This window comes from Salvelinus alpinus, chromosome 4 (assembly GCF_045679555.1).
Source record: "Salvelinus alpinus chromosome 4, SLU_Salpinus.1, whole genome shotgun sequence".
Taxonomy (NCBI): Eukaryota; Metazoa; Chordata; class Actinopteri; order Salmoniformes; family Salmonidae; genus Salvelinus; species Salvelinus alpinus.
Genome location: NC_092089.1, coordinates 17,776,607 through 17,837,554, shown reverse-complemented (window position 1 = coordinate 17,837,554; position 60,948 = coordinate 17,776,607). Strand labels below are relative to the sequence as shown.

The 60,948-nt window shown below is 48.2% G+C and overlaps 2 protein-coding genes across 3 annotated transcripts in view; both read left to right on the top strand.

Annotated features, from left to right (window-relative positions):
* Window positions 1-1,157: 1,157 nt before the first annotated feature.
* On the top strand, window positions 1,158-47,584 carry taf2 (TAF2 RNA polymerase II, TATA box binding protein (TBP)-associated factor). Of its 2 annotated transcripts, XM_071395775.1 has the most exons (27): window positions 1,158-1,811; window positions 1,954-2,008; window positions 3,146-3,306; window positions 3,652-3,770; window positions 4,071-4,212; window positions 4,757-4,988; window positions 6,222-6,406; window positions 6,965-7,078; window positions 9,357-9,456; window positions 12,018-12,103; window positions 13,450-13,585; window positions 14,401-14,555; window positions 17,779-17,893; window positions 18,090-18,199; window positions 27,357-27,422; window positions 28,888-28,989; window positions 29,356-29,506; window positions 31,535-31,675; window positions 31,922-32,032; window positions 32,235-32,428; window positions 33,598-33,737; window positions 36,724-36,793; window positions 38,339-38,448; window positions 44,093-44,325; window positions 44,534-44,716; window positions 45,703-45,805; window positions 45,964-47,584. In XM_071395775.1, the coding sequence occupies exons 1-27, from the start codon at window positions 1,747-1,749 to the stop codon at window positions 46,227-46,229; spliced, it is 3,645 nt and encodes a 1,214-aa protein (XP_071251876.1). In that variant the 5' UTR covers window positions 1,158-1,746; the 3' UTR covers window positions 46,230-47,584. The 2 variants fall into 2 exon arrangements, with proteins under 2 accessions (XP_071251876.1, XP_071251877.1); XM_071395776.1 differs by lacking the exons at window positions 45,703-45,805; window positions 45,964-47,584 and adding an exon at window positions 45,520-45,676.
* Window positions 47,585-58,021: 10,437 nt separating this feature from the next.
* LOC139572438 (autotaxin-like) overlaps window positions 58,022-60,948 on the top strand; it is a 25,919-nt gene continuing 22,992 nt past the window's right edge. The window contains exons 1-2 of the mRNA XM_071395188.1: window positions 58,022-58,177; window positions 58,382-58,487. Coding sequence (XP_071251289.1) covers window positions 58,148-58,177; window positions 58,382-58,487 — 136 coding nt within the window. The 5' untranslated portion in view covers window positions 58,022-58,147. The remainder of the gene's footprint in view (window positions 58,178-58,381; window positions 58,488-60,948) is intronic.

Genomic DNA, 60,948 nt, shown 5'->3' with positions numbered 1-60,948 from the left:
TGGCATCACACTCCGAGGGCCCTCACCTCGTCCCTGTAGGCTGTCTTGTCATTGTTGGTAATCAGGCCTACTACTGTTGTGTCGTCTCCAAACTTGATGATTGAGTTGGAGGCGTGCATGGCCATGCAGTCATGGGTGAAAAGGGAGTACAGGAGGCGGTTGAGCACGCACCCCTGTGGGGCCCCTGTGTTGAGGATCTGCGAAGTGGAGGTGTTGTTTCCTACCTTCACCACCTGGGGGCGGCCCGTCAGGAAGTCTCGGACCCATTTGCACAGGATGAGGTTCAGACCCAGGGCCCCGAGCTTAATGATGAGCTTGGAGGGTACTATGGTGTTGAATGCTGAGCTATAGTCAATGAACAGCATTCTTACGTAGGTATTCCTCTTGTCCAGATGGGATAGGGCAGTGTTCAGAGTGATGGTGATTGCATCGTCTGTGGATCTATTGGGGCGGTAAGCAAATTGAAGTGGGTCTAGAGTGTCAGGTAAGGTAGAGGTGATATGATCCTTGAGGTTAAGCACAGGCCTGGATGTGACATCCAAAAGCCCATTTTTCCACCCATTCCCAAATCTATTTAATGTTAAAAAAGTCGAAAATGTTTCTAAAAGTCCTAACCTAACCTTAACCTTGACCTTAACCATTTTAAATGTCAAATTCAATGGGGAACCAAGATAGCACTGACCGAATCACAACCGGTTCCCGCTAGATATGTTTTATTTTTTGTATTTGTAAAATGGCTATATCGTTAATATTCATGAAAACAAAACATTTATGTTTGGTCTTAATTTAAGGTTATGGTTAGGTATAAGGTTATCAGTGTGGTTTAGGTTAGGGTTGGTTTTAAAATCTAATTTTAAGAAGTTAGAAACAAGTAACCTCGTGGTTAGAGCGTTGGACAAGTAACCGAACGGTTGCAAGATCTATTCCCGAGCTGACAAGGTAAAAATCTGTCGTTCTGCCCCTGAACAAGGCAGTAAACCTACGGTTCCTAGGCCGTCATTGAAAATAAGAATTTGTTCTTAACTTACTTGCCTAGTTAAATAAAGGTAAAATAAAAAAGTTAAATTGTCGAAATGGGCGGGGTTTACGACTTTGTGGATTTGGTAACGAGTGACGACCGCTCAACAATCACAACACTTCGACCAGTAAAGTGTAATGGATTAACACTCCAGTCCAGTTGGTGGCGGTAATGCGCCTTTTGGTTGTCAACCGCCATTTTAAAATCACAAAACATGAAGAAGAACTTTGAGCGGTCGGTCGGACGGAGAGAATATTGTTGAATGTTTTTGGAACTCAACATTGACAAAAATGCTCATTTGAAGCCGAATTGATTCTTGCAAAGCTGAATGATATTCTTTGGTAGCGTGCATATCTGGAAAATGCGTTTGAGACGCTGATAGCATTGCACAGACAGCCGGCGGGGAAGAATGGCTGGAAGTGTTGTGTTATCGTTGGCTGTTAACTAGCTAACGTTAGCACTAGCCAACTGACTAACGTTAGCTAGCTAAACCGCCACATTCACTGCGCATGAATTCATTACATTGGGATTTATTAGTACTGGAAATATAGCTAGCTAGCAAGATAGTCGCTTAAATTATTACAATTGTCTTACAATATTTAATGCGTGGAAAGCCTTGGGCATCACTGGTGCTTTTTTTTGTGGATACAGGAAGAACTTTCCAGTCCACACGACCATCCCGTCAAACCCGTAGTTAACGAACATGATCAAATTCATATACCGTATCAATGCATGACATCAAGATGAACAGGAAGAAGGACAAGGGATTTGAGAGCCCGCGGCCTTTTAAATTATAAGTATTTTCTATTACCTTTGGCTTAGTTAGCTGTGCCCACACGTTTGTCCTTAAGTTATTACTTGGAACATTATATAATACTGCAGCGACGTTATTCCTCAATGTGTTAACCTGTTATATGTCATGTTTATTCCTACACGACTCACCAGGTTGTCTGCATCAACAACATCAACTTCCAAAGAAAGTCTGTGATTGTAAGTGACGTTATATCGTAGTAAATATATTCGTTAACTATAGTTCCCCCAAGTACCCGCAATAAAATGCTGTTTCTCATCACCATCACTTAGTCTAAATCCCGGTTGTTGTATCTGTAGAACCTAGTTGTAGACTATATCCATGTTGTATCTGTAGAACCTAGCTGTAGGCTATATCCCTGTTGTATCTGTAGAACCTAGCTGTAGACTATATCCCTGTTGTTGTATCTGTAGAACCTAGCTGTAGGCTATATCCCTGTTGTATCTGTAGAACCTAGCTGTAGACTATATCCCTGTTGTATCTGTAGAACCTAGCTGTAGGCTATATCCCTGTTGTTGTATCTGTAGAACCTAGCTGTAGACTATATCCCTGTTGTATCTGTAGAACCTAGTTGTAGACTATATCCATGTTGTATCTGTAGAACCTAGCTGTAGACTATATCCCTGTTGTATCTGTAGAACCTAGCTGTAGACTATATCCCTGTTGTTGTATCTGTAGAACCTAGCTGTAGACTATATCCCTGTTGTTGTATCTGTAGAACCTAGCTGTAGACTATATCCCTGTTGTTGTATCTGTAGAACCTAGCTGTAGGCTATATCCCTGTTGTATCTGTAGAACCTAGCTGTAGACTATATCCCTGTTGTATCTGTAGAACCTAGCTGTAGACTATATCCCTGTTGTTGTATCTGTAGAACCTAGCTGTAGACTATATCCCTGTTGTATCTGTAGAACCTAGTTGTAGACTATATCCATGTTGTATCTGTAGAACCTAGCTGTAGACTATATCCCTGTTGTATCTGTAGAACCTAGCTGTAGGCTATATCCCTGTTGTATCTGTAGAACCTAGTTGTAGACTATATCCATGTTGTATCTGTAGAACCTAGCTGTAGACTATATCCCTGTTGTATCTGTAGAACCTAGTGTAGGTTATATCCCTGTTGTATATGTAGAACCTAGCTGTAGACTATATCCCTGTTGTATCTGTAGAACCTAGCCAAATGACTAAGAACCAAACATATTTCTACTGAGAGACATTGAAAACAACAGTATAAATATATGTAGTCTAAGTCATTTGGCCGTGTAGAACCAGTCTAGTTTCTCATCCTTGTCAACTGACACACCCCTCTATTTGACAGGGCTTTGTGGAGCTGACCATCTTCCCAACTGTGGTCAACCTGAACCGGATCAAACTCAACAGCAAGCAGTGCAGGATCTACAGGGTCAGAGTCAACGACCTAGAAGCACCATTCATTTACAATGACCCTACTCTAGAGGTCTGCCACCACGAGTCCAAGCAGTAAGTATTGTCCTCATACACACATGGTCTAGTATTCATAACTCTCCATGAAGGAAACAGAGAACAACAGTACATCTCATCCTCCAATGTTCTTCTTTCTGATGTTTTCACAAGAAACAATGACTGTGATATGTGGTTGTTTTATCGACCTTAGTGGAAGGCACACTAAGTTGCTCTGTATAAGAGTGCCTGCTAAATTACATAAATGTATGTAAAGTGGAGGGAGGAGGACAGGATTAATCAAGGAGAAGACTTGAGAGTCACCCCTGTATTACACAGCTACTTTCATAACACTGACTTCCCATAAGTCCTCACCTCTTCTTCTCTCTGCCCTGTCCCTTGCAGGAGGAACCTGAACTATTTCTCCAGTGCCTACACAGCAGCAGTCAGCGCCGTGGACCCAGATGCTGGACACGGCGAGCTGGTCATCAAAGTCCCCTCGGAGCTGTGGAAGCAAGGAGACGGTAATACAGAACCTCGTCTTGTTCCAGTGAAATGTTGTCTCTGAATTGGGTTCATCTACATTATGACCTCGGTGCATCTGACTTGAGTCTTGGCTCTGTAGTTTGAATATAAAGGTTCAAGGTGTATTCTGATAGCCTGGTTGGTCCTAGATCTGTTTATATAGCACAAACACACCTGGAACCAGGCTAAGGTCCTGCAATGCTCTTAGCTTAATGCATAGCATCAGAAGCTTTAAAGTATTGTTTATGTACAATTGAACTTAGTGCCCTGTAGATAATTGACTGTTTGTATGTCTTCAGAGATGAATGTGCTGAAGGTGTACATCGAGTTCTCTCTGGACCAGCCTAAAGGAGGCCTTCACTTTGTGGTGCCTGACGTAGAGGGGAGCATGGCTGAGAGAGGAGCACACGTCTTCTCCTTCGGATACCAGAACTCCACAAGGTGGGGAGGGAGACATGGATGTCATATTGAGACTTTATTCTCTGTGCTGTCTACGCTGGTCTAGTGTCTCTCTTTCTCCTCTATCTTCTCTTTCTCTCTGTCATTCTCTCTCTCTCTTTCTCCTCTATCTTCTCTTTCTCCCTGTTCTCTGTCATTCTCATTCTCTCTCTCTCTTTCTCCTCTATCTTCTCTTTCTCTCTGTCATTCTCTCTCTCTCTTTCTCCTCTATCTTCTCTTTCTCTCTGTCATTCTCTCTCTCTCTTTCTCTTCTATCTTCTCTTTCTCTTCTCCCTGTTCTCTGTCATTCTCTCTCTCTCTTTCTCCTCTATCTTCTCTCTTTCTCTGTCATTCTCTCTCTCTCTTTGTTCTCTGTCTCTCTCTGTCATTCTCTATCTCTCTCCTCTCTCTCTGTCACTCTCTACTCTCTCGCTTTCATTCCTTCTTATTCTCCTCCATGTAATACTATCAGATATGTTGTCACAAGCCTCATCCTTCCTTGCTCCTTGACTAACTACACTGTTGTCCACCGGCCTTCCTCTCCCAGATTCTGGTTCCCCTGTGTGGACTCGTACTCTGAGCTGTGCACCTGGAAGCTGGAGTTCACAGTGGATGCCTCTATGGTGGCTGTGTCCTGTGGGGACTTGGTAGAGACGGTCTATACCCATGACATGAGGAAGAAGACCTTCCACTACGTCCTCCCCATCCCCACCGCCGCCTCCAACATCTCACTGTCTGTCGGGCCCTTTGAGATCCTGGTCGACCCCTACATGCATGAGGTACTGTGTGTGTGCAAAAGCATTGCATAGAAACCCAGTATTACCCATCACAATGGATTTAGTAGAAGCCAGTAGTGTGTTGTGAAAGGAGAATGTATTTAGTAGAAGCCAGTAGTGTGTTGTGAAAGGAGAATGGATTTAGTAGAAGCCAGTAGGGTGTTGTGAAAGGAGAATGGATTTAGTAGAAGCCAGTAGGGTGTTCTGAAAGGAGAATGTATTTAGTAGAAGCCAGTAGGGTGTTGTGAAAGGAAAATGTATTTAGTAGAAGCCAGTAGGGTGTTGTGAAAGGAGAATGGATTTAGTAGAAGCCAGTAGGGTGTTGTGAAAGGAGAATGGATTTAGTAGAAGCAGGTAGGGTGTTCTGAAAGGAAAATGGATTTAGTAGAAGCCCGTAGAGAATAGAGGCAGGCAACCATGTAGGGTGAAATATGTTGACATATACACTGAGGGTACAAAACATTAGGAACACCTTCGTCGGGGCATCTACTCTACAAGGTGTCGGAAGTGGTCCACAGGGATGCTGGCCCATGTTGACTCCAATGCTTCCCACAGTTGTGTCCAGTTGGCTGGATGTCCTTTGGGTGGTGGACCATTCTTCTTGATCCACACGGGAAACTGTTTGTGGGTGGGTGGGTGTGTGTGTGTAGAAAAACCCAGCAGCATTGCAGTTCTTGACATAAACCGGTGCGCTTGGCACCTACTACCATACCCTGTTCAAAGGCACTTAAATCTTTTGTCTTGCCCATTCCCACTCTGCATGACACACATACACAATCAATGTCTCAAGGCTTAAAAATCCTTCTTTAACCCGTCTCCTCCCCTTCATCTACACGGATTGAAGTGAATTTAACAAAGTGACATCAGTAAGGGATCATAGCGTTCACCTATATTCACCTGGTCAGGCTGTGTCATTGAACTCGCAGGTGTTCTTAATGTTTTGTCCACTCGGTGTATATTGAAGCAGATTTCCTTTCCACCTACGACCACTAGGTGGAGAATGACTCCTTCTACTCTGTTGGTTGAAGCAGCTTCAAGGATGTGTCAATCAGTCTAGGAACCCGGCGTGCTATACTGACATATTGTCCAAGATGGTTCTCTTCAAACATACGTTTTGATAGAATAGAATACAACAGAAACAGAATAAGTGTACCCCCCCCCCCCCACCCCCCCCAGAGGGAACTTCTGTAATGTTGCCGCGTTGACACCTTTTAAAGATACGTTTCCTTTTCCCAGGTGACCCACTTCTGTTTGCCTCAGCTCCTGCCCCTGTTGAAACACTCCATGTCCTACCTGCATGAGATCTTTGAGTTCTACGAGGAGATCCTGACCTGTCGATATCCTTACTCCTGCTTCAAGACTGTGTTTGTGGACGAGGCCTACGTCCAGGTGTCTTCCTACGCGTCCATGAGCATCTTCAGGTGGCGACAGTCTCTCGTCCCGATACCGTTCTTTATGTGTCTTTACTCTCCATCAACAAAACATGTTTACTTTTAGAACGATGTTTCACAACGTTTGGATATTTACATCGTATTGTGGAAACTTCTCACTGTTTGTTTTAACGTCTGACATTTTCCACGAGTTTGTCACTGAAAATAGTTTGATTTTAGAACTATTACGTCAATATTTACTCGGTTAAGACCCTGCACCTCAGGTGCTTTTGCAGTTTCCCTCGGGGACAAAGAACAGCTCTCCTCATCCATTCATTTCTCGCTTTCACTTTTCATAATGCTGACTTGTTTTGGCACAAGTCAAACTGAACATGGTTTTTCTTCTCCCGTACCCCGCTCTCTCCCTCTCCCCCTTGCTCGCTCTCCCTTCTCTCTCTCTCTTGCCCCCCACCCTCTCTCTTGCCCCCCCCCCCCTCTGTCTCTCTTCCCTCTCCCTCGCCCCCCTCTCTCTCTCACCCCCCCCCTCTGTCTCTCTTCCCTCTCCCTTCTCTCTCTCTTGCCCCCCCCTCTCTCTCTCTCTCCTCTCAGTACTAATCTGCTCCACAGTGCCCTGATCATAGACCAGACCCCCCTGACCAGACAGTGTTTAGCTCAGGCTCTGGCCCAGCAGTTCTTTGGCTGCTTCATCTCCAGGATGTCCTGGTGAGTAACGTACTGAGTAATACCAGACGGATTATAGTGGTGGAGCAGCCTACAGGTACTGAGTAATACCAGACGGGTTATAGTGGTGGAGCAGCCTACAGGTACTGAGTAATACCAGACGGGTTATAGTGGTGGAGCAGCCTACAGGTACTGAGTAATACCAGACGGATTATAGTGGTGGAGCAGCCTACAGGTACTGAGTAATACCAGACGGATTATAGTGGTGGAGCAGCCTACAGGTACTGAGTAATACCAGACAGGTTATAGTGGTGGAGCAGCCTACAGGTACTGAGTAATACCAGACGGATTATAGCGGTGGAGCAGCCTACAGGTACTGAGTAATACCAGACGGATTATAGTGGTGGAGCAGCCTACAGGTACTGAGTAATACCAGACGGGTTATAGTGGTGGAGCAGCCTACAGGTACTGAGTAATACCAGACGGATTATAGTGGTGGAGCAGCCTACAGGTACTGAGTAATACCAGACGGATTATAGTGGTGGAGCAGCCTACAGGTACTGAGTAATACCAGACGGATTATAGTGGTGGTGGAGCAGCCTACAGGTACTGAGTAATACCAGACAGGTTATAGTGGTGGAGCAGCCTACAGGTACTGAGTAATACCAGACTGATTATAGCGGTGGAGCAGCCTACAGGTACTGAGTAATACCAGACGGATTATAGTGGTGGAGCAGCCTACAGGTACTGAGTAATACCAGACGGATTATAGTGGAGTGGAGCAGCCTACAGGTACTGAGTAATACCAGACGGATTATAGTGGTGGAGCAGCCTGCAGAGACCACACTCACACACACATTCACACACACACACTCACACATTCACACACACACATTCACACACACACTCACACATACACACACACTCACACATTCACACACACTCACACATTCACACACACTCACACACACTCACACATTCACACACACACACATTCACACACACACACATTCACACACACACACATTCACACACACACACACTCACACTCACACTCACACACATCAAACGTAAGAAGCACTCCTGGTTCAACCTAGGAGCTGGTCGGTGGCCTAGGAGCTGGTCGGTGGCCTAGGAGCTGGTCGGTGGCCTAGGAGCTGGTCGGTGACCTAGGAGCTGGCCGGTGACCTAGGAGCTGGCCGGTGACCTAGGAGCTGGCCGGTGGCTTAGGAGCTGGCCGGTGGCCTAGGAGCTGGTCGGTGGCCTAGGAGCTGGTCGGTGGCCTAGGAGCTGGTCGGTGGCCTAGGAGCCGGTCGGTGACCTAGGAGCCGGTCGGTGGCCTAGGAGCCGGTCGGTGGCCTAGGAGCCGGTCGGTGGCCTAGGAGCTGGTCGGTGACCTAGGAGCTGGTCGGTGGCCTAGGAGCTGGTCGGTGACCTAGGAGCTGGTCGGTGACCTAGGAGCTGGCCGGTGTTATTTGTTGTTTCCTAAGAACAGCGTGGTAACTGTGGGTTGCTATCCAGATTTCTACAAGTCAAGTACAGAGAGATTACTGAAATTATATTTCATCATCGTATTCAGTACCAGGCATAAATTGAGCAAAGCTTTGGCATAGCTGAGAGTGTCCCAGTATGATGAATCTGTGTTTGTGTTTGGCAACGTGTCTACAGCCGAGGGGGGGGGGGGACTCTTGGCAAAAGTGCGACTGCTGTCAGTTGGAGAGGCTGAAGTTTCACGACGGCTTCAAAGGATCCCTGCGAACAATGGACCCCCTGTCTTATTAAGTGTTTAAAACTAAGTCAGATGTGGAAGCTCCACTTAGTCTTATTTATGTGTCTTGTATTAAAAAGCCATTTCTCTGTGTAAGACCACAGAGAAATCAAACGGCCTTTCTCTTTTTGATACGAAGACCCGTCACCTGCTTGCAATTAATCTTGTGGTTTCATTTCTTTTCAAGCCTGTAATTGAAGTCAGCTCGTTTTCTGAAACTGAGCTCGTATCCAGCTTGTAAAGAGAGGTTTAGCACTTTCTGTGTGTTACACATTTTCACATGATTTCATCTCGTTACATGAAGCTACGGCCAGTATTCATTAAATTAGTCTGAGTTAAAAGCCACCATGGTTGAATAAAGTATATTGTTTCTGTTTCTCTGGTATTACTCAGTACCTGTGTATATATATATATATATATATGCAATAAAAGGTAAGTTAGTAAACGTCTGCCAAACTGGTTAAAATGACGTCGTTCCGGCCGGTCGCCTGGCCTGTCTGGCCGGTCGCCTGGAGGGGTCTCCTTACCGGTTGTCTGGTCTGTGTTCTGTAGGGCTGATGAGTGGGTGCTGAAGGGGATCTCTGGCTACATCTATGGTCTGTACCTGAAGAAGACCTTTGGAGTGAACCAGTACCGCCACTGGATCAAAGAGGTAAGGAGTTGAACCAGAACCTCCACTGGATCAAAGAGGTAGGGGGTGAACCAGAACCTCCACTGGATCAAAGAGGTAGGGGGGTGAACCAGAACCTCCACTGGATCAAAGAGGTAGGGGAGTGAACCAGAACCTCCACTGGATCAAAGAGGTAGGGGGTGAACCAGAACCGCCACTGGATCAAAGAGGTAGGGGGTGAACCAGAACCTCCACTGGATCAGAGAGGTAGGGGGTGAACCAGTACCGCCATTGGATCAAAGAGGTAGGGGGTGAACCAGTATTGCCACTGGATCAAAGACCGCCACTGGATCAAAGAGGTAGGGGGTGAACCAGTACCTCCACTGGATCAAAGAGGTAGGGGGGTGAACCAGTACCTCCACTGGATCAAAGAGGTAGGGGGTGAACCAGTACCTCCACTGGATCAAAGAGGTAGGGGGGTGAACCAGTACCTCCACTGGATCAAAGAGGTAGGGGGGTGAACCAGTACCTCCACTGGATCAAAGAGGTAGGGGGGTGAACCAGTACCTCCACTGGATCAAAGAGGTAGGGGGGTGAACCAGTACCTCCACTGGATCAAAGAGGTAGGGGAGTGAACCAGTACCGCCACTGGATCAAAGAGGTAGGGGAGTGAACCAGTACCGCCACTGGATCAAAGAGGTAGGGGAGTGAACCAGTACCGCCACTGGATCAAAGAGGTAGGGGAGTGAACCAGTACCGCCACTGGATCAAAGAGGTAGGGGGGTGAACCAGTACCGCCACTGGATCAAAGAGGTAGGGGGTGAACCAGTACCTCCACTGGATCAAAGAGGTAGGGGGGTGAACCAGTACCTCCACTGGATCAGAGACACTGCATCTCAGTGCAAGAGGTGTCACTGCAGTCCCTGGCTCGAATCCAGGCTGCATCACATACGGCCGTGATTGGGAGTCCCATAGGGCGGTGCACAATTGGCCCAGAGTCGTTGGGGTTTTGGCCAGGGTAGGCCGTCATTGTAAATAAGAATTTGTTCTTAACTGACTTGCCTAGTTAACTTCTTATGGCTGCATCCCGCTACCGGGATCGATCTGACAACAGCCAGTGACAGTGCAGGGCGCCAAATTCAAACAACAGAAATCTCATAATTAAAATTCCTCAAACATACATGTGTCTTATATAATTTTAAAGGTAATCTTGTTGTTAATCACACCAAAGTTTGTCCGATTTTCAAATATGCTTTTCAGCGAAAGCACTACAAACGATTATGTTAGGTCACCACCAAACCACAATAAGCACATCCATTTTTCCAGCGAAAGATAGCAGTCAGAAAAAGCAGAAATAGAGATAAAATTAATCACTAACCTTTGATAATCTTCATCAGATGACACTCATAGGACTTCATGTTACACAATACATGCATGTTTTGTTTGATAAAGTAAATATTTATAACAAAAAATCTGAGTTTACATTGCCGCGTTACATTCACTAGTTCCAAAAACATCAAGTGATTTTGCATAGCCACATCGTTTCAACAGAAATACTCATCATAAATGTAGATGATAATACAAGTTATACTCATGGAATTATAGATATACCTCTCCTTATTGCAACCGCTGTGTCAGATTTCAAAAAACTTTACGGAAAAAGCAAATCATGCAATAATCTGAGACGGAGCTCAGAACAATAGCCAAATTAGCCGCCGTGTTGGGGTCAACAGAAACCAAAAAATACATGATAAATGTTTCCTTACCTTTGATGAACTTCATCAGAATGCAGTCCTAGGAATCCCAGGTCCACAATAAATGCTTGATTTGTTCGATAATGTCCGTTATTTATGTCTAATTAGCTACTTTGGTTAGCGCATTTGGTAAACAATTCCAAAGTCACAAAGCGCGTCCCCTATAACGTGACGAAATGTCCAAAAGTTCCGTAACAGTCAGTAGAAACATGTCAAGCGATGTACTGAATCAATCTTTAGAATGTTGTTAAGATATATCTTGAATAACGTTCCAACCGGAGAATTAGATTGACTTTAGAAGAGCGGTGGAACGGAGGTCCTCATGTGAACGCGCATTGGAAAGCATGGTCAGCTCGTGGGCAGACCTGACTAATTCTGCCCCCCTTCACATTAGAGTCATCAGACAAAGTTCTATTGACTGTTGACACCTAGTGGAAGCCATAGGAAGTGAAAACTCATCAATATCTCGCTGTAATTTCAATGAGAGCTTGGTTGAAAATCTGCCACCTCAGAAAAAATTCAAACAGGAAGTGGAACTTCTCAGGTTTTTGCCTGCCATATGAGTTCTGTTATACTCACAGACATAATTCAAACCGTTTTAGAAACTTCAGAGTGTTTTCTATCCAATACGAATAATAATATGCATATATTAGCAACTGGGAATGAGGAGCAGGCAGTTTACTATGGGCACCTCTGTGCACTTTTCATCCAAGCTTTTCATCCAAGCTAAAAGCACTTCATCCAAGCTAAATACTGCACTCTGCCAAATAAACACACAACTATATCGGTTATGCTGGTCCCACTCTGCTAAATAAACACATGACTATATGAAGTGTGGTTTTCTCTCAGGAACTGGACAAGATGGTGGAGTATGAGCTGAAGATGGGAGGAGTTCTCTTACACCCGACCTTCGGTGGAGGCAAAGACAAGGACAAGTGAGAGCAGCTCCCTGTTGGTTCTAAGGTCATTTAACATGGCTGATGTATGGCATGAGAACCACCTACTTTCAGTGTCAACACACTTTGATATGTGGCTCCAATGAGGGGGATGAATCTGTTTTCTGTTATAAACTGGGTGGTTCCACCCCTGAATGCTGATTGGCTTACAGCTGTGGTATATCAGACCGTATACCACGGGTATGACAAAACATGTATTTTTACTGCTCTAATTACGTTGGTAACCAGTTTATAATAGCAATAAGGCACCTCGGGGGGTTTGTGGTATATGGCCAATATACCACGGCTAAGGGCTGTGTCCAGGCACTCCGTGTTGTGGCGGGCCTAAGAACAGCCCTTAGCTGTGGTATATTGGCCGTGTACCACAAACCCCCTGGTGCCTTATTGCTTAAACAACCTCTTACTTTCAGTGTCAACACACTTTGATTTGTGTCGCCAATGAGGAGGATGAATGTGTTGTCTGTTCTACCAGTCTACAACCACCTAGTAGCAAGTAAATGACAGGTTAGACATTCCTGTTGCTACTGCTGTTGAGGGGTGTTGGTCTACAAGCCTGTATCTCTCACAGAGGAGTGGTGTTCTGGTTTGAATTCTAAACCTATATGCCGATGTGAAGATTTCCAACGGGAGAGTAAAGAAACAAGTGAAGAGTGGAGTTGATTCATTCCAGCCCAATAAACCGCTGGCACCATCTCAAGTGTTTGTCATAAATCAGACCTTCCTCTCCTGGAGTGGGCTTGGAGAGCTATCGACACGTTATGCCAACACTTACGCCTGTCTGTGTACTGCCTGTCAATGACTTGGCTAGTAACTACACGTTGTAGTTTATCTTAAAGATGCTACAGTTTACAAGCTGAGGAGATAGAGTGAGTTGTTGTTGAGAAGTAGTTTTTTTTCTGATTTTAATCTTCCTCCCTCTCTCTTTCTCCCCCCTCTCATTTCTCTCTCCTCATCCCTCACTCTCTCCCCCCTCCCTCTCTCCTCTCTCTTTCTCCCTCCTCTCTCTTTCTTCCTTTCTCTCTCTTTCTCCCTCCTCTCTCTTTCTTCCTTTCTCTCTCTTTCTCTCCTCTCTCTTTCTCCCTCCTCTCTCTCTCCTCTCTCTTTCTCCCTCCTCTCTCTCTCCCTCATCCCTCACTCTTTCTCCCCCCTCATCTCTCTCTTCTCTCCCTCCTCTCTCTCTCCACTTTTCTCCCTCCTCTCTCTCTCTATTTCTCCCTCCTCTCTCTCTCTCTTTCTCCCTCCTCTCACTCTCCCCCCTCATCTCTTTCTCCTCATCCCTCACTCTCTCCCCCCTCCCTCTCATTTCATCGCTCCCCCTCTCTTAGTCCTACCCCTCACCTCCACTTCTCCATCAAGCACCCTCACACCCTGTCCTGGAAGTACTATAAGATGTTCCAGTGTAAAGCCCACCTGGTCATGAGGCTCATTGAGAACAGGATCAGCATGGAGTTCATGCTGCAGGTGTGTAATTTATAATCAATGTAATAATCCATCCCTCATCTAGTGTGCTGGTTCTGGTCAACATCTGGCTACACGTGAAGTCTAGTTGTTTAAACACTAATACCTACAGGGATTCAACACTAGAGTTTATTAATACTGAGGCTGGGTCATTCCAGTTCAACTACTAGCAGTTTCATGGAGGAAAGCATTTTCCATCCTCAAATCATTGGACCACAGATCCCAGTACTACACCAGATCCCAGCACTACACCAGATCCCAGCACTACACCAGATCCCAGCACTACACCAGATCCCAGCACTACACCAGATCCCAGCACTACACCAGATCCCAGCACTACACCAGATCCCAGCACCACACCAGATCCCAGCACCACACCAGATCCCAGCACCACACCAGATCCCAGCACCACACCAGATCCCAGCACCCCACCAGATCCCAGCACTCCACCAGATCCCAGCACTCCACCAGATCCCAGCACTCCACCAGATCCCAGCACTCCACCAGATCCCAGCACTCCACCAGATCCCAGCACTCCACCAGATCCCAGCACTACACCAGATCCCAGCACTACACCAGATCCCAGCACTACACCAGATCCCAGCACTACATCAGATCCCAGCACTACACCAGATCCCAGCACTACACCAGATCCCAGCACTACACCAGATCCCAGCACTACACCAGATCCCAGCACTACATTGACTCTTCCCCTGTTCAGCTCCTGAGCCTGGCCAGTACAGCGTCCTCGCAGAAGTACCAGTCACACATGTGGAGTCAGATACATGAACTAGATGATTCTGTTTCCTGTCTGCTAGGTGTTCAACAAGTTACTAAGCCTGGCCAGTACAGCGTCCTCGCAGAAGTACCAGTCACACATGTGGAGTCAGATGCTGGTATCCACCCACAGCTTCCTCAAATCCATCTCCAACGTGTCGGGGAAGGACATAGGACCCCTCATCAAGCAGTGGGTGTATCCTTTCACCTGTCAATCAGACCACTGGAGGGAGAGGTAACGTGACTATAACACTGTAATAGCAGATTAATAGTTAGGACCCTCATCAAGCAATAGGTGTGTCCTTTCACCTGTCAATCAGACCACTGGAGGGAGAGGTAACGTGACTATAACACTGTAATAGCAGATTAATAGTTAGGACCCTCATCAAGCAGTAGGTGTGTCCTTTCAGTTCCCTCAGACTGCTTAGCAGAACACTGGAGACACTGGCCTGGTTAGAACACTAACGACAGACTGGCCTGGTTGGAACACTAACGACTGACTGGCCTGGTTGGAACACTAACGACAGACTGGCCTGGTTAGAACACTAACGACAGACTGGCCTGGTTAGAACACTAACGACAGACTGGCCTGGTTAGAACACTAACGACAGACTGGCCTGGTTAGAACACTAACGACAGACTGGCCTGGTTAGAACACTAACGACAGACTGGCCTGGTTAGAACACTAACGACAGACTGGCCTGGTTAGAACACTAACGACAGACTGGCCTGGTTAGAACACTAACGACAGACTGGCCTGGTTAGAACACTAACGACTGACTGGCCTGGTTGGAACACTAAAGACTGACTGGCCTGGTTGGAACACTAACGACAGACTGGCCTGGTTAGAACACTAACGACAGACTGGCCTGGTTAGAACACTAACGACAGACTGGCCTGGTTAGAACACTAACGACAGACTGGCCTGGTTAGAACACTAACGACAGACTGGCCTGGTTAGAACACTAACGACAGACTGGCCTGGTTAGAACACTAACGACTGACTGGCCTGGTTGGAACACTAACGACTGACTGGCCTGGTTGGAACACTAACGACAGACTGGCCTGGTTAGAACACTAACGACAGACTGGCCTGGTTAGAACACTAACGACAGACTGGCCTGGTTAGAACACTAACGACAGACTGGCCTGGTTAGGACACTAACGACTGACTGGCCTGGTTAGGACACTAACGACTGACTGTCCTGGTTGGAACACTAACGACTGACTGGCCTGGTTAGAACACTAACGACCGACTGGCCTGGTTGGAACACTAACGACCGACTGGCCTGGTTAGAACACTAACGACTGACTGGCCTGGTTAGAACACTAACGACTGACTGGCCTGGTTGGAACACTAACGACAGACTGGCCTGGTTGGAACACTAACGACAGACTGGCCTGGTTAGAACACTAACGACAGACTGGCCTGGTTAGAACACTAACGACAGACTGGCCTGGTTAGAACACTAAGGACTGACTGGCCTGGTTAGAACACTAAGGACTGACTGGCCTGGTTAGAACACTAAGGACTGACTGGCCTGGTTAGAACACTAAGGACCGACTGGCCTGGTTAGAACACTAAGGACCGACTGGCCTGGTTGGAACACTAACGACCGACTGGCCTGGTTGGAACACTAACGACTGACTGGCCTGGTTAGAACACTAACGACTGACTGGCCTGGTTAGAACACTAACGACCGACTGGCCTGGTTAGAACACTAACGACTGACTGGCCTGGTTAGAACACTAACGACTGACTGGCCTGGTTGGAACACTAACGACTGACTGGCCTGGTTAGAACACTAACGACTGACTGGCCTGGTTGGAACACTAACGACTGACTGGCCTGGTTGGAACACTAACGACTGACTGGCCTGGTTAGAACACTAACGACTGACTGGCCTGGTTAGAACACTAACGACTGACTGGCCTGGTTAGAACACTAAGGACTGACTGGCCTGGTTAGAACACTAACGACAGACTGGCCTGGTTGGAACACTAACGACTGACTGGCCTGGTTGGAACACTAACGACAGACTGGCCTGGTTAGAACACTAACGACAGACTGGCCTGGTTAGAACACTAACGACAGACTGGCCTGGTTAGAACACTAAGGACTGACTGGCCTGGTTAGAACACTAAGGACTGACTGGCCTGGTTAGAACACTAAGGACCGACTGGCCTGGTTAGAACACTAAGGACTGACTGGCCTGGTTGGAACACTAACGACCGACTGGCCTGGTTGGAACACTAACGACCGACTGGCCTGGTTAGAACACTAACGACTGACTGGCCTGGTTAGAACACTAACGACCGACTGGCCTGGTTAGAACACTAACGACTGACTGGCCTGGTTAGAACACTAACGACTGACTGGCCTGGTTGGAACACTAACGACTGACTGGCCTGGTTAGAACACTAACGACTGACTGGCCTGGTTGGAACACTAACGACTGACTGGCCTGGTTGGAACACTAACGACTGACTGGCCTGGTTAGAACACTAACGACTGACTGGCCTGGTTAGAACACTAACGACTGACTGGCCTGGTTAGAACACTAAGGACTGACTGGCCTGGTTAGAACACTAACGACTGACTGGCCTGGTTGGAACACTAACGACTGACTGGCCTGGTTGGAACACTAACGACTGACTGGCCTGGTTGGAACACTAACGACTGACTGGCCTGGTTGGAACACTAACGACTGACTGGCCTGGTTAGAACACTAACGACTGACTGGCCTGGTTGGAACACTAACGACTGACTGGCCTGGTTGGAACACTAACGACTGACTGGCCTGGTTAGAACACTAACGACTGACTGGCCTGGTTAGAACACTAACGACTGACTGGCCTGGTTAGAACACTAACGACTGACTGGCCTGGTTAGAACACTAACGACTGACTGGCCTGGTTGGAACACTAACGACTGACTGGCCTGGTTAGGACGCTAACGACCGACTGGCCTGGTTAGAACACTAACGACAGACTGGCCTGGTTATAAAGCCTCTTTAAGCAGTGTAATAATTGAACTCTTCAACTGATGAACCGTATATATGCATTTTGCATTTTCAGATGACTGATTTTGTATCTTATAAGTTCACGGTAATGTCCAGAGATGTCAACTGACATGGAAATGTGTTGTACATATGACCAGTCAGCAGAAAGGTCTTGTCTATTTATAGTCTGTATGTAATATCAAGGCTTTGGATGATTTAATATCCACTATACAACTGGAAATATACCATATCACCAACATTTTCCCAAAACCATTCCTGTGGTTATTACACTGCAGTAATTTAATGATTCACGCTGATTGCTCTAGTTATTACGTTGAACTACCATTGTGCCCCTGATTGGGATCTGGACTGTAATTGTTTCAGTTTTAGATATTAGCCTTAATTCAAAGCCCACAGAGACCAGAGTGCTGTGGTGAAATTCTTTGGCAGTTTTGCCTTCAACAGGAAACGGAACGTTCTAGAACTGGAGATCCGACAGGACTACACCTCCTCTGGAACACAGAAATATGTGGTAGGTCCTCTTTGAACTGAGTTGGTTTAACTTTACTGGTGTGCTGCGGATGGGCGCAGTTAGCACTTTTGGGACGATTCGATTGGGTCCATTGTACCAGCAAAGCTAAATCAAGCTACCGCAAATATTTGACATTTTATGTTTGACCCAAGTCTGAGATTTAGTAGTGAGGTGAATCACTGTCTTTGTTCTGTAGGGACCCATCAAGGTGACAGTACAGGAGCTGGATGGATCCTTCAACCACACGCTACAGATCGAAGAGAACAGCCTGAAGCACGACATCCCCTGCCACTCCAAGAGCAGACGGTAAACTCAAGCATCTTGTTTCTGTTATTACCAACACATTTCAACAAGCCTAATGCACTGCTGTCTTAGCTGTAGTTAAGAGGACCAGGCCTAATGCACTGCCGTCTTAGCTGTAGTTAAGAGGACCAGGCCTAATGCACTGCTGTCTTAGCTGTAGTTAAGAGGACCAGGCCTAATGCACTGCTGTCTTAGCTGTAGTTAAGAGGACCAGGCCTAATGCACTGCTGTCTTAGCTGTAGTTAAGAGGACCAGGCCTAATGCACTGCTGTCTTAGCTGTAGTTAAGAGGACCAAGCCTAATGCACTGCTGTCTTAGCTGTAGTTAAGAGGACCAAGCCTAATGCACTGCTGTCTTAGCTGTAGTTAAGAGGACCAAGCCTAATGCACTGCTGTCTTAGCTGGAGTTAAGAGGACCAAGCCTAATGCACTGCTGTCTTAGCTGTAGTTAAGAAGACCAGGCCTAATGCAATGCTGTCTTAGCTGTAGTTAAGAAGACCAGGCCTAATGCAATGCTGTCTTAGCTGTAGTTAAGAGGACCAGGCCTAATGCACTGCTGTCTTAGCTGTAGTTAAGAGGACCAGGCCTAATGCACTGCTGTCTTAGCTGTAGTTAAGAAGACCAGGCCTAATGCAATGCTGTCTTAGCTGTAGTTAAGAGGACCAGGCCTAATGCACTGCTGTCTTAGCTGTAGTTAAGAGGGCCAGGCCTAATGCACTGCTGTCTTAGCTGTAGTTAAGAAGACCAGGCCTAATGCAATGCTGTCTTAGCTGTAGTTAAGAGGACCAGGCCTAATGCACTGCTGTCTTAGCTGTAGTTAAGAGGACCAGGCCTAATGCAATGCTGTCTTAGCTGTAGTTAAGAGGACCAGGCCTAATGCACTGCCGTCTTAGCTGGAGTTAAGAGGACCAGGCCTAATGCACTGCCGTCTTAGCTGGAGTTAAGAGGACCAGGCCTAATGCACTGCTGTCTTAGCTGTAGTTAAGAGGACCAGGCCTAATGCACTGCTGTCTTAGCTGTAGTTAAGAGGACCAGGCCTAATGCACTGCTGTCTTAGCTGTAGTTAAGAAGACCAGGCCTAATGCAATGCTGTCTTAGCTGTAGTTAAGAAGACCAGGCCTAATGCAATGCTGTCTTAGCTGTAGTTAAGAGGACCAGGCCTAATGCACTGCTGTCTTAGCTGTAGTTAAGAGGACCAGGCCTAATGCACTGCTGTCTTAGCTGTAGTTAAGAAGACCAGGCCTAATGCAATGCTGTCTTAGCTGTAGTTAAGAGGACCAGGCCTAATGCACTGCTGTCTTAGCTGTAGTTAAGAGGACCAGGCCTAATGCACTGCTGTCTTAGCTGTAGTTAAGAAGACCAGGCCTAATGCAATGCTGTCTTAGCTGTAGTTAAGAGGACCAGGCCTAATGCACTGCTGTCTTAGCTGTAGTTAAGAGGACCAGGCCTAATGCAATGCTGTCTTAGCTGTAGTTAAGAGGACCAGGCCTAATGCACTGCCGTCTTAGCTGGAGTTAAGAGGACCAGGCCTAATGCACTGCCGTCTTAGCTGGAGTTAAGAGGACCAGGCCTAATGCACTGCTGTCTTAACTGTAGTTAAGAGGACCAGGCCTAATGCACTGCTGTCTTAGCTGTAGTTAAGAGGACCAGGCCTAATGCACTGCTGTCTTAGCTGTAGTTAAGAGGACCAGGCCTAATGCACTGCTGTCTTAGCTGTAGTTAAGAGGACCAGGCCTAATGCACTGCTGTCTTAGCTGTAGTTAAGAGGACCAGGCCTAATGCACTGCTGTCTTAGCTGGAGTTAAGAAGACCAGGCCTAATGCAATGCTGTCTTAGCTGTAGTTAAGAGGACCAGGCCTAATGCACTGCTGTCTTAGCTGTAGTTAAGAGGACCAGGCCTAATGCACTGCTGTCTTAGCTGTAGTTAAGAGGACCAGGCCTAATGCACTGCTGTCTTAGCTGTAGTTAAGAGGACCAGGCCTAATGCACTGCTGTCTTAGCTGTAGTTAAGAGGACCAGGCCTAATGCACTGCTGTCTTAGCTGTAGTTAAGAGGACCAGGCCTAATGCACTGCTGTCTTAGCTGTAGTTAAGAGGACCAGGCCTAATGCACTGCTGTCTTAGCTGTAGTTAAGAGGACCAGGCCTAATGCAATGCTGTCTTAGCTGTAGTTAAGAGGACCAGGCCTAATGCACTGCTGTCTTAGCTGGAGTTAAGAAGACCAGGCCTAATGCAATGCTGTCTTAGCTGTAGTTAAGAGGACCAGGCCTAATGCACTGCTGTCTTAGCTGTAGTTAAGAGGACCAGGCCTAATGCACTGCTGTCTTAGCTGTAGTTAAGAGGACCAGGCCTAATGCACTGCTGTCTTAGCTGTAGTTAAGAGGACCAGGCCTAATGCACTGCTGTCTTAGCTGGAGTTAAGAGGACCAGGCCTAATGCACTGCTGTCTTAGCTGGAGTTAAGAGGACCAGGCCTAATGCACTGCTGTCTTAGCTGTAGTTAAGAGGACCAGGCCTAATGCACTGCTGTCTTAGCTGGAGTTAAGAGGACCAGGCCTAATGCAATGCTGTCTTAGCTGTAGTTAAGAGGACCAGGCCTAATGCACTGCTGTCTTAGCTGTAGTTAAGAGGACCAGGCCTAATGCACTGCTGTCTTAGCTGTAGTTAAGAGGACCAGGCCTAATGCACTGCTGTCTTAGCTGGAGTTAAGAGGACCAGGCCTAATGCACTGCTGTCTTAGCTGGAGTTAAGAAGACCAGGCCTAATGCAATGCTGTCTTAGCTGTAGTTAAGAGGACCAGGCCTAATGCACTGCTGTCTTAGCTGTAGTTAAGAGGACCAGGCCTAATGCACTGCTGTCTTAGCTGTAGTTAAGAGGACCAGGCCTAATGCACTGCTGTCTTAGCTGGAGTTAAGAGGACCAGGCCTAATGCACTGCTGTCTTAGCTGGAGTTAAGAGGACCAGGCCTAATGCACTGCTGTCTTAGCTGTAGTTAAGAGGACCAGGCCTAATGCACTGCTGTCTTAGCTGTAGTTAAGAGGACCAGGCCTAATGCACTGCTGTCTTAGCTGTAGTTAAGAGGACCAGGCCTAATGCACTGCTGTCTTAGCTGTAGTTAAGAGGACCAGGCCTAATGCAATGCTGTCTTAGCTGGAGTTAAGAAGACCAAGCCTAATGCAATGCCGTCTTAGCTGGAGTTAAGAAGACCAGGCCTAATGCACTGCTGTCTTAGCTGTAGTTAAGAAGACCAGGCCTAATGCACTGCTGTCTTAGCTGGAGTTAAGAAGACCAGGCCTAATGCAATGCCGTCTTAGCTGTAGTTAAGAAGACCAGGCCTAATGCAATGCCGTCTTAGCTGTAGTTAAGAAGACCAGGCCTAATGCACTGCTGTCTTAGCTGTAGTTAAGAAGACCAGGCCTAATGCACTGCTGTCTTAGCTGGAGTTAAGAAGACCAGGCCTAATGCAATGCCGTCTTAGCTGTAGTTAAGAAGACCAGGCCTAATGCAATGCCGTCTTAGCTGTAGTTAAGAAGACCAGGCCTAATGCAATGCCGTCTTAGCTGTAGTTAAGAAGACCAGGCCTAATGCACTGCTGTCTTAGCTGTAGTTAAGAAGACCAGGCCTAATGCAATGCCGTCTTAGCTGTAGTTAAGAAGACCAGGCCTAATGCAATGCTGTCTTAGCTGTAGTTAAGAGGACCAGGCCTAATGCAATGCCGTCTTAGCTGTAGTTAAGAAGACCAGGCCTAATGCACTGCTGTCTTAGCTGTAGTTAAGAAGACCAGGCCTAATGCAATGCTGTCTTAGCTGTAGTTAAGAAGACCAGGCCTAATGCAATGCCGTCTTAGCTGTAGTTAAGAAGACCAGGCCTAATGCAATGCTGTCTTAGCTGTAGTTAAGAGGACCAAGCCTAATGCAATGCCGTCTTAGCTGTAGTTAAGAAGACCAGGCCTAATGCAATGCTGTCTTAGCTGTAGTTAAGAGGACCAGGCCTAATGCAATGCTGTCTTAGCTCTAGTTAAGAAGACCAGGCCTAATGCACTGCTGTCTTAGCTGTAGTTAAGAAGACCAGGCCTAATGCAATGCTGTCTTAGCTGTAGTTAAGAAGACCAGGCCTAATGCAATGCCGTCTTAGCTGTAGTTAAGAAGACCAAGCCTAATGCAATGCCGTCTTAGCTGTAGTTAAGAAGACCAGGCCTAATGCAATGCTGTCTTAGCTGTAGTTAAGAGGACCAGGCCTAATGCAATGCTGTCTTAGCTGTAGTTAAGAAGACCAGGCCTAATGCACTGCTGTCTTAGCTGTAGTTAAGAAGACCAGGCCTAATGCAATGCTGTCTTAGCTGTAGTTAAGAGGACCAAGCCTAATGCAATGCCGTCTTAGCTGTAGTTAAGAAGACCAGGCCTAATGCAATGCTGTCTTAGCTGTAGTTAAGAGGACCAGGCCTAATGCAATGCTGTCTTAGCTGTAGTTAAGAAGACCAGGCCTAATGCACTGCTGTCTTAGCTGTAGTTAAGAAGACCAGGCCTAATGCAATGCTGTCTTAGCTGTAGTTAAGAAGACCAGGCCTAATGCAATGCCGTCTTAGCTGTAGTTAAGAAGACCAGGCCTAATGCAATGCTGTCTTAGCTGTAGTTAAGAGGACCAAGCCTAATGCAATGCCGTCTTAGCTGTAGTTAAGAAGACCAGGCCTAATGCAATGCTGTCTTAGCTGTAGTTAAGAGGACCAGGCCTAATGCAATGCTGTCTTAGCTGTAGTTAAGAAGACCAGGCCTAATGCACTGCTGTCTTAGCTGTAGTTAAGAAGACCAGGCCTAATGCAATGCTGTCTTAGCTGTAGTTAAGAAGACCAGGCCTAATGCAATGCCGTCTTAGCTGTAGTTAAGAAGACCAAGCCTAATGCAATGCCGTCTTAGCTGTAGTTAAGAAGACCAGGCCTAATGCAATGCCGTCTTAGCTGTAGTTAAGAAGACCAGGCCTAATGCAATGCCGTCTTAGCTGTAGTTAAGAAGACCAGGCCTAATGCAATGCTGTCTTAGCTGTAGTTAAGAAGACCAGGCCTAATGCAATGCCGTCTTAGCTGTAGTTAAGAAGACCAGGCCTAATGCAATGCCGTCTTAGCTGTAGTTAAGAAGAACAGGCCTAATGCAATGCCGTCTTAGCTGTAGTTAAGAAGACCAGGCCTAATGCAATGCCGTCTTAGCTGTAGTTAAGAAGAACAGGCCTAATGCAATGCCGTCTTAGCTGTAGTTAAGAAGACCAGGCCTAATGCAATGCCGTCTTAGCTGTAGTTAAGAAGACCAAGCCTAATGCAATGCCGTCTTAGCTGTAGTTAAGAAGACCAGGCCTAATGCAATGCCGTCTTAGCTGTAGTTAAGAAGACCAGGCCTAATGCAATGCCGTCTTAGCTGTAGTTAAGAAGACCAGGCCTAATGCAATGCTGTCTTAGCTGTAGTTAAGAGGACCAAGCCTAATGCAATGCCGTCTTAGCTGTAGTTAAGAAGACCAGGCCTAATGCAATGCTGTCTTAGCTGTAGTTAAGAGGACCAGGCCTAATGCAATGCTGTCTTAGCTGTAGTTAAGAAGACCAGGCCTAATGCACTGCTGTCTTAGCTGTAGTTAAGAAGACCAGGCCTAATGCAATGCTGTCTTAGCTGTAGTTAAGAAGACCAGGCCTAATGCAATGCCGTCTTAGCTGTAGTTAAGAAGACCAAGCCTAATGCAATGCCGTCTTAGCTGTAGTTAAGAAGACCAGGCCTAATGCAATGCCGTCTTAGCTGTAGTTAAGAAGACCAGGCCTAATGCAATGCCGTCTTAGCTGTAGTTAAGAAGACCAGGCCTAATGCAATGCTGTCTTAGCTGTAGTTAAGAAGACCAGGCCTAATGCAATGCCGTCTTAGCTGTAGTTAAGAAGACCAGGCCTAATGCAATGCCGTCTTAGCTGTAGTTAAGAAGAACAGGCCTAATGCAATGCTGTCTTAGCTGTAGTTAAGAAGACCAGGCCTAATGCAATGCCGTCTTAGCTGTAGTTAAGAAGACCAAGCCTAATGCAATGCCGTCTTAGCTGTAGTTAAGAAGACCAGGCCTAATGCAATGCCGTCTTAGCTGTAGTTAAGAAGACCAGGCCTAATGCACTGCTGTCTTAGCTGTAGTTAAGAAGACCAGGCCTAATGCAATGCCGTCTTAGCTGTAGTTAAGAGGACCAGGCCTAATGCAATGCTGTCTTAGCTGTAGTTAAGAAGACCAGGCCTAATGCACTGCTGTCTTAGCTGTAGTTAAGAAGACCAGGCCTAATGCAATGCTGTCTTAGCTGTAGTTAAGAAGACCAGGCCTAATGCAATGCCGTCTTAGCTGTAGTTAAGAAGACCAAGCCTAATGCAATGCCGTCTTAGCTGTAGTTAAGAAGACCAGGCCTAATGCAATGCCGTCTTAGCTGTAGTTAAGAAGACCAGGCCTAATGCAATGCCGTCTTAGCTGTAGTTAAGAAGACCAGGCCTAATGCAATGCTGTCTTAGCTGTAGTTAAGAAGACCAGGCCTAATGCAATGCCGTCTTAGCTGTAGTTAAGAAGACCAGGCCTAATGCAATGCTGTCTTAGCTGTAGTTAAGAAGACCAGGCCTAATGCAATGCCGTCTTAGCTGTAGTTAAGAAGACCAGGCCTAATGCAATGCCGTCTTAGCTGTAGTTTGGAGGACCAAGCCTAATGCAATGCAGTCTTAGCTGTAGTTTGGAGGACCAAGCCTAATGCAATGCCGTCTTAGCTGTAGTTAAGAAGACCAGGCCTAATGCAATGCTGTCTTAGCTGTAGTTAAGAGGACCAAGCCTAATGCAATGCCGTCTTAGCTGTAGTTTGGAGGACCAAGCCTAATGCAATGCCGTCTTAGCTGTAGTTAAGAAGACCAGGCCTAATGCAATGCTGTCTTAGCTGTAGTTAAGAGGACCAAGCCTAATGCAATGCCGTCTTAGCTGTAGTTTGGAGGACCAAGCCTAATGCAATGCAGTCTTAGCTGTAGTTTGGAGGACCAAGCCTAATGCAATGCCGTCTTAGCTGTAGTTAAGAGGACCAAGCCTAATGCAATGCCGTCTTAGCTGTAGTTTGGAGGACCAAGCCTAATGCAATGCAGTCTTAGCTGTAGTTTGGAGGACCAAGCCTAATGCAATGCCGTCTTAGCTGTAGTTAAGAGGACCAGGCCTAATGCAATGCCGTCTTAGCTGTAGTTTGGAGGACCAAGCCTAATGCAATGCAGTCTTAGCTGTAGTTTGGAGGACCAAGCCTAATGCAATGCCGTCTTAGCTGTAGTTAAGAGGACCAGGCCTAATGCAATGCCGTCTTAGCTGTAGTTAAGAAGACCAGGCCTAATGCAATGCTGTCTTAGCTGTAGTTAAGAAGACCAGGCCTAATGCAATGCTGTCTTAGCTGTAGTTAAGAGGACCAAGCCTAATGCAATGCCGTCTTAGCTGTAGTTAAGAAGACCAGGCCTAATGCAATGCTGTCTTAGCTGTAGTTAAGAAGACCAGGCCTAATGCAATGCTGTCTTAGCTGTAGTTAAGAGGACCAAGCCTAATGCAATGCCGTCTTAGCTGTAGTTAAGAAGACCAGGCCTAATGCAATGCCGTCTTAGCTGTAGTTAAGAAGACCAGGCCTAATGCAATGCTGTCTTAGCTGTAGTTAAGAAGACCAGGCCTAATGCAATGCTGTCTTAGCTGTAGTTAAGAAGACCAGGCCTAATGCAATGCTGTCTTAGCTGTAGTTAAGAGGACCAAGCCTAATGCAATGCCGTCTTAGCTGTAGTTAAGAAGACCAAGCCTAATGCAATGCTGTCTTAGCTGTAGTTAAGAAGACCAGGCCTAATGCAATGCTGTCTTAGCTGTAGTTTGGAGGACCAAGCCTAATGCAATGCCGTCTTAGCTGTAGTTTGGAGGACCAAGCCTAATGCAATGCCGTCTTAGCTGTAGTTTGGAGGACCAAGCCTAATGCAATGCTGTCTTAGCTGTAGTTAAGAGGACCAAGCCTAATGCAATGCTGTCTTAGCTGTAGTTAAGAGGACCAAGCCTAATGCAATGCTGTCTTAGCTGTAGTTAAGAAGACCAGGCCTAATGCAATGCTGTCTTAGCTGTAGTTAAGAGGACCAAGCCTAATGCAATGCCGTCTTAGCTGTAGTTAAGAAGACCAAGCCTAATGCAATGCTGTCTTAGCTGTAGTTAAGAAGACCAGGCCTAATGCAATGCTGTCTTAGCTGTAGTTAAGAGGACCAAGCCTAATGCAATGCCGTCTTAGCTGTAGTTAAGAAGACCAAGCCTAATGCAATGCTGTCTTAGCTGTAGTTAAGAAGACCAGGCCTAATGCAATGCTGTCTTAGCTGTAGTTTGGAGGACCAAGCCTAATGCAATGCCGTCTTAGCTGTAGTTTGGAGGACCAAGCCTAATGCAATGCCGTCTTAGCTGTAGTTTGGAGGACCAAGCCTAATGCACTGCTGTCTTAGCTGTAGTTAAGAGGACCAAGCCTAATGCAATGCCGTCTTAGCTGGAGTTTGGAGGACCAAGCCTAATGCAATGCTGTCTTAGCTGTAGTTAAGAGGACCAAGCCTAATGCAATGCTGTCTTAGCTGTAGTTAAGAGGACCAAGCCTAATGCAATGCTGTCTTAGCTGTAGTTTGGAGGACCAAGCCTAATGCAATGCCGTCTTAGCTGTAGTTTGGAGGACCAAGCCTAATGCAATGCCGTCTTAGCTGTAGTTTGGAGGACCAAGCCTAATGCAATGCTGTCTTAGCTGTAGTTTGGAGGACCAAGCCTAATGCAATGCCGTCTTAGCTGTAGTTTGGAGGACCAAGCCTAATGCAATGCCGTCTTAGCTGTAGTTTGGAGGACCAAGCCTAATGCAATGCTGTCTTAGCTGTAGTTTGGAGGATCAAGCCTAATGCACTGCTGTCTTAGCTGTAGTTTGGAGGACCAAGCCTAATGCACTGCTGTCTTAGCTGTAGTTTGGAGGACCAAGCCTAATGCAATGCTGTCTTAGCTGTAGTTTGGAGGACCAAGCCTAATGCAATGCCATCTTAGCTGTAGTTTGGAGGATCAAGCCTAATGCACTGCTGTCTTAGCTGTAGTTTGGAGGATCAAGTGTCCCTCAGTTTATCTCCACCTCCTGAGAGTTTCTATTTTCTTCCAGAAACAAGAAGAAGAAGATCCCTTTGATGAACGGGGAGGAGGTTGACATGGACCTGTCTGCTATGGAGTAAGACTTTATACTGTTCCCCTTCTCTCTGTCTGCTATGGAGTAAGACTTTATACTGTTCCCCTTCTCTCTGTCTGCTATGGAGTAAGACTTTATACTGTTCCCCTTCTCTCTGTCTGCTATGGAGTAAGACTTTATACTGTTCCCCTTCTCTCTGTCTGCTATGGAGTAAGACTTTATACTGTTCCCCTTCTCTCTGTCTGCTATGGAGTAAGACTTTATACTGTTCCCCTTCTCTCTGTCTGCTATGGAGTAAGACTTTATACTGTTCCCCTTCTCTCTGTCTGCTATGGAGTAAGACTATACTGTTCCCCTTCTCTCTGTCTGCTATGGAGTAAGACTTTATACTGTTCCCCTTCTCTCTGTCTGCTATGGAGTAAGACTTTATACTGTTCCCCTTCTCTCTGTCTGCTATGGAGTAAGACTTTATACTGTTCCCCTTCTCTCTGTCTGCTATGGAGTAAGACTTTATACTGTTCCCCTTCTCTCTGTCTGCTATGGAGTAAGACTTTATACTGTTCCCCTTCTCTCTGTCTGCTATGGAGTAAGACTTTATACTGTTCCCCTTCTCTCTGTCTGCTATGGAGTAAGACTATACTGTTCCCCTTCTCTCTGTCTGCTATGGAGTAAGACTTTATACTGTTCCCCTTCTCTCTGTCTGCTATGGAGTAAGACTTTATACTGTTCCCCTTCTCTCTGTCTGCTATGGAGTAAGACTTTATACTGTTCCCCTTCTCTCTGTCTGCTATGGAGTAAGACTTTATACTGTTCCCCTTCTCTCTGTCTGCTATGGAGTAAGACTTTATACTGTTCCCCTTCTCTCTGTCTGCTATGGAGTAAGACTTTATACTGTTCTCCTTCTCTCTGTCTGCTATGGAGTAAGACTTTATACTGTTCCCCTTCTCTCTGTCTGCTATGGAGTAAGACTTTATACTGTTCCCCTTCTCTCTGTCTGCTATGGAGTAAGACTTTATACTGTTCCCCTTCTCTCTGTCTGCTATGGAGTAAGACTTTATACTGTTCCCCTTCTCTCTGTCTGCTATGGAGTAAGACTTTATACTGTTCTCCTTCTCTCTGTCTGCTATGGAGTAAGACTTTATACTGTTCCCCTTCTCTCTGTCTGCTATGGAGTAAGACTTTATACTGTTCCCCTTCTCGCTCTCTCTACTACTTTATACTGTTCCCCTTCTCTCTCTCTCTCTCTCTCTCTCTCTGTCTGTCTGCTCACCCTCCTTAACAGACAAGTCACCCTCCTTAACAGACAAGTCACCCTCCTTAACAGACAAGTCACCCTCCTTAACAGACAAGTCACCCTCCTTAACAGACAAGTCACCCTCCTTAACAGACAAGTCACCCTCCTTAACAGACAAGTCACCCTCCTTAACAGACAAGTCACCCTCCTTAACAGACAAGTGTTACATTCGTTCCATAAAGAATCTAAAACTGAACTCTGTTTCCCACGCAGTGCGGATTCTCCCTTGCTGTGGATCCGGATCGATCCAGACATGTCCATCCTGCGTAAGGTGGAGTTTGAGCAGGCAGACTTCATGTGGCAGTACCAGCTCAGGTACAGGACTCTTCACCTTTTACTTTTAGGAACTGTCCGTTGCATGGATTTGTTTCTTCATGTATTCTTGAGCACAGGTTCAAAAAGACTATCCTTATTTACAAACATGACAAAGATGACTACAGATCACGCCACAGATCACAGAGCCGTGACCACAGATCACGCCACAGAGCCGTGACCACAGATCACGCCACAGAGCCGCGACTGCAGATCGGGCCACAGAGCCGCGACTGCAGATCGGGCCACAGAGCCATGATAGCACAAGCTATAGATCTGACATTTCAACATGAAGTTCAATGCGAACTAGAAAAGGTGTGTTTGCTTGTCCTGGAAGTATTCTTCACGGTTCAGAAGTATCTTCCTCAGGTACGAGCGGGACGTAGTGGCCCAGGAGGAGTCTATTTTAGCCCTGGAGAAGTTCCCCACGCCGGCCTCCCGTCTGGCCCTCACTGACATCCTAGAACAGGACCAGTGTTTCTACAAGGTCCGCCAGGGGGCCTGCTTCTGCCTCGCCAAGGTAAGAAGTCCACTTCACCCATCCACCTTTATCCCTCCGTTGATTCATTACCCACGGTCGGGTTTTAGTGTGATGAATCCAGAGTTGAGCACATCGTTCCTTTATTCTAAGTCAAGGGGACTGCTGCGGCATTAGGCCACCCACCTTCCTAGTCTTCGTTCTTCTTTTAAAACCTAATTCGACAGCCCCTATAGAACGTTATCCTGTGGATTGTTTTTTGCTTTATCCGTCAAACCCCCCTCCTATATCTGAGTGATTTCCTCCATTTATAATATTTTCACCTGAATCCATATTTTCTTCAAATCAGAAATGGATGTGGAGTTCCATCAGGTTTCATTGGCTTCCAGAATTGAATTTAGCTAGTTGATGGTCAGACCACAGGATGTTAACGGGTACCCCTGATAGCCTTGGCAGGCCGGTGATAGGCTGTCTTTGTTGAAAGAGTGGGAGCCGGCAGGAAAGGCTTAGGGGCAAGTCCAAGCAGAGTCCACACACCCACACTTAGATACACACACTCACATATACACACACCCGTCCACCCCAGGGCCTTGTGAAAAATGACAACATCCTGACCGCTCGCCCCAGCTCTGTAGGGAGACCCTCAGCTCTGTCCTCCTCTCTAATATCCTGCTGAGAGAGAGCAGGGAGACTCTCGGCTCTGTCCTCCTCTAATATCCTGCTGAGAGAGAGCAGGGAGACCCTCGGCTCTGTCCTCCTCTAATATCCTGCTGAGAGAGAGCAGGGAGACCCTCAGCTCTGTCCTCCTCTCTAATATCCTGCTGAGAGAGAGCGGGGAGACCCTCAGCTCTGTCCTCCTCTCTAATATCCTGCTGAGAGAGAGCAGGGAGACCCTCAGCTCTGTCCTCCTCTCTAATATCCTGCTGAGAGAGAGCAGGGAGACCCTCAGCTCTGTCCTCCTCTAATATCCTGCTGAGAGAGAGCAGGGAGACCCTCAGCTCTGTCACTTCCTCATGTAACAGACTAGAAGCCAGTCTGCTTAGAAGCCAGTCTGCTAGAAGAAGCCAGTCTGCTAGAAGAAGCCAGTCTGCTAGAAGAAGCCAGTCTGCTAGAAGAAGCCAGTCTGCTAGAAGAAGCCAGTCTGCTAGAAGAAGACAGTTGTTCTGAACTCTGGAAAATCTAATCAAAGTTACGCTCTCTAGGCCTCCCGGGTGGGGCAGTGGTCTAGGGCACTGCATCGCAGCGCTAGCTGCGCCACCAGAGACTCTGGGTTCGCGCCCAGGCTCTGTCGCAGCCGGCCGCGACCGGGAGGTCCGTGGGGCGACGCACAATTGGCCTAGCGTCGTCCGGGTTAGGGAGGGTTTGGCGGTAGGGATATCCTCGTCTCATCGCGCACCAGCGAATCCTGTGGCGGGCCGGGCGCAGTGTGCGCTAACCAAGGGAGCCAGGTGCACGGTGTTTTCTCCGACACATTGGTGCGGCTGGCTTCCAGGTTGGAGGCGCGCTGTGTTAAGAAGCAGTGCGGCTTGGTTGGGTTGTGTTTCGGAGGACGCATGGCTTTCGACCTTCGTCTCTCCCGAGCCCGTACGGGAGTTGTAGCGATGAGACAAGATAGTAATTACTAGCAATTGGATACCACGAAAATTGGGGAGAAAAGGGGGTAAAATTTATTTTAAAATTTAAAAAAGTTACGCTCTCTTGTCCCCTTGCAGTTAACTTTCAAATGAATAGCACAACGTTTTGTCTAGGAAACCTTCAGAGTGTCATGTGCTATCCTAGTTAGATTACTAGCTAATACGTCTATTATTTAGTATCTTCTGTGTCTAGATAGCGAACTCCACTGCTCTGTGAAGTCCCTGTTCACCAGGATAGCTAGCTGTCACACATCAGCTCAGATAGAGCAGGAGGAGGAAGCTGTATCACGTATTTCCTGTTTTTAATATTCATAGATAGCCAACTCCATGATGAGCACGTGGACCGGTCCTCCAGCCATGAAGTCTCTGTTCACCAGGATAGCTAGCTATCACACAGGAAGCTGTATCACGTATTTCCTGTTTTTAATATTCATAGATAGCCAACTCCATGATGAGCACGTGGACCGGTCCTCCAGCCATGAAGTCTCTGTTCACCAGGATGTTCTGCTGTAAGAGCTGTCCAAATATCGTCAAGACCAACACCTTCATCAGCTTCCAGAGCTACTTCCTACAGAAGGTATTTAACCGTCAACACGTCACCTTAACGTAGATCACGAGACTAAGTCTGTCTGTTAAATATCTTATCAGTCATGGGATACAAGTTACACACTGCAGAAGTTTTTACTTCGTCACAGAACCTTAACCTTTAGGAAACAATGGCGGCCAAAATCTGAATTAGTTTCCTTGTAAATTGCAGGAAATGTGTAATACTGTCGTCCAGTATTTTGACGTCTGTAATGAGCTGTGTTTGATCTATACGTAGACCATGCCTGTAGCCATGGCTCAGCTCAGAGACATCCAGAACCTCTGTCCCAAAGACGTCCTCAACTTCATCCTGGACCTCATCAAGTACAACGACAACAGGAAGAACAAGGTGAGACGGTCGTTTGTTTTGTTGTGACCAATGAAAAGAAGGGGACCGGGTGAAGCAGATGAACCGTTCAGAGAGTGTTGGACCAGGTATCGCCATCGTTGGTAATCCTGTATGGTGTTCTGGAGTTGGTTGTACTGACCACTGGGCCAGACTGGACCAGGCACTAATGCCTTTAATGTTGTTTCCCTTCTCCTTTTCCTAGTTCTCCGACAACTACTACCGTGCCGAGCTGATTGACGCCCTCACCAACTCCCTGACCCCGGCCATCAGCATCAGTAACGAGGTGCGCACCGTGGACAACCTCAACGGAGACGTACGTCTCATCCTGGAGGAGATCACACGCTCTCTGAACATGGAGAAACTACTGCCCAGCTACCGCAACACCATCACTGTCAGGTAGAGATAATCACTACTATAGATACCACTATACATTATACTATATAAACATCCTGGAGGAGATCATCACTACTGTCCAGCTACCACAACACCATCACTGTCAGGTAGAGATAATCACTACTATAGATACCACTATACATTATACTATATAAACTAAACATCCTGGAGGAGATCATCACTACTGTCCAGCTACCGCAACACCATCACTGTCAGGTAGAGATAATCACTACTATAGATACCACTATACATTATACTATATAAACTAAACATCCTGGAGGAGATCATCACTACTGTCCAGCTACCGCAACACCATCACTGTCAGGTAGAGATAATCACTACTATAGATACCACTATACATTATACTATATAAACTAAACATCCTGGAGGAGATCATCACTACTGTCCAGCTACCGCAACACCATCACTGTCAGGTAGAGATAATCACTACTATAGATACCACTATACATTATACTATATAAACTAAACATCCTAGAGGAGATCATCACTACTGTCCAGCTACCACAACACCATCACTGTCAGGTAGAGATGGTGATAAATGCGGGTGCTTGGTGTCAGTGTTTTCAGTGGCTGGTTTTACATTGTGTTGATCGATAAAAGATTGACCAAATAGTGATTGACCCAAAGCGTCATTGTTGAGCTGGCTGGTGTGGATGCTTTTTTGGCCCTTTTACCCTCTCCCCAAATATTGCCAAACACGTCCCGTACAGGAAGCTGGTTGAGTGCCAGGGTAAACCTTCCCACCTGCATGATCTTATCAATCAAAATGCCTTAAAGGCACAATCTGCAACTTTGACTTCCAGTTGTAGAACTCCAAATCTTTTTAACCCTAAAGGGTATTGGTGCGTTAGAAATCAGGAACTTTGATATAGGCTTACAGATGAGTGACCTCTCTTTCTCGTCCACCCCTCTCTCTCTCTTTCTCTCTCTCTCTCCTCCACCCCTCTCGCTCTCTCTCTCTCCTCCACCCCTCTCGCTCTCTCTCCTCCATCCCTCTCTCTCCATCTCTCTCTCTCCATCTCTCTCTCTCCTCCACCCCTCTCTCTCTCCTCTACCCCTCTTTCTCCTCCGTCCCTCTCTCTCTCCGCCATCCCCCTTCTCTCTCTCTCTCTCCTCCATCCCCCGCCTCTCTCTTTCTTCCCTCTCTCCAGTTGTCTCAGAGCTATCCGGATGCTTCAGAAGAATGGTCATATTCCCAGTGACCCCTCTCTGTTTAAATCCTATGCAGAATACGGACACTTTGTGGATGTGCGTGTCGCAGCACTGGAAGCTGTGGTGGACTACACAAGAGGTATGCACCGCACTAGTCGTAGTGAAGTTAGTAGGACACACCCTATTCCCTATGTAGTGCACTACATTTAGCCAGATCAACGTAGGGTTAGAATTAGTCCCATAGAGCTCTAACCAGAAGTAGTGCACTACATTTAGCCAGATCGACGTAGTGTTAGAATTAGTCCCATAGGGCTCTAACCAGAAGTAGTGCACTACATTTAGCCAGATCGACGTAGGGTTAGAATTAGTCCCATAGAGCTCTAACCAGATGTAGTGCACTACATTTAGCCAGATCAACGTAGTGTTAGAATTAGTCCCATAGAGCTCTAACCAGAAGTAGTGCACTACATTTAGCCAGATCAACGTAGGGTTAGAATTAGTCCCATAGGGCTCTAACCAGAAGTAGTGCACTTGACTACAGAGCTTTCAGGAAGTATTCAGACCCCTTGACTTTTTCCACATTTTTGTACTTTACAGCCTTATTCTAAAATGTATTCAATTGTTTGTTTTTTCTCATCAATCTACACACAATAACCCATAATAACAAACCAAAAACAGGTTTTTAGACATTTTTGAAAATGTATATAAAAAATAATAACTCTCACAGATATTTTACTCAGTACTTTGTTGAAGCACCTTTGGCAGCGATTACAGCCTCATGTCTTCTTGGGTATGACGCTACAAGCTTGGCACACCTGTGTTTGGGGAGTTTCTCCCATTTTTCTCTGCAGATCCTCTCAAGCTCTGTCAGGTTGGATGAGGAGCGTCACTGCACAGCTATTTTCAGGTCTCTCCAGAGATGTTAGATCAGGTTCAAGTCAGGGCTCTGGCTGGGCCACTCAAGGACATTCATAAACTTGTCCCGAAGCCACTCCTGAATTGTCTTGTCTGTGTGCTTAAGGTCGTCCTGTTGGAAGGTGAACCTTCACCCCAGTCTGAGGTCCTGAGCGTTCTGGAGCAGGTTTTCATCAAGGATCTCTCTGTACTTTGTTCTGTTCGTCTTTTCTTCAATCCTGACTAGTCTCCCAGTCCCTGCCACTGAAAACCATCCCCACAGCATGATGCTGCCACCACCATGCTTCACCGTAGGGATGGTGCCAGGTTTCCTCCAGACGTGACGCTTGGCATTCAGGCCAAAGAGTTCAATCTTGGTTTCATCAGACCAGAGAATCTTGTTTCTCATGGTCTGAGAGTCCTTTAGGTGCCTTTTGCGAAAATTGAAAAAAACGTTTCGCTTTGTCATTATGCGGTATTGTGTGTAGACTGAGGAAAAACATTTATGTAATCCATTTTAGAATAAGGCTGTAACGTAACAAAATGTGGAAAAGGGGTAGGGGGTCTGAATACTTTCCGAATGCACTCTACAAGGAGACTAGCGTGCCATTTCAGACACAGCCTAGTTCTCTGGGGTGACCACCTTGACCCTAAATATCCCTCCATCCAGACTGTCACCAGTCAGTGTGTTTTAATCTCTGGGGTGACCCTAAATATCCCTCCATCCAGACTGAATGGCACCTTTCTCAGTCGTCAGTCTGTTTCACTCTGTGGGCTGTAGCTACTAGCTAGAGAGACAATATCTCACCTCTAGAAGCAACATGCGCACACACACACACACACACACACACACACACACACACACACTCCCTGCTATGAACCTCATTATAAACTCCCTGAATGCTGATTGGCTGACAGCCGTGGTAGATCAGACCGTATACCATTGGTACGACAAAACATTTGTATTTACTGCTCTAATTACGTTGGTAACCAGTTTATAACAGCAATAAGACACCTCTGGGGTTTGTGGTACCACGGCTAAGGGCTGTGTCCAGGCACTCCGCGATGCGTCGTGCCTAAGAAAACCCCTTAGCTGTGGTATATTGGCCAAATACTACAAACCCCCGAGGTGCCTTACTGCTTAATTCATCTACCTCCCAGTCCATGCTGTCCTCAGATAAGGCTCTGGACAGAAGTAGTGCACTGAAGTAATGCCATTTTGGACACATCCTAGAGTTTAGCCCTAAATGTTAATCTCCCTCCATCCAGACAGTTTCACTCCATCTACAGAAAGAGTATCCCTTCCTGTTATAGTTGTAACATCACGCAGACTCCTACCTAGAGAGTATCCCTTCCTGTTATAGTAGTAACAACACACAGACTCCTGCCTAGAGAGTATCCCTTCCTGTTATAGTAGTAACAACACACAGACTCCTACCTAGAGAGTATCCCTTCTTGTTATAGTAGTAACAACACACCGACTCCTACCTAGAGAGTATCCCTTCTTGTTATAGTAGTAACAACACACTGACTCCTACCTAGAGAGTATCCCTTCCTGTTATAGTAGTAACAACACACAGACTCCTACCTAGAGAGTATCCCTTCCTGTTATAGTAGTAACAACACGCAGACTCCTACCTAGAGAGTATCCCTTCTTGTTATAGTAGTAACAACACAGATTCCTACCTAGAGAGTATCCCTTCCTGTTATAGTAGTAACAACACACTGACTCCTACCTAGAGAGTATCCCTTCTTGTTATAGTAGTAACAACACTCTGACTCCTACCTAGAGAGTATCCCTTCTTGTTATAGTAGTAACAACACACAGACTCCTACCTAGAGAGTATCCCTTCTTGTTATAGTAGTAACAACACACAGACTCCTACCTAGAGAGTATCCCTTCTTGTTATAGTAGTAACAACACTCTGACTCCTACCTAGAGAGTATCCCTTCTTGTTATAGTAGTAACAACACGCTGACTCCTACCTAGAGAGTATCCCTTCTTGTTATAGTAGTAACAACACACAGACTCCTACCTAGAGAGTATCCCTTCCTGTTATAGTAGTAACAACACAGATTCCTGCCTAGAGAGTATCCCTTTCCAACACGCTCTGACTCCCACACACAATCCCTGCTGACTATAAACATAATGAATCAATCTCACAGCCCTGCCTGCCTACCTGGCTGTCAGGACAGAGGTGTGTGTGTTTTAACGTGCTGTTTATTACTAGTTGACAGGAGCTCCGTGGAACTGCAGTGGCTGCTCAACATGGTCCAGAATGACCCGGCTCACTACGTCAGGTAGTGTGTGTGTGTGTGTGTGTGTGTGTGTGTGTGTGTGTGTGTGTGTGTGTGTGTGTGTGTGTGTGTGTGTGTGTGTGTGTGTGTGTGTGTGTGTCAGGTTTGTCTGTTGGGTTGGCTGCCTCATACATAAAGGTGTATTTATCTGGCTTCAGGATATGGGGACATTTTGTCTTAAAGCAGCAAGACAGCGGGGTGGTTGTTTAGTGCTGTGTAAAAACAAGGACTGTTACAGTGAATTTATCAACCGATTAAAACTCATTTAGACCTGTAGTCTGAGGAAATGTATTGATGATACTTAATGCTCAGCACTTTGAATCTAAATATATTCATCCTGATTGTTTCCCTTATTAGTGGATATTTGCCAGGAAAGGTGTTATGTGATGGGTTGTCCCAGGAAAGGTGTTATGTGATGGTTTGTCCCAGGAAAGGTGTTATGTGATGGTCTGTCCCAGGAAAGGTGTTATGTGATGGTTTGTCCCAGGAAAGGTGTTATGTGATGGTCTGTCCCAGGAAAGGTGTTATGTGATGGTTTGTCCCAGGAAAGGTGTTATGTGATGGTTTGTCCCAGGAAAGGTGTTATGTGAAGGTTTGTCCCAGGAAAGGTGTTATGTGATGGTGGTCTGTCCGAGGAAAGGTGTTATGTGGTGGTTTGTCCCAGGAAAGGTGTTATGTGATGGTCTGTCCCAGGAAAGGTGTTATGTGATGGTCTGTCCCAGGAAAGGCGTTATGTGATGGTCTGTCCCAGGAAAGGTGTTATGTGATGGTCTGTCCCAGGAAAGGTGTTATGTGATGGTCTGTCCCAGGAAAGGTGTTATGTGATGGTTTGTCCCAGGAAAGGTGTTATGTGATGGTTTGTCCGAGGAAAGGCGTTATGTGATGGTCTGTCCGAGGAAAGGTGTTATGTGATGGTCTGTCCCAGGAAAGGTGTTATGTGACGGTTTGTCCCAGGAAAGGTGTTATGTGATGGTTTGTCCCAGGAAAGGCGTTATGTGATGGTCTGTCCCAGGAAAGGCGTTATGTGATGGTCTGTCCCAGGAAAGGTGTTATGTGATGGTTTGTCCCAGGAAAGGCGTTATGTGATGGTTTGTCCCAGGAAAGGTGTTATGTGATGGTTTGTCCCAGGAAAGGTGTTATGTGATGGTTTGTCCCAGGAAAGGTGTTATGTGATGGTCTGTCCCAGGAAAGGTGTTATGTGATGGTCTGTCCCAGGAAAGGTGTTATGTGATGGTTTGTCCCAGGAAAGGTGTTATGTGATGGTTTGTCCCAGGAAAGGTGTTATGTGATGGTTTGTCCCAGGAAAGGCGTTATGTGATGGTCTGTACGAGGAAAGGCGTTATGTGATGGTTTGTCAGGGAAAGGTGTTATGTGATGGTCTGTCCCAGGAATGGTGTTATGTGATGGTTTGTCAGGGAAAGGTGTTATGTGATGGTTTGTCCCAGGAAAGGCGTTATGTGATGGTCTGTCCGAGGAGAGGCGTTATGTGATGGTCTGTGGCTGTGAAGTAACAGGATGTTAACCTGTACTTTCTCTCTGTTCATTCAGACACAAGATCCTAAGCATGCTGGGTAAAAACCCTCCCTTCACCAAAGCAGCCGAGTCTCCACTCTGCAACGAGGCTCTGGTCGACCAGCTGTGGAAACTCATGAACTCAGGTGAGACCTTAGTGCATCTTAATTAAATGGCACCCTATTCCCTATATAGTGCACTACTGTTGACCAGAGCCCTATGGGACCCTATTCCCTATATAGTGCACTACGTTTGACCAGAGTCCACATAAAGCTTCCACGTAGGGCTCTGGACCAAAAGTAGTGTACTATGTAGCAAATAGGGTGCCATTTTAAGATCAGACATAACTATCAAACCTGATGAGACGCAAAGACTCCCAGGCCTGGCTAGTCAAACCCCCAACCTGGGGCTGGTGTGATATCCACTCAGGCCTGGCTAGTCAAACCCCCAACCTGGGGCTGGTGTGATATCCACTCAGGCCTGGCTAGTCAAACCCCCAACCTGGGGCTGGTGTGATATCCACTCAGGCCTGACTAGTCAAACCCCCACCTGGGGCTGGTGTGATATCCACTCAGGCCTGGCTAGTCAAACCCCCACCTGGGGCTAGTGTGACATCCACTCGGGGCTGGTGTGATAGCTACTCAGGCCTGGCTAGTCAAACCCCCACCTGGGGCTGGTGTGATATCCACACAGGCCTGACTAGTCAAACCCCCACCTGGGGCTGGTGTGATATCCACTCAGGCCTGACTAGTCAAACCCCCAACCTGGGGCTGGTGTGATATCCACTCAGGCCTGACTAGTCAAACCCCCACCTGGGGCTGGTGTGATATCCACTCAGGCCTGACTAGTCAAACCCCCCACCTGGGGCTGGTGTGATATCCACTCAGGCCTGACTAGTCAAACCCCCACCTGGGGCTGGTGTGATATCCACTCAGGCCTGACTGGGGCTGGTGTGATATCCACTCAGGCCTGACTAGTCAAACCCCCACCTGGGGCTGGTGTGATATCCACTCAGGCCTGGTTAGTCAAACCCCCACCTGGGGCTGGTGTGATATCCACTCAGGCCTGACTAGTCAAACCCCCCACCTGGGGCTGGTGTGATATCCACTCAGGCCTGGCTAGTCAAACCCCCACCTGGGGCTGGTGTGATATCCACTCAGGCCTGACTGGGGCTGGTGTGATATCCACTCAGGCCTGGCTAGTCAAACCCCCACCTGGGGCTGGTGTGACATCCACTCAGGCCTGACTAGTCAAACCCCCACCTGGGGCTGGTGTGATATCCACTCAGGCCTGGCTAGTCAAACCCCCACCTGGGGCTGGTGTGATATCCACTCAGGCCTGGTTAGTCAAACCCCCACCTGGGGCTGGTGTGATATCCACTCAGGCCTGGTTAGTCAAACCCCCACCTGGGGCTGGTGTGATATCCACTCAGGCCTGGCTAGTCAAACCCCCACCTGGGGCTGGTGTGATATCCACTCAGGCCTGACTAGTCAAACCCCCACCTGGGGCTGGTGTGATATCCACTCAGGCCTGGCTAGTCAAACCCCCAACCTGGGGCTGGTGTGATATCCACTCAGGCCTGACTAGTCAAACCCCCAACCTGGGGCTGGTGTGATATCCACTCAGGCCTGACTAGTCAAACCCCCACCTGGGGCTGGTGTGATATCCACTCAGGCCTGACTAGTCAAACCCCCACCTGGGGCTGGTGTGATATCCACTCAGGCCTGACTAGTCAAACCCCCACCTGGGGCTGGTGTGATATCCACTCAGGCCTGGCTAGTCAAACCCCCACCTGGAATGATATCCAGCCAGAGACGGAGTTACTGCCCGGAGACGGAGTTACTGCCCGGAGACGGAGTTACTGCCCGGAGACGGAGTTACTGCCCGGAGACGGAGTTACTGCCCGGAGACGGAGTTACTGCCCGGAGACGGAGTTACTGCCCGGAGACGGAGTTACTGCCCGGAGACGGAGTTACTGCCCGGAGACGGAGTTACTGCCCGGAGACGGAGTTACTGCCCGGAGACGGAGTTACTGCCCGGAGACGGAGTTACTGCCCGGAGACGGAGTTACTGCCCGGAGACGGAGTTACTGCCCGGAGACGGAGTTACTGCCCGGAGACGGAGTTACTGCCCGGAGACGGAGTTACTGCCCGGAGACGGAGTTACTGCCCGGAGACGGAGTTACTGCCCGGAGACGGAGTTACTGCCCGGAGACGGAGCTACTGCTCACAAATCAAATCCGTATGTGTAATTAGCTAACCTCAACAGTTATTAATCAATGTTTGTGATGGTAGAGTTGCACAACCGTCTAATTTGGGGTGGCAGGTATCCTAGTGGTTAGAGTGTAGGGACGGCAGGTAGTCTAGTGGTTAGAGTGTAGGGGCGGCAGGTAGTCTAGTGGTTAGAGTGTAGGGGCGGCAGGTAGCCTAGTGGTTAGAGTGTAGGGACGGCAGGTAGCCTAGTGGTTAGAGTGTAGGGGCGGCAGGTAGCCTAGTGGTTAGAGTGTAGGGACGGCAGGTAGCCTAGTGGTTAGAGTGTAGGGACGGCAGGTAGCCTAGTGGTTAGAGTGTAGGGACGGCAGGTAGCCTAGTGGTTAGAGTGTAGGGGCGGCAGGTAGCCTAGTGGTTAGAGTGTAGGGGCGGCAGGTAGCCTAGTGGTTAGAGTGTAGGGACGGCAGGTATCCTAGTGGTTAGAGTGTAGGGGCAGGCAGGTATCCTAGTGGTTAGAGTGTAGGGGCAGGCAGGTAACCTAGTGGTTAGAGTGTAGGGACGGCAGGTAGACTAGTGGTTAGAGTGTAGGGGCGGCAGGTAGCCTAGTGGTTAGAGTGTAGGGGCAGGCAGGTAGACTAGTGGTTAGAGTGTAGGGGCAGGCAGGTAGACTAGTGGTTAGAGTGTAGGGGCGGCAGGTAGCCTAGTGGTTAGAGTGTAGGGGCAGGCAGGTAGCCTAGTGGTTAGAGTGTAGGGGCAGGCAGGTAGACTAGTGGTTAGAGTGTAGGGGCGGCAGGTAGCCTAGTGGTTAGAGTGTAGGGACGGCAGGTAGCCTAGTGGTTAGAGTGTGGGGGCGGCAGGTAACCTAGTGGTTAGAGTGTGGGGGCGGCAGGTAGCCTAGTGGTTAGAGTGTGGGGGCGGCAGGTAGCCTAGTGGTTAGAGTGTAGGGGCGGCAGGTAACCTAGTGGTTAGAGTGTAGGGGCGGCAGGTAACCTAGTGGTTAGAGTGGAGGGACGGCAGGTAACCTAGTGGTTAGAGTGGAGGGACGGCAGGTAACCTAGTGGTTAGAGTGGAGGGACGGCAGGTAACCTAGTGGTTAGAGTGGAGGGACGGCAGGTAGCCTAGTGGTTAGAGTGTAGGGACGGCAGGTAACCTAGTGGTTAGAGTGTAGGGACGGCAGGTAGTTTAGTGGTTAGAGTGTAGGGACGGCAGGTAGTTTAGTGGTTAGAGTGTAGGGACGGCAGGTAGACTAGTGGTTAGAGTGTAGGGGCGGCAGGTAGCCTAGTGGTTAGAGTGTAGGGACGGCAGGTAACCTAGTGGTTAGAGTGTAGGGACGGCAGGTAGCCTAGTGGTTAGAGTGTAGGGGCGGCAGGTAGCCTAGTGGTTAGAGTGTAGGGGCGGCAGGTAGTCTAGTGGTTAGAGCGTTGGGCCAGTAACCGAAAGGTTCTAGATCGAATCCCCGAGCTGACAAGGTAAAAATCTGTCGTTCTGCCCCTGAACAAGGCAGTTAACCCACTGTTCCTAGGCCGTCATTGTAAATAAGAATTTATTCTTAACTGACTTGCCTAGTTAAATAAAAGGTTAAATAAAAATAAAAAATTCGATGTTTGCACTTTAACCTCATAGTCTCGTAGTCATTGTATCATTTCAAATCCAAAGTGCTGGAATACAGAGCTAAAACCAGAATATGTGTCACTGTGCCAATACTTTTGGACGTCCCTGTATTACATTATGTTTATGGTCCTAACTTCAACTGTCTGTCTGACCCATTATTCCACTACAATAACAAACTATGAGCAAATGTTCAGCGTGACTTTACATGGACATCCCCCAGCAGGCTTATATAAACCTTGTTTCAAAAGGTGCCAAACGTTGTGAAATGTCTTTTCAAAGACAGAGACGTTTTCTCTTAACAGTCTTAAAACATCTGTTTCTCTCCCAGGGAAGAGAAGGATCACGTTGTATCATGTTTCTAGGGTTTGTCCATGTCCTGAGGGATATAGGGACCTGCAGGGACGGGCCTCAATAGGGGTGTGTCCCAAATGGCGTCCAATCTTCAAATATACAGTGTGCTACTTGTGACCAGGCCTCTGTGTAGTGCACTATATAGGGAATGGGGTGTATTTTGGGATGTAGACCATGTCTTGAGGAGTTTGGGGGGGGGGGGCTCCTGGCACGGGCTACAGTTACAATGAGGTCCAACACAGGTGAGAGCGCCTCAGAGAACACTAGGGGGCCTGGAAACGCAGTGTTGCCTGAGACAGACAGACAGACAGACAGACAGACAATGAACTTATTATGTGTTGTTGCATCAAACCAGTTTGAGCGGTAAACTGCCCTCTTCCCAACAGAAATCAGTTATTTGAAAGACTTGGCACCTTTTTTGAAACGAGGTGGATATTTTACTGGACTGCTGGGGGGGGGGAGATGTGATCTGAGGAGGCGGAGCACTTGGTCTGTTTTTTTATTGTCGCGTTCTATTTCATATGTTTTGAATGTACTTCTGTGGTTGGTTGTGACTGTTGGCAGGGGAACGCCGTTCTCGTTTCCAACCCCGTTTATGACTCGCAGTCATAAACTGTTCCATAATCTGCCGTTTGTGTTATTATTCCCAGCACCATAACGTCAGTGATTACATTCACACCACTGTTATTATCACCTGGCTTGGAAAACAACTGACGAGGTCTTGCAAGGATCTGTTATGTTAAATTTAAACCAGTTAATACCAGTTAATCTCTATTTGATCAGATGTTATGTACATGATAACACGAACTATGACTGGAAACTGAATAAGCTACTGTAGTTTTATGCACAATGTGCATTTCTAGTTTTCTCAAAGCTTTTCTAAGACAAAGTAAGACCCTATTCCTAAACCGCTTCCTGTGTTTTTATGGATTTAACTTGACACGGTATCAGTGATTCCATTCATACCAATGGATTTAACTTGACACGGTGTCAGTGATTCCATTCATACCAATGGATTTAACTTGACACGGTGTCAGGGATTCCATTCATACCAATGGATTTAACTTGACACGGTGTCAGTGATTCCATTCATACCAATGGATTTAACTTGACACGGTATCAGTGATTCCATTCATACCAATGGATTTAACTTGACACGGTGTCAGTGATTCCATTCATACCAATGGATTTAACTTGACACGGTATCAGTGATTCCATTCATACCAATGGATTTAACTTGACACGGTATCAGTGATTCCATTCATACCAATGGTATTACTATCACTGGCTTGGTTTAGAAAACAATTGTGAAACTTTACAATAATCTGAACATTACTTTTGTCCAGCTGTAAAGTTGAATGAAGCTGTAAAGTTGAATGAAGCTGTAAAGTTGAATGAAGCTGTAAAGTTGAATGAAGCTGTAAAGTTGAATGAAGCTGTAAAGTTGAATGAAGCTGTAAAGTTGAATGAAGCTGTAAAGTTGAAGAAGCTGTAAAGTTGAAGTTGTAAAGTTGAATGAAGCTGTAAAGTTGAATGAAGCTGTAAAGTTGAAGCTGTAAAGTTGAATGAAGCTGTAAAGTTGGATGTGTTCAGACCCTGTCATGTCACTGTCCCCCAGGTACGTCTCACGACTGGCGGTTGCGGTGTGACGCTGTGAATCTGTACTACACTCTGTTTGGTCTGACGCGTCCCTCCTGCCTGCCCCTGCCCGAGCTGGGCCTGGTACTCAACCTCAAGGAGAAGAAGGCCGTCCTCAACCCCACTATCAAGCCTGAACAGGGACCAGACACCACAGAGATGACTGGCAACACCATGGGCGTTCATATCCCTGTCATGGGCTTCACTAGCAGTGTAACAAGAAAATAAAAAAAATACTAATGATTTAACCTTTTTAATATAATTAATATATTTTAGTGGGGACTTGGGCCTTATTGTGTCTTATTAAATCTTCACCTAAAATCTTTTCTGTCAACCTCATCTGAGTTTTGTTATAGCACTAATTTCCCTTTCTCCCCCCATCTCTTCACTCCCTCCCTCTCTCTCCCCCTCCCCTCTCTAGCTGGATGAGGGCCTGATCACCATGGAGACAGTGTCCAGCGTGTCTATGTCCAGTGGCGTGGCCCCGCCCCCTCAGGGTCTGAAGAGGAAGTTGGACAGTGTAGTTGGCCCGCTGGGCTCGTCCCCACCGGAGCCAGGCCAGGTACTGCAGGAAGAGGACAGCAGTAAAAAATTCAAGATCAGAGTAAGGATCTCGAGCGCCGTGGGGAGGCGCTTTTACTTGTCTGGGCTTTCACTACGGGCTTTACCCAATAGTGTGTGTGTCTGCGTGTGCGTGTCCATGTGTTGGTGTGTGTGTGTGCGTGTCCATGTGTTAGTGTGTGTGTGTGTGTGTGTGTGCGTGTCCATGTGTTAGTGTGTGTGTGTGAACCATTTCAGGCTCTGTGGACTCTGTGTCTGGATTAATCTTTCCTTTAAAGTGATACAGTCCAACTGGCGCAGTCAACAGTCGGAACTGGGCGCAGTCAACAGTCGGAACTGGCGCAGTCAACAGTCGGAACTGGGCGCAGTCAACAGTCGGAACTGGCGCAGTCAACAGTCGGAACTGGGCGCAGTCAACAGTCGGAACTGGGCGCAGTCAACAGTCGGAACTGGGCGCAGTCAACAGTCGGAACTGGGCGCAGTCAACAGTCGGAACTGGGCGCAGTCAACAGTCGGAACTGGGCGCAGTCAACAGTCGGAACTGGGCGCAGTCAACAGTCGGAACTGGGCGCAGTCAACAGTCGGAACTGGGCGCAGTCAACAGTCGGAACTGGGCGCAGTCAACAGTCGGAACTGGGGCAGTCAACAGTCGGAACTGGGCGCAGTCAACAGTCGGAACTGGGCGCAGTCAACAGTCGGAACTGGGCGCAGTCAACAGTCGGAACTGGGCGCAGTCAGTGGCGCAGTCAATGGTTATGACTGATGATGATGATGGTGATTCAGTTCAACACCGTGGAGGAAGATGAGATCAGATGGTTATGACTGATGATGATGATGATGATTCAGTTTAACACCATGGAGGAAGATCAGATCAGATGGTTATGACTGATGATGATTCAGTTCAACACCATGGAGGAAGATGAGATCAGATGGTTATAACTGATGATGATGATGATGATTCAGTTTAACACCATGGAGGAAGATCAGATCAGATGGTTATAACTGATGATGATGATGTTTTTGTTTCAGTTTAACACCATGGAGGAAGATGAGATTGACATGGAGAGTCCCCATGACAGCCAGGCGTTCATCCACCACCACCTCAACATCCTGGAGAGGCCGTCCACACCAGGTCAGCACCCCGTCAAACATCCTGCTCATACTGCTTCACAACTGGGCTTCATTCATGCTTTCAGACAATCTTTTTTTGAAGAACACGATGCACTTCTAGCTGATTGGCTGGTTCAGTACGTTAAATCTGTCTCTTCCTGTCTCCTCTCCCCTCCTCAGGTAAGGAACCTCCAGCCGTGGACCAGGCCGTCCTCTCCCTGCCTGTCACCCCCTTACCTTCTTCCTTCAGCAAAGAGTCCACCTCTTCCTCCAAACACAGCGGCCATCACCACCACCACCACGAGCACAAGAAGAAGAAGAAGAAGAAGCACAAACATAAACACAAACACAAACATGAGAGTAAAGACAAGGAGAGGGACTCCCATGCCTTCAGTAACAGCCCTGCTAGTGGACGCTCCGTGAGGTCACCATCCATGTCTGACTAGAACACAGCGCTGCCTCCTGGTTGGTCCTTCAGTAACAGCCCTGCTAGTGGACGCTCCGTGAGGTCACCATCCATGTCTGACTAGAACACAGCGCTGCCTCCTGGTTGGTCCTTCAGTAACAACCCTGCTAGTGGACGCTCCGTGAGGTCACCATCCATGTCTGACTAGAACACAGCGCTGCCTCCTGGTTGGTCCAGAGCTGTGAAGCATCACCCTCAAGACTCCAACTGTCAGTGGTTCAACTCCTCTGAATAAACCTTCCTGGTTTGCTGCATGTCAACTAGCCTGGAATCCACACTAAATATTCCTGTTTCACTGTTTGAATCGGAGCAATGTTTAGTTTGGATTTGTAAAATGTGTGGATCAGTGTGGATCCACGGCTGGCCCTGCAGTCAGTGTAGGTCGAGGGGGGGAATGTAGCCTAACCGGCATTCTGTGACGTCTTCATTAACCACACGGAGAGGCAGACCTGTGGGCCTCTCCAGAAGGGAGCCTTTTGGTTTTAAAAGCATCCCAGTCTCCAATCACCTTAACCACACACATACACACACACTTCTGTCTGTCTCCTACCATCATCAACAACATTTTCAGTTAGTGGCTGTCCTCACAAGGGAACCTCTTCAGCCTGTTGAACCCGGTCTCACAGACTGCCTCTAGTCTTTCCCCGGGTTTTATTACGTTGCCCCGGACATTGAATTACAGGTTTACTTTAACACTGCAATTAAACTAAGAGGGGAAATTCCACTCTCATTCAGAGACCCGATCAATGCAAAGGTGGTAGAATCAAGAATGAGATGTTTCTAAACGTTTAGGATGTAGAATTTATAGTCAAATATAAATTGTCTCTAATTAGGCTGACCTGCAGTAGACCATGACTTTGCGTTCTAAACCGCACCCTATTCGTTGTATAGTACACTACGTTTGACCAGGGCCCATACGGCTCTGGTCAAAAGTAGTGCACTTTATTGGGAATAGGGTGCCATGACTAATAGCCTCATTGCTGCCCTGTATGACATCACCATACTGAAGAGTCTTTGGGTTGTTCCATACCTGTTTCTATTGCATTCATATGGCACTGTTTCTACCCAGGCATGTTTTAACTGTTTGTTTTTACTGTTAAGTCATTAGATTGTGTCCTTCTTGTCCCTCACCCAATCAGTAACTAGATTGTGGATGGTCTCCTTGTCCCTCACCCAATCAGTAACTAGATTGTGGGTGGTCTCCTTGTCCCTGACCCAATCAGTAAGTGTTCTTTATATTCATTATGTACTGCAGTTGTGTTGGAACCTTTTCTTCCCGGTTGGACATGACTACATCATAAAGACGTTAGAAAATAAAGCTTCTGAAGGCAAGAATGTGTGTTTTTATTCATGGAAATTTTCTTCAATAACGCTCAATATATAATAGCAATTACACTTTGAAATGTTGTATACCAAGAATGTAATAACCAAGAGCATAAACTTAGAATAATTGCACCCACCACAAAAGGCAGATGGACATTTATCAGAGGATAATGTAGATGGGATCTGGCTGTGTAGCTGTGGTCTTGAGTGTCCTTGTTCTACCCAGTAACGACTACCTCACTGCCCGGCCCAGTAACGACTACCTCACTGCCCGGCCCAGTAACGACTACCTCACTGCCCGGCCCAGTAACGACTACCTCACTGCCTGGCCCAGTAACGACTACCTCACTGCCCGACCCAGTAACGACTACCTCACTGCCCCGCCCAGTAACGACTACCTCACTGCCCGGCCCAGTAACGACTACCTCACTGCCCCGCCCAGTAACGACTACCTCACTGCCCGGCCCAGTAACGACTACCTCACTGCCCGGCCCAGTAACGACTACCTCACTGCCCCGCCCAGTAACGACTACCTCACTGCCCCGCCCAGTAACGACTACCTCACTGCCCGGCCCAGTAACGACTACCTCACTGCCCGGCCCAGTAACGACTACCTCACTGCCCGGCCCAGTAACGACTACCTCACTGCCCGGCCCAGTAACGACTACCTCACTGCCCGGCCCAGTAACGTCTACCTCACTGCCCGGCCCAGTAACGTCTACCTCACTGCCCGGCCCAGTAACGACTACCTCACTGCCCGGCCCAGTAACGACTACCTCACTGCCGGCCCAGTAACGACTACCTCACTGCCCGGCCCAGTAACGACTACCTCACTGCCCGGCCCAGTAACGACTACCTCACTGCCCGGCCCAGTAACGACTACCTCACTGCCCGGCCCAGTAACGACTACCTCACTACCGGCCCAGTAACGACTACGTCACTGCCCAGCCCAGTAACGACTACCTCACTGCCTGCCCAGTAACGACTACCTCACTGCCCGGCCCAGTAACGACTACCTCACTGCCCGGCCCAGTAACGACTACCTCACTGCCCGGCCCAGTAACGACTACCTCACTGCCCGACCCAGTAACGACTACCTCACTGCCCCGCCCAGTAACGACTACCTCACTGCCCGGCCCAGTAACGACTACCTCACTGCCCCGCCCAGTAACGACTACCTCACTGCCCCGCCCAGTAACGACTACCTCACTGCCCGGCCCAGTAACGACTACCTCACTGCCCGGCCCAGTAACGACTACCTCACTGCCCCGCCCAGTAACGACTACCTCACTGCCCCGCCCAGTAACGACTACCTCACTGCCCGGCCCAGTAACGACTACCTCACTGCCCGGCCCAGTATCGACTACCTCACTGCCCGGCCCAGTAACGACTACCTCACTGCCCGGCCCAGTAACGACTACCTCACTGCCCGGCCCAGTAACGACTACCTCACTGCCCGGCCCAGTAACGACTACCTCACTGCCCGGCCCAGTAACGACTACCTCACTGCCCGGCCCAGTAACGACTACCTCACTGCCCGGCCCAGTAACGACTACCTCACTGCCCGGCCCAGTAACGACTACCTCACTGCCCGGCCCAGTAACGACTACCTCACTGCCCGGCCCAGTAACGTCTACCTCACTGCCCGGCCCAGTAACGACTACCTCACTGCCGGCCCAGTAACGACTACCTCACTGCCCGGCCCAGTAACGTCTACCTCACTGCCCGGCCCAGTAACGTCTACCTCACTGCCCGGCCCAGTAACGACTACCTCACTGCCCGGCCCAGTAACGACTACCTCACTGCCGGCCCAGTAACGACTACCTCACTGCCCGGCCCAGTAACGACTACCTCACTGCCCGGCCCAGTAACGACTACCTCACTGCCCGGCCCAGTAACGACTACCTCACTGCCCGGCCCAGTAACGACTACCTCACTACCGGCCCAGTAACGACTACGTCACTGCCCGGCCCAGTAACGACTACCTCACTGCCCGGCCCAGTAACGACTACGTCACTGCCCGGCCCAGTAACGACTACCTCACTGCCCGGCCCAGTAACGACTACCTCACTGCCGGCCCAGTAACGACTACCTCACTGCCCGGCCCAGTAACGACTACCTCACTGCCGGCCCAGTAACGACTACCTCACTGCCCGGCCCAGTAACGACTACCTCACTGCCCGGCCCAGTAACGACTACCTCACTGCCCGGCCCAGTAACGACTACCTCACTGCCCGGCCCAGTAACGACTACCTCACTGCCCGGCCCAGTAACGACTACCTCACTGCCCGGCCCAGTAACGACTACCTCACTGCCCGACCCAGTAACGACTACCTCACTGCCCCGCCCAGTAACGACTACCTCACTGCCCGGCCCAGTAACGACTACCTCACTGCCGGCCCAGTAACGACTACCTCACTGCCCGCCCAGTAACGACTACCTCACTACCCGGCCCAGTAACGACTACCTCACTACCCGGCCCAGTAACGACTACCTCACTGCCGGCCCAGTAACGACTACCTCACTGCCCGGCCCAGTAACGACTACCTCACTGCCCGGCCCAGTAACGACTACCTCACTACCGGCCCAGTAACGACTACGTCACTGCCCGGCCCAGTAACGACTACCTCACTGCCCGGCCCAGTAACGACTACCTCACTACCGGCCCAGTAACGACTACCTCACTGCCCGGCCCAGTAACGACTACCTCACTGCCCGGCCCAGTAACGACTACCTCACTGCCGGCCCAGTAACGACTACCTCACTGCCCGGCCCAGTAACGACTACCTCACTGCCCGGCCCAGTAACGACTACCTCACTGCCCGGCCCAGTAACGACTACCTCACTGCCCGGCCCAGTAACGACTACCTCACTGCCCGGCCCAGTAACGACTACCTCACTGCCGGCCCAGTAACGACTACCTCTGCAGGCCCAGTAACGACTACCTCACTGCCCGGCCCAGTAACGACTACCTCACTGCCCGACCCAGTAACGACTACCTCACTGCCCCGCCCAGTAACGACTACCTCACTGCCCGGCCCAGTAACGACTACCTCACTGCCGGCCCAGTAACGACTACCTCACTGCCCGCCCAGTAACGACTACCTCACTACCCGGCCCAGTAACGACTACCTCACTACCCGGCCCAGTAACGACTACCTCACTGCCGGCCCAGTAACGACTACCTCACTGCCCGGCCCAGTAACGACTACCTCACTGCCCGGCCCAGTAACGACTACCTCACTACCGGCCCAGTAACGACTACGTCACTGCCCGGCCCAGTAACGACTACCTCACTGCCCGGCCCAGTAACGACTACCTCACTACCGGCCCAGTAACGACTACCTCACTGCCCGGCCCAGTAACGACTACCTCACTGCCCGGCCCAGTAACGACTACCTCACTGCCGGCCCAGTAACGACTACCTCACTGCCCGGCCCAGTAACGACTACCTCACTGCCCGGCCCAGTAACGACTACCTCACTGCCCGGCCCAGTAACGACTACCTCACTGCCCGGCCCAGTAACGACTACCTCACTGCCCGGCCCAGTAACGACTACCTCACTGCCGGCCCAGTAACGACTACCTCTGCAGGCCCAGTAACGACTACCTCACTGCCCGGCCCAGTAACGACTACCTCACTACCCGGCCCAGTAACGACTACCTCACTACCCGGCCCAGTAACGACTACCTCACTGCCCGGCCCAGTAACGTCTACCTCACTGCCCGGCCCAGTAACGACTACCTCACTACCGGCCCAGTAACGACTACCTCACTGCCCGGCCCAGTAACGACTACCTCACTGCCCGGCCCAGTAACGACTACCTCACTACCGGCCCAGTAACGACTACCTCACTGCCCGGCCCAGTAACGACTACCTCACTGCCCGGCCCAGTAACGACTACCTCACTGCCCGGCCCAGTAACGACTACCTCACTGCCCGGCCCAGTAACGACTACCTCACTGCCCGGCCCAGTAACGACTACCTCACTGCCCGGCCCAGTAACGACTACCTCACTGCCCGACCCAGTAACGACTACCTCACTGCCCGACCCAGTAACGACTACCTCACTGCCCGGCCCAGTAACGACTACCTCACTGCCCGGCCCAGTAACGACTACCTCACTGCCCGGCCCAGTAACGACTACCTCACTACCGGCCCAGTAACGACTACGTCACTGCCCGGCCCAGTAACGACTACCTCACTGCCCGGCCCAGTAACGACTACCTCACTACCGGCCCAGTAACGACTACCTCACTGCCCGGCCCAGTAACGACTACCTCACTGCCCGGCCCAGTAACGACTACCTCACTGCCCGGCCCAGTAACGACTACCTCACTGCCCGGCCCAGTAACGACTACCTCACTGCCCGGCCCAGTAACGACTACCTCACTGCCCGGCCCAGTAACGACTACCTCACTGCCCGGCCCAGTAACGACTACCTCACTGCCCGGCCCAGTAACGACTACCTCACTGCCCGGCCCAGTAACGACTACCTCACTGCCCGGCCCAGTAACGACTACCTCACTGCCGGCCCAGTAACGACTACCTCTGCAGGCCCAGTAACGACTACCTCACTGCCCGGCCCAGTAACGACTACCTCACTACCCGGCCCAGTAACGACTACCTCACTGCCCGGCCCAGTAACGACTACCTCACTGCCTGCCCAGTAACGACTACCTCACTGCCCGGCCCAGTAACGACTACCTCACTGCCTGCCCAGTAACGACTACCTCACTGCCCGGCCCAGTAACGACTACCTCACTACCCGGCCCAGTAACGACTACCTCACTGCCCGGCCCAGTAACGACTACCTCACTGCCCGGCCCAGTAACGACTACCTCACTGCCCGGCCCAGTAACGACTACCTCACTGCCTGCCCAGTAACGACTACCTCACTGCCCGGCCCAGTAACGACTACCTCACTGCCTGCCCAGTAACGACTACCTCACTGCCCGGCCCAGTAACGACTACCTCACTGCCCGGCCCAGTAACGACTACCTCACTGCCCGGCCCAGTAACGACTACCTCACTGCCCGGCCCAGTAACGACTACCTCACTGCCCGGCCCAGTAACGACTACCTCACTGCCCGGCCCAGTAACGACTACCTCACTGCCAGGCCCAGTAACGACTACCTCACTGCCGGCCCAGTAACGACTACCTCTGCAGGCCCAGTAACGACTACCTCACTGCCCGGCCCAGTAACGACTACCTCACTGCCCGGCCCAGTAACGACTACCTCACTGCCCGGCCCAGTAACGACTACCTCACTGCCCGGCCCAGTAACGACTACCTCACTGCCCGGCCCAGTAACGACTACCTCACTGCCCGGCCCAGTAACGACTACCTCACTGCCGGCCCAGTAACGACTACCTCTGCAGGCCCAGTAACGACTACCTCACTGCCCGGCCCAGTAACGACTACCTCACTGCCCGGCCCAGTAACGACTACCTCACTGCCCGGCCCAGTAACGACTACCTCTGCAGGCCCAGTAACGACTACCTCACTGCCCGGCCCAGTAACGACTACCTCACTGCCGGCCCAGTAACGACTACCTCAGTGCCCGACCCAGTAACGACTACCTCACTACCGGCCCAGTAACGACTACCTCACTGCCGGCCCAGTAACGACTACCTCACTGCCGGCCCAGTAACGACTACCTCACTGCCCGACCCAGTAACGACTACCTCACTGCCGGCCCAGTAACGACTACCTCACTGCCCGGCCCAGTAACAACTTTCAGTGCTCTGGTTCTTGACCTGATCTCCTCACATGTTCCTATTGGTGAGTTTCTTGTCATGTTTGCTCTGTTTCCATTTGAACTCAGTAATCGTATTCTTGTCAGATTGAACATAATCTACTCTGTGGAATGTTCCCATATCTGCAACAATATACATTTTTATATTTGTTTTATTGTTTCCCTCATCAAACCCTGGATGGCAAAACAAACATATGTATTGGCAACAAACCAATGGCGCTCCAGTCCTCCACTGACTCTGCCAAATCCTGTGTGGTCTGTCCTGGACGCAGAAAGCACCAGGGTTAGTTATGGTAAAACTCAGTCCAGGGTTAGAACCAGGGTTAGTTATGGTAACTCAGTCCAGTGTTAGAACCAGGGTTAGTTCTGGTAACTCAGTCCAGGGTTAGAACCAGGGTTAGTTCTGGTAACTCAGTCCAGTGTTAGAACCAGGGTTAGTTCTGGTAACTCAGTCCAGGGTTAGAACCAGGGTTAGTTATGATAAAACTCAGTCCAATGTTAGAACCAGGGTTAGTTATGGTAACTCAGTCCAGTGTTAGAACCAGGGTTAGTTCTGGTAACTCAGTCCAGTGTTAGAACCAGGGTTAGTTCTGGTAACTCAGTCCAGTGTTAGAACCAGGGTTAGTTCTGGTAACTCAGTCCAGGGTTAGAACCAGGGTTAGTTATGATAAAACTCAGTCCAATGTTAGAACCAGGGTTAGTTATGGTAACTCAGTCCAGGGTTAGAACCAGGGTTAGTTCTGGTAACTCAGTCCAGTGTTAGAACCAGGGTTAGTTCTGGTAACTCAGTCCAGTGTTAGAACCAGGGTTAGTTCTGGTAACTCAGTCCAGTGTTAGAACCAGGGTTAGTTCTGGTAACTCAGTCCAGTGTTAGAACCAGGGTTAGTTCTGGTAACTCAGTCTAGTGTTAGAACCAGGGTTAGTTCTGGTAACTCAGTCCAGTGTTAGTTATGGTAACTCAGTCCAGTGTTAGAACCAGGGTTAGTTATGGTAAAACTCAGTCCAGGGTTAGAACCAGGGTTAGTTCTGGTAACTCATTCCAGGGTTAGAACCAGGGTTAGTTATGGTAACTCAGTCCAGTGTTAGAACCAGGGTTAGTTCTGGTAACTCAGTCTAGTGTTAGAACCAGGGTTAGTTCTGGTAACTCAGTCCAGTGTTAGTTATGGTAACTCAGTCCAGTGTTAGAACCAGGGTTAGTTCTGGTAACTCAGTCCAGTGTTAGAACCAGGGTTAGTTCTGGTAACTCAGTCTAGTGTTAGAACCAGGGTTAGTTCTGGTAACTCAGTCCAGTGTTAGAACCAGGGTTAGTTCTGGTAACTCAGTCCAGTGTTAGAACCAGGGTTAGTTATGGTAACTCAGTCCAGTGTTAGAACCAGGGTTAGTTCTGGTAACTCAGTCTAGTGTTAGAACCAGGGTTAGTTCTGGTAACTCAGTCCAGGGTTAGAACCAGGGTTAGTTATGGTAACTCAGTCCAGTGTTAGTTATGGTAACTCAGTCCAGTGTTAGAACCAGGGTTAGTTCTGGTAACTCAGTCCAGTGTTAGAACCAGGGTTAGTTCTGGTAACTCAGTCCAGGGTTAGAACCAGGGTTAGTTCTGGTAACTCAGTCCAGGGTTAGAACCAGGGTTAGTTCTGGTAACTCAGTCCAGGGTTAGAACCAGGGTTAGTTATGGTAAAACTCAGTCCAGGGTTAGAACCAGGGTTAGTTATGGTAACTCAGTCCAGGGTTAGAACCAGGGTTAGTTATGGTAACTCAGTCCAGGGTTAGAACCGGGGTTAGTTATGGTAACTCAGTCCAGGGTTAGAACCAGGGTTAGTTATGGTAACTCAGTCCAGTGTTGGAACCAGGGTTAGTTATGGTAACTCAGTCCAGGGTTAGAACCAGGGTTAGTTATGGTAACTCAGTCCAGGGTTAGAACCAGGGTTAGTTATGGTAACTCAGTCTAGTGTTAGTTCTGGTAACTCAGCCCAGTGTTAGAACCAGGGTTAGTTCTGGTAACTCAGTCCAGTGTTAGTTCTGGTAACTCAGTCCAGTGTTAGAACCAGGGTTAGTTCTGGTAACTCAGTCCAGTGTTAGAACCAGGGTTAGTTCTGGTAACTCAGTCCAGTGTTAGAACCAGGGTTAGTTATGGTAACTCAGTCCAGTGTTAGAACCAGGGTTAGTTATGGTAACTCAGTCCAGGGTTAGAACCAGGGTTAGTTATGGTAACTCAGTCCAGTGTTAGAACCAGGGTTAGTTCTGGTAACTCAGTCCAGTGTTAGAACCAGGGTTAGTTCTGGTAACTCAGTCCAGGGTTAGAACCAGGGTTAGTTCTGGTAACTCAGTCCAGTGTTAGAACCAGGGTTAGTTATGGTAACTCAGTCCAGGGTTAGTTATGGTAACTCAGTCCAGTGTTAGAACCAGGGTTAGTTCTGGTAACTCAGTCTAGTGTTAGAACCAGGGTTAGTTCTGGTAACTCAGTCCAGTGTTAGAACCAGGGTTAGTTCTGGTAACTCAGTCCAGTGTTAGTTATGGTAACTCAGTCCAGTGTTAGTTATGGTAACTCAGTCCAGTGTTAGTTATGGTAACTCAGTCCAGTGTTAGTTATGGTAACTCAGTCCAGTGTTAGTTATGGTAACTCAGTCCAGTGTTAGTTATGGTAACTCAGTCCAGTGTTAGTTATGGTAACTCAGTCCAGTGTTAGTTATGGTAACTCAGTCCAGTGTTAGAACCAGGGTTAGTTATGGTAACTCAGTCCAGGGTTAGAACCAGGGTTAGTTATGGTAACTCAGTCCAGGGTTAGAACCAGGGTTAGTTCTGGTAACTCAGTCCAGTGTTAGAACCAGGGTTAGTTCTGGTAACTCAGTCCAGTGTTAGTTATGGTAACTCAGTCCAGGGTTAGTTCTGGTAACTCAGTCCAGTGTTAGAACCAGGGTTAGTTCTGGTAGTCCAGGGTTAGTTATGGTAACTCAGTCCAGTGTTAGAACCAGGGTTAGTTCTGGTAACTCAGTCCAGTGTTAGAACCAGGGTTAGTTATGGTAACTCAGTCCAGTGTTAGAACCAGGGTTAGTTATGGTAACTCAGTCCAGGGTTAGAACCAGGGTTAGTTATGGTAACTCAGTCCAGTGTTAGAACCAGGGTTAGTTCTGGTAACTCAGTCCAGTGTTAGAACCAGGGTTAGTTCTGGTAACTCAGTCCAGGGTTAGAACCAGGGTTAGTTCTGGTAACTCAGTCCAGTGTTAGAACCAGGGTTAGTTATGGTAACTCAGTCCAGGGTTAGTTATGGTAACTCAGTCCAGGGTTAGTTATGGTAACTCAGTCCAGTGTTAGAACCAGGGTTAGTTCTGGTAACTCAGTCTAGTGTTAGAACCAGGGTTAGTTATGGTAACTCAGTCCAGTGTTAGAACCAGGGTTAGTTCTGGTAACTCAGTCCAGTGTTAGTTATGGTAACTCAGTCCAGTGTTAGTTATGGTAACTCAGTCCAGTGTTAGTTATGGTAACTCAGTCCAGTGTTAGTTATGGTAACTCAGTCCAGTGTTAGTTATGGTAACTCAGTCCAGTGTTAGTTATGGTAACTCAGTCCAGTGTTAGTTATGGTAACTCAGTCCAGTGTTAGAACCAGGGTTAGTTATGGTAACTCAGTCCAGGGTTAGAACCAGGGTTAGTTATGGTAACTCAGTCCAGGGTTAGAACCAGGGTTAGTTCTGGTAACTCAGTCCAGTGTTAGAACCATGGTTAGTTCTGGTAACTCAGTCCAGTGTTAGTTATGGTAACTCAGTCCAGGGTTAGTTCTGGTAACTCAGTCCAGTGTTAGAACCAGGGTTAGTTCTGGTAGTCCAGGGTTAGTTATGGTAACTCAGTCTAGTGTTAGAACCAGGGTTAGTTCTGGTAGTCCAGGGTTAGTTCTGGTAACTCAGTCTAGTGTTAGAACCAGGGTTAGTTCTGGTAGTCCAGGGTTAGTTCTGTTAACTCAGTCTAGTGTTAGAACCAGGGTTAGTTCTGGTAGTCCAGGGTTAGTTATGGTAACTCAGTCCAGGGTTAGAACCAGGGTTAGTTATGGTAACTCAGTCCAGGGTTAGAACCAGGGTTAGTTCTGGTAACTCAGTCCAGTGTTAGAACCAGGGTTAGTTATGGTAACTCAGTCCAGGGTTAGAACCAGGGTTAGTTATGGTAACTCAGTCCAGTGTTAGTACCAGGGTTAGTTAGGGTAACTCAGTCCAGTCTAGAGCAGACTAGGGGCAGGCAGCACTCGGCAGAGAATCATGGTTCTTTGGAAATTGGTTCTGTAAGGCTTTATGATCCATGCAAAAGCGTCTTGTGCGTCCGCATGTGTCCCTTTCCGTTTTACAATGAGAACTTGTTATGTTTTGCGTATAGGTTACCATGACTATTATGCGTTTATTACTGGTTCTCAGAAGTTTTCAGGGCTTTCAGCAAGGACGTTTTACTCTCCTTTTGTTTTCTAAATCATTTGCAGTACAAGGGGATGATGATGATCATTTCAAAGTGGCGACCGATTTGAAAAGTATCAAAGGGTATTGTTATGCATTCACCGGGGTGGTCTCCACTTGCGTTTAGTATCCTACCGCGCACTGCGCGCAGTAAAATTAAACGGCAGCATAAGCACTTTTACTTGATTCATTGTATTGAGAGCTGGAAGGAGGCGCCCTTTGGCACCGTGAACAGGTGTTCATCTGAAATCACAAAACTTGGCCACCACACCGTTCTTGCGCTCAGTCTTGTTGATAGCCGGGGTGCAGTCAGGACGCACGGTAACGGACCGAGATAGGGACCACTGCGATAAACACATGCATTCTGTAGGACGGAACTGACATAATGGGGAAATATAAGATATCATTTAAACAGGTATGATGGAAATGACCAAAGATGGTTTAGAAAACTCTGTGATATTACAATGTCGGATGTTCAAGAGACAATACCTGGGTCGATCTGGCATGCTCCGCTATAGTTATTGTGGGAGACTTGTCGTCATCGCCTCCTATGTTTCACGTTTCATTTTATGTGACAATCTTTTGTAGAATTTATCTGTTGTTTCATTCATTTTCAAAGATGTGCTGTGTCCTCTCCATCGTCTGTGGTTCGGGTATCTGCTCGGGGTATGTTTATGACCGTCCCGAAAGGTCTGTAGAGGAGGCTGCTTCATCAAGGACAGACAGTAAGCAAGATTGGACAACTGTTTTGCATAAAATATAGATATTTTGGGGGACTACCATCTCTCCCTTTCTCTCTCTCTCTGACAATAGTTGATGGGTATTATTGTTGTCTATTACAGTGAGTGCATTGTTTAAAAAAATAGTTTTTTAAGTGTATAATGACGTATTGGGACAAGGTGTGCTGCACTAACGTTATGCATGGTATACTGCAAGCACAGCAGAATCATTTTCTCTGTAATGTAGTTACCAAAATAAGCTTTACAGTATATTTTGAAGAAGCCTTTATGTATTTTGGCTGTAAATGTATATAAAGTCAACTTTCCTTTTGCCATTTTAAACAAGTCGGACAGAAAACTGTCTTTTGATTCCAGAAGCATTAAACTAAATCTTAAACTGACTTAGGGGGCAAAGCAATAAATCATTCTACAGTCTGTAGACTAACATGGAATCCACTGCTTTAAACATGAGTAACATACATTATGTGGAACTTACTATGTTCCCTTAGGTAACTGTAGCGATGGAATTCAAAATGCAGTTTATTTGCAGATCATTTTCTATCAGATCTGTCTGCCAGTGTACACAGAACTAATAAGCAAAGAGTGTTTAAATGTAACAAACGATTACTGTTGTCCTTTTTCACGAGTGATTGGCCTGTTGGTGTATATTTGGGGTTTGTTTGCTCGGCCTCTACCTTGTGTCAATATCAAGTGGGCTTTTCAGACGTTTCTGCTCCACATTTTCTGACCTGGTCTGCATGTCAAAACTCAGAGGTTTGAAGTATACTGTAGGGAAACTTGCCAAAGATCCCACTGCACAGCTGTGAAAGGACATTGTAATCTTTCTTTCACAGGTAGTTTGTTTCCTTTCATTCAGTTCATTCACTGTGTCTGGAATGGGTTTGACATCAAGTAAATGATTAGTTATATGCCTTAACTCATACAGCTATTCCTGTGCAGTAAACTGAGTTTGAATCTTAACAGAATTCTTCCACGTGCTTCTCCTGGCTTTGGCCAGGTTTTCCTGCTGGAGGTTTGTTCCTGAATCCACAAGGAACATCTTACTATGTACTGTCTGTTACACTGGCTTGGTCCCCTCTGTTCCTCTCCCCAACCTAAGGGAAGAGTTTCTCTCCCCAACCTAAGGGAAGACTTCCTCTCCCCAACCTCAGAGAAGTGTTCCTCTCCCCAACGTCAGGGAAGAGTTTCTCTCCCCAACCTCAGAGAAGTGTTCCTCTCCCCAACGTCAGGGAAGAGTCCCTCTCCCCAACCTCAGGGAAGACTTCCTCTCCCCAACTTCAGGGAAGACTTCCTCTCCCCAACCTCAGAGAAGTGTTCCTCTCCCCAACCTCAGGGAAGTGTTCCTCTCCCCAGCCTCAGGGAAGTGTTACTCTCCCCAACCTCAGGGAAGTGTTCCTCTCCCCAACTTCAGGGAAGAGTTCCTCTCCCCAACCTCAGGGAAGACTTCCTCTCCCCAACTTCAGGGAAGACTTCCTCTCCCCAACCTCAGAGAAGTGTTCCTCTCCCCAACCTCAGGGAAGTGTTCCTCTCCCCAGCCTCAGGGAAGTGTTACTCTCCCCAACCTCAGGGAAGTGTTCCTCTCCCCAACTTCAGGGAAGTGTTCCTCTCCCCAACTTCAGGGAAGTGTTCCTCTCCCCAACTTCAGGGAAGTGTTCCTCTCCCCAACCTCAGGGAAGTGTTCCTCTCCCCAACCTCAGGGAAGTGTTCCTCTCCCCAACCTCAGGGAAGTGTTCCTCTCCCCAGCCTCAGGGAAGTGTTCCTCTCCCCAACCTCAGGGAAGTGTTCCTCTCCCCAACCTCAGGGAAGTGTTCCTCTCCCCAGCCTCATGGAAGAGTTCCTCTCCCCAGCCTCAGGGAAGTGTTCCTCTCCCCAACCTCAGGGAAGTGTTTCTCTCCCCAACCTCAGGGAAGAGTTCCTCTCCCCAACCTCATGGAAGAGTTCCTCTCCCCAGCCTCATGGAAGAGTTCCTCTCCCCAACCTCATGGAAGAGTTCCTCTCCCCAGCCTCATGGAAGAGTTCCTCTCCCCAGCCTCAGGGAAGAGTTCCTCTCCCCAGCCTCATGGAAGAGTTCCTCTCCCCAACCTCAGGGAAGAGTTCCTCTCCCCAGCCTCAGGGAAGTGTTCCTCTCCCCAACCTCAGGGAAGACTGCCTCTCCCCAACTTCAGGGAAGTGTTGAGTAGTAGAGACATTTTTTTTTCTCTCTCTCTCTGACAGCTCCCTCAGTAGATATTAACGGTTGTCTCTCTCTCTCTCTCTCTCTCTCTCTCTCTCTGACAGCTCCCTCAGTTGATATTAACGGTTGTCTCTCTCTCCCTGACAGCTCCCTCAGTAGATATTAACGGTTGTCTCTCTCTCTATCTCTGACAGCTCCCTCAGTAGATATTAACGGTTGTCTCTCTCTCTCTCTCTCTCTGACAGCTCCCTCAGTTGATATTAACGGTTGTCT

Coding starts and splice junctions, on each gene's coding strand:
- taf2 (XM_071395775.1), top strand. CDS start 1,747: ATGCATGACATCAAGATGAACAGGAAGAAGGACAAGGGATTTGAGAGC. Junction 4,213..4,756: donor GGATACCAGAACTCCACAAG/GTGGGGAGGGAG, acceptor TTCCTCTCCCAG/ATTCTGGTTCCCCTGTGTGG. Junction 45,806..45,963: donor GGAGAGGCCGTCCACACCAG/GTCAGCACCCCG, acceptor TCCCCTCCTCAG/GTAAGGAACCTCCAGCCGTG.